Source organism: Saccopteryx leptura, chromosome 2 (genome assembly GCF_036850995.1).
Source record: "Saccopteryx leptura isolate mSacLep1 chromosome 2, mSacLep1_pri_phased_curated, whole genome shotgun sequence".
NCBI classification, from domain to species: domain Eukaryota; kingdom Metazoa; phylum Chordata; class Mammalia; order Chiroptera; family Emballonuridae; genus Saccopteryx; species Saccopteryx leptura.
In genome coordinates this window covers 288,755,654-288,827,742 of record NC_089504.1, presented here as the reverse complement: position 1 = coordinate 288,827,742, position 72,089 = coordinate 288,755,654, and the positions used below count along the sequence as shown (strand labels likewise).

At 40.8% G+C, this 72,089-nt stretch overlaps 1 pseudogene; it reads left to right on the top strand.

The window, feature by feature from the left end:
- Window positions 1-26,396: 26,396 nt before the first annotated feature.
- LOC136392071 (putative high mobility group protein B1-like 1) lies at window positions 26,397-64,507 on the top strand (annotated as a pseudogene).
- The last annotated feature ends 7,582 nt before the right edge of the window (window positions 64,508-72,089 follow it).

The following is a 72,089-nucleotide window of genomic DNA, read 5'->3' as shown; positions in this document are numbered from 1 at the left end:
AAGGTGGTTTGAGGTGATAATCCTGTAGATTGACACCTTTTAGAAGGCATTGGCCAGAAAAGGTACTAAAGCTGAGGGGCCCCCTGCTGCTGTAGTTGCCCAGACTCCAACGTGAACGTGAACTGTCTCCACACCTGTCTGAACAAAGACAGCCGAGAGGAGCACGCCAACAGGGTTCCCTTAAGCTGTACCCAGGCATCCCAAAAGGATTTGTGAGTAATAAATTGCCTGTGTGATTATTGCAATTAACTCTGTGTGTCGGTCATGTCTTTCCTCCGGTGGCAGTTAGTGTTAGTACTGATTAGTAGCATCCTCATAGCCGCCTCAAGAGTAGTCGATAAGCAGGAGTGTCCCACTGCACAGAAAAGTTGAATCAGGGATGCCTGATAGACGTAGAACTTGGGCCCTACTAGGAAAAAACCTTTAAGCGAATATACAAATAAGGAAGTCTGATACAAAACCACTTATCTGAGGCATAAATGGGATTCCTCATAAGAGTGCACCACCTCCTATCATGCAATAGTCAAGGGTGTGGGGAAAAGCTTAGTTTTGAGAAAACCTTAGTATTAGAAGGGAGGAAAAGGCTTAGTCTTGAAACTAAGCCTTAGGCTATAATGACTTTGCCAGCTTACAGCCTGTCTCCCACACCCAAAGCGAGAAAACATATACATCATATTTACAAATTTATTTGACCAACAGGTATCCAATGTGCTTTTAATTTAGAGACAGACAGACAGAGACAGAGAGAAAGGGAGAGAGATGATGTAAAGCCAGTAGCCACGGCCACCATCACAGCCGCCTGGCCCATACAGATTCACATTTGATTCAGACAGACGGTAATGAAACAATAGAGCCAAGAACTGGTGGGCTATTAGCTTTAATCCAACTTTGCACCTGGCAGGCAAGAAATACACACAGTGGGAGGCCCTGGCCGGTTGGTTCAGTGGTAGAACGTCGGCCTGGCGTGCAAGAGTCCCGGGTTCGATTCCCGGCCAGGGCACACAGGAGAAGCACCCATCTGCTTCTCCACCCCTTCCCCTCTCCTTTCTTCTGTCTCTCTCTTCCCCTCCCGCAGCCAAGGCTCCATTGGAGCAAAGTTGGCCCAGGTGCTGAGGATGGCTCTGTGGCCTCTGTCTCAGGCGCTAGAATGGCTCTGGTTGCAACAGAGCAACGCCCCAGATGGGCAGAGCATCGCCCCCTGGCGGGCATGCCAGGTGGATCCCGGTCGGGCGCATGCTGGAGTCTGTTTGACTACATCCCTGTTTCCAACTTCAGAAAAATACAAAAAGAAAAAAAAAAAAGAAATACACACAGTGGGAAAACACTTCCCTTTCCATTCAGGGCTCCCAAAGCCACTGACTTATCCGAGTTTCCTAGAATTAAAGGTTTCTAGCTCACAGCCTTATTCACCTGTTCCCATCTCCTTCTCTCTGCACAAACTCTGCACAAACTGGCTTCTCCTTCAGCACCCCCCCATCTTGGCTGCCTCTCCTCTCCTCCATATGGCCTTTCTCTGCTCTCCTTTCTCTGCTCTCCTAGAACGTAATCACTTTTTCCCTAGAACAATGTTATCTCTCTTCCTTTTAAAACCTTTTGGCACAGAAGCCCTCCCCCAACACATATTAACATAATCACGCCCATCCCAAGCAAGAAGGGCAACTAATATTACCTGGGTGACAGGCTTCCACGTGGGCAGCCTCATCTTTAACAAAATGAGCATAATATATTTTATCTGTCCAACAGATGAGAAGCATCAACTCATAGTTGCTGCACTTTAGTTGTTTATTGACTGCTGCTCATACGTGCCTTGACTTGGGGACTTCAACCAAGTCAGTGACCCCTTGCTCAAGTCAATGACCTTGGGCTCAACCCAGCAGCCAAGGGGTCATGTTTATGATCCCAAGCTCAAGCCTGCAACCTCAGGGTTTTGAACCTGGATACTCAGTGATAGATAAAATTGCTATTCAGCCACCATCTTTCTTAAGAACAATGCAGGCCTGAAGGAGGAAGAAGGACTTGCCTACTTAGTAATCTGGTCTAGACCTCCTTTGCAGCTGGATGCTGATAAGGGACGATTGGATTAGGGTGCAAACAATTTTGAGGAACTATGGTGCCACTCCAAACCACAAAGAGAAGAAGCAATCTTGCAGCTGCCTTTGTCCAAGGCCCTTTGACAAATCCATATAGCCTCTACCCCATTCCTCCCTCAGGACTGACACCCTTTGTTGGTCTCAGCCTGCCTGCACCCAGGTGTTTTTTAAATATTTTTTTTTGGAACACACTAGCCTTGTGTTTTTGGTTCAGCCCATGGTTTCTGACTTTCACTCAGCATCCCAGGTTGATGCTCTATCCACTGTGTCCCTACTTGGTCAGGCATACGTGCTTTTAATTTAAAGCATTAATATCTGAGGCTGAGGAGAGACCTCCTTCTAGAGACTTAGTTTGACACCTAAGGACAGTCAAGGAAGGAGTATCAAGAAGAAACTATGCTGGCATGACATTCCTATTGTCTTGTGACATGACCTTGTGGATGAAAAAGGGGCCACATGCTGAACCTGATAAGCTCAGGCGAGGTTTGCATGGTGGCTCTGCTAACTTAGAGACTTAAAGTAACCACAAAGAATGGTTTGAAATTAAAACTCTAATTAAAAGCAGTTCATGATGGGTAATCATGTCCTAAGTGTTGTAAAGTACCGTACCTCACTTCCATGGGTTTATGTAGAGACACCAAAGTCCAGATGAATTTTGAAGGTTTTATTAAAAGGAGGACATTTATTAATATGCCGGCCGCATATGACTAACATGGAGTATATCTGACCCAAATCGTGCAGCACCAAACGTATCTCAGAGGCTGGTTATATACCCTTTGACCACATACAGGTTGGGGGGGGGGGGGGCATGACAGCATGACACAATCATTAACAAGCTTATAGCATTTGTCTAGGGGATTTATAAAAACGTTAAAACTTTAAAGGTAATACAATGGTGATGTCATTTTACATATTAAAATACATTCAGCCCTGCCGGGTGGCTCAGCAGTAGAGCGTCGGCCTGGCGTGCGGGGGACCCGGGTTCGATTCCCGGCCAGGGCACATAGGAGAAGCGCCCATTTGCTTCTCCACCCCCCACCCCCTCCTTCCTCTCTGTCTCTCTCTTCCCCTCCCGCAGCCAAGGCTCCATTGGAGCAAAGATGGCCCGGGCGCTGGGGATGGCTCCTTGGCCTCTGCCCCAGGCGCTAGAGTGGCTCTGGTCGCGATAGAGCGACGCCCCGGAGGGGCAGAGCATCGCCCCCTGGTGGGCGTGCCGGGTGGATCCCGGTCGGGCGCATGTGGGAGTCTGTCTGACTGTCTCTCCCCGTTTCCGGCTTCAGAAAAAAAAAAAAAAAAAAAAAAAATACATTCATAAACCTTTTAGTGTCTATCTTTCCTCCTTTGCCTAGAGGTACCCGTAAATCTCAGGATTCCAGGAAGGGAGGGAGAGCCAAAATCAATGTAGGGTGGTATGTAAATTCTGTCTCTTATTGAAAGGGAAAGAAAGTTCTTTAGATAATCTTAATCCTTTCAGAGAACTAAAACTAAATGACCCAGTTGTCCTTGTAAGTCAGGAGACTTCTATATTCTTTTCTCTCCATTTTCCAAAGAAACAACAGAACAGAAAGCCTGACTTTTCCTTTTTTTTTTTTTCACAGAGACAGATTCAGAGAGAGGGATAGATAAGGACAGACAGGAATGGAGAGAGATGAGAAGCATCAATCATTACTTTTTCGTTGCAACACTTTAGTTGTTCATTGATTGCTTTCTCATATGTGCCTTGACCATGGGCCTTCAGCAGACCCAGTAACCCCTTGCTCGAGCCAGCAACCTTGGGTCCAAGCTGGTGAACTTTTTTTTTTTTTTTTTTTTTTTTGCTCAAGCCAGATGAGCACGCTCTCAAGCTGGCGACTTCGGGGTCTCAAACCTGGTTCATGCGCATCCCAGTCTGATGCTCAATCCACTGCACCACTGCCTGGTCAGGCTGACTTTTCCTTTTAAAATGGTGTTGTCAATACTAAGTTTTACAGTTCTTTGGCACCTTACCACATAGGGAGGTATTTTTCTCTAACAAAGGTCAATGCTTACCTTAATCCAGCCTGTCTATTGTCTTTTACTATAACCTGCCTGATAACATACCTTTGAAATATAAGAATAATCTTTTTTTCTGGCCCCCTCAGGGTACAATCATCCCACCAGAGCAAAAAATCACAAATCCCCTCTGTAAAGCCAGAAGCCAAGGCCAGGGCCACTATCACAACACCCTAACTCATGCAGGTTCGCATTGGATTCGGACAGTCGGTAAAGAAACAACGGAGCCAAGAACTGATGGGCTGTCATCTTTAATTCTAGCTTGCACCCGGCGGGCAAGTAAAAACACACTCTGGGCTCCAAAACCCACTCACATTCAGTGCTCACAAAGCTACTGACTTATCCAAGTTTCCTAGAATCAAAGGTTTCTAGCTCACCAGACTTATTCACCACTCTTCCCCATCTTCTTCCTTCTCCAGCGTCAAACTGCACAAACTGGCCTCTCACTCAATACTCCGCCATCTTGGCTGCTTCTCCTGGCCACTTGGCCTCTTTCTGCTCTCCTCTCTGCTCTCTAATCATAATCTCAGGAACCAAGAGCGCAAACTCTCATTCTGCCCCCATTTTATATTGTAGCTTCACAACCTCTAATCCAATATACAAAATAGGGAAGTCTCTAATACAAAGTCACTTCTCTGAGGCATGATTGGATTGTACCACCCCACATCAAAAAGGGTGGGAAAGGCTTAATCCCAAAACCAAGCCCCAGGCTACAAGGATTCTCAACACACATTAATATCACCTGGGCGATGGCCTCACGTGGGCAGCGCCATTTTTAACAAAGTGAGCATAATACATTTTATTTGCCCCACACCCTCATTGTTATTATTATTATGTTAATTGTTAACTGTTAACTATTTTATGCCTGCCTATATAAAAGAAGTTTTAGTATATACATTTTTACTTTTTATCCAATCCCAAAGATTTCCCAGTTTTACTTTTTCCCACTTCCCTAATCTGTCACTGTTGGGCAGATAAAATATATTATGCACACTTTGTTAAAGATGGCGCTGCCCATGTGGAAGCCCATCGCCCAGGTGATATTAATGTGTGTTGGGGGCAGGCTGTGGGCAGGCAGGATCCTTGTAGCCTGGGGCTTGGTTTTAGGGCTAAGCCTTTCCCACCCTTTTTGATGTGGGGTGGTACCCCATCATGCCTCAGATAAGTGACTTTGTATTAGAGACTTCCTTGTTTGTATATTGGATTAAAGGTTTTGATTTCTACACTATAAAATGGGGGCAGAACGGGAGCTTGCTCTCTCGGTTCCTGAGACTAGCATTAGAGAGGAGAGCAGAGAAAGGCCACATGGAGGAGACGAGGAAAAGCAGCCAAGATGGCGGGGTGTTGAGTGAGAGGCCAGTTTGTGCAGAGTTTGTGCAGGGAGAAGGAAGGAGATGAGGAACAGAGGTGAATAAGTCTGGTGAGCTAGAAACCTTTGATTCTAGGAAAACTCGGATAAGTAAGTAGCTTTGTGAGCACTGAATGTGATTGGGTTTTGGAGCCCAGAGTGTGTTTTTACTTGCCTGCCAGGTGCAAGCTAGGATTAAAGATGATGGCCCACCAGTTTTTGGCTCCATTGTTTCTTTACCGACTGTCTGAATCCAATGCGAACCTGTATGGGCCAGGCAGCTGTGATAGTGGCCATGGATACTGGCTTTACAGTCACCAATTTCATATAATCCCTTTATGTATTTCCCTTTAATCCTGACGTATGAAATGGAAAAAAAGTAATAAAACCATTTTGTGGAGCATTTTCTCATTCCTTTGAGACTTTGCTTCCTGGCAATCATCAACAATTTGGCTCAAATAAACTCATAAAAATTCTTACTGGTTTGAACGTTTCTTATGTTGACAGCATCCTATTCAAAGATGCCAACACAGGAAGCTGAGGTGAAACAGAAGAGGAAGCAGAGAATGACAGACCATAGGCTACCAAGTTTTGCAATGATGCAACACTGCCATGGACCAGCGCAACTCGTAATTGTCCAGTTCCTGAGTGAGAGCCATGCAGAATGAAAAAATAAACTCAGAGAAAAGAAGTATAGGATCAGGAGGTCTCTGCAAACTGGTGGCAAGCCCCAGCAAAGCAAAACCTCCTAGTCTCCCATACAAAGTCACATATCTGAGGCATAAACAGAAATCCTTCCAGGGTATAAACAGGAATTCTCTTAAGTCATAAATAGGAATCCCCCACTATACATCACTGAAATCAACAGTCCAACAAACAAAGGGTGAGAACAAGAGCATGTAAATTGCCTCTAGCAACATAATCAAGCAAGTGAGGTAGAAGGATGGGAGGAGTAGAAACACTCAGCATCACAGCTAACATGGAGGTGTGGGTAAGAGTTTATCCTTTAGCTTAAGCCTCAAACTGCAAGGATTGTCAGCTTGCAGTTTCCCACACAACCCTACCTTCCTAATGCCAAAAACCCCTCCACACCTCATTACCCTCCCACCCCTCTCAACAGCACATCATCCTTCAAGTAATACTGAAAGGGGAACCCAAAAGTTAGAAATTTTAACTTCAGTAATAATAACTTTTTAGTTCTAATAAATAGGAGATATGTCAGGGTTAGGAAATAGTTCATGTTAGAGATGAAATTAAGCAAGACTTGTGGAAATAAAATACCTCTTGTCTGTCAAATAAGTTTGTAAATATGATATATATATATATATATATATATATGTATATGTTTGCTCGCTTATAGTTTGCATTGGGTGTGAGGGACAGGCTATAAGCAGGCAGGATCCTTATAGCCTCAGGCTTAGTTTTAAAACTTAGCTTTTCCCCACACCCTTGACTGTTGCATGGTGGAGTGGTGCACTCTCATGAGGAATCCCATTATGCCTCAGATAAGTGACTTTGTATCAGAGACTTCCTTGTTTGTATATTGGATTAAAGGTTTTGATTTCTATGCTATAAAATGGGGCAGACCAGGTGCTTGCTCTCTCTTGGTTCCTGAGATTAGCATTAGAGAGGAGAACAGAGAAAGGCCACTTGGAGGAGAGGAGAAGCACCAAGATGGTGGAGTGCTGAAGGAGAAGCCAGTTTGTGCAGAGTTCATGCAGAGAGAAGGAGATAGGGAACAGAGGTGAATAAGGCTGGTGAGGTAGAAACCCTTGAATCTAGGAAACTCGGATAAGTCAGTGGCTTTGGGAGCCCAGAATGGAAAGGGAAGTGTTTTCCCACTGTGTGTATTCCTTGCCCACCAGGTGCAAGCTAGGATTAAAACTAATGGCCCGCCAGTTCTTGGCTCCATTGTTTCATTATCGTCTGTCTGAATCAAATGTGAACCTGCATGGGCCAGGCTGCTGTGATGGTGCCTGTGCCTACTGGCTTTACACCTCTGCAAGGCAACTTTATTTTTTTGTTTGTTTGTTTGTTTTTTTACAGAGACAGAGAGAGAGTCAGAGAGAGGGATAGACAGGGACAGAGAGATGAGAAGCATCAATCATTAGTTTTTCATTGCGCATTGCAACACCTTAATTGTTCATTGATTGCTTTCTCATATGTGCCTTGACTGCGGGCCTTCAGCAGACCGAGTAACCCCTTGCTGGAGCCAGCGACCTTGGGCTCAAGCTGGTGAGCTTTTGCTCAAACCAGATGAGCCCACGCTCAAGCTGGCGACCTCGGGGTCTCGAACCTGGGTCTTCTGCATCCCAGTCCGACGCTCTATCCACTGCGCCACCGCCCGGTCAGGCACAAGGCAACTTAATAACTTCTGCAGAAGGGTGTGTTGCTGCTATTGAAAGCCAGCCAGCAAGCCCATGGGCAGAGGGCAAATTCTGTTTTTATTCCTAATGCAGGCCCTAGGATGCTGGGTCTTGCTCCATTGACTGGAGTGTTGACTGTACAATCTTATTTTTTCCCAATGGGCTAGTTTTTTGTTGTTGTTGTTGTTGTTTTTTTTAATTTTTTTTTTTTTTGTATTTTTCTGAAGCTGGAAACGGGGATAGACAGTCAGACAGACTCCCGCATGCGCCCAACCGGGATCCACCCGGCACGCCCACCAGGGGCGACACTCTGCCCACCAGGGGCGATGCTCTGCCCCTCCGGGGGGTCGCTCTGCCGCGACCAGAGCCACTCTAGCGCCTGGGGCAGAGGCCAAGGAGCCATCCCCAGCGCCCGGGCCATCTTTGCTCCAATGGAGCCTTGGCTGCGGGAGGGGAAGAGAGAGACAGAGAGGAAGGAGGGGGGGGGGGTGGAGAAGCAAATGGGCGTTCTCCTATGTGCCCTGGCCGGGAATCGAACCCGGGTCCCCCCGCACACCAGGCCGACGCTCTACCGCTGAGCCAACCAGCCAGGGCCCCAATGGGCTAGTTTAAATGGATGCACCAAGGTAGAAGGGAGAGATGGGGATATCATTAACTAGGTAAGGGGGATTGAGCTTCTCGGGAGCAGGAGCCCAAGAAATCTCCAGTAAGGGTAAGTTGAGCCTCCCTCTGGGGCCACACCACAGTTAGGATAGGAAATCCCACCTCTAAGATAACAACTAGAGACAAAGATGGTACCAAACAAAAAAAGTGGAAGAAACCTCCCAATGTTTCACCTGGCCAAATGCTCATTTATTGGGATGATAATTCTCAAACAGAAAAAAAAGCAATGAATGAAATCAATCTAGGAAACAAAGATGTGGCTCTTTTGAGGCCTAAATTAGGTTCTTACATGAAAATTGTAAATGTTGGCTCAAATATTGAACTAAATAATATAGTTTCATTCCTGTATTCAAATATTCTGGACATTGTTGCTTTAAAATGAGAATATGTAAGAAACACTCTTTTAAACTTAAATAGAATAGAATTTTAGATCCTAAACTTGTTTCTTGGTCTGGACTCTGTAAGATCTTGCTGCAACTAATTACTGTGCTCTGTGTTCTTTGTCTTCAGAGTTACGAGCCAAGTAGCAACTCAATTAGGATTAACCAAATTTTATTTATGTGTCATGCTCGTGTCTCTGTACTATAATTGTCTTGTTTGTATGTAAAACTGTACTCAGGTTGGTGAAACAGGAGAAATCAATTTTAGTTAAGGGCCTTAGTCTGTCTCATCTGTCTGTCTGTCTGAAATTCTTACTATTCTATGTAGAAAATAAATAAGTTAATAATTCAAAGTAGGAGAGAAATCTCACCCCCCTTTCAGACAGTGAAACTCAGAAAGAAAAAAAGACAGGCTATTTAAATATCTTAATGCCTCTTCCAGGAGGTCTAAAAACTGTTGTAGTTCTGCAAACAAAAGGGAAATTAGGCCCTGGCCAGTTGGTTCAGTGGTAGAGTATCAACCCAGCATGTGAAAGTCCTGGGTTCAAATTCCGAGTTCAATTGCCGGTCAGGGCACACAAGAGAAGTGCCCATCTGCTTCTCCACCCTTCCCCCTCACCTTTCTCTCTTTCTCTTTCTTCTCCTCCAGCAACCAAGGCTCCATTGGAGCAAAGTTGGCCCAAGTGCTGAGGACAGCTCCATGGCCTCTGCCTCAGGTGCTAGAATGGCTCCAGTGGCAACAGAGCAATGCCCCAGAGGGCCCGAGCATCGCCCCCTGGTGGGCATGCCAGGTGAATCCCGATTGGGTGCATGCGAGAGTCTGTCTGCCTCCCAGCTTCTAACTTCAGGAGGGAAAAAAAAAAGGAAATTAACATTTTTGGACTCAGTGTTAGACTGTGAAAATGGGAGGGGTCATGCCAGAATTTCAGTGTAAAGTAAAAAAAGGGCACTTTTAAAATCCAAGCTGAGCCTGACCAGGTAGTGGCGCAATGGATAGAGCATCGAACTTGGATGTGGAGGACCCAGGTTCGAGACCCCAAGGTTGCCAACTTGAGCACAGGCTCATCTGGTTTGAGCAAGGTTCACCAGCTTGAGCCCAAGGTCACTGGTTCAAGCAAGGAGTCACTCAGTTTGCTGTAGTCCCCAGGTCAAGGCACATATGAGAAAACAATCAGTGAACAACTAAGGTGCCACAACGAAGAATTGATGCTTCTCATGTCTCTCCCTTCCTGTCTGTCTGTCCCTTTTTGTCCTTCTGTCTGACTCTTGTCTGTCACAAAAAAATAAAAAATAAAATAAAATTCAAGCTGAGGATCAGGAGGCCACCAAGAACAAGTAAGAAGTTTTGCCTCCTCTGCAACTATTAATAATATGATAAAATATGTTATTCCAAATGCGGTTTTTTGAACCAAGTGGTCTAGAAAAGTATTTAATACTACTACTAGTTTAATTTAATTAATGTCTTTTAAAGTTTTTAACAGAAAATATGTTTGTTTTGCCTGGGTTTAAAAAAGGTTCCTGCCTGACCAGGCAGTGGCGCAGTGGATAGAGCGTCGGACTGGGATGCCAAGGACCCAAATTCAAGACCCGAAGGTCGCCAGCCTGAGTGCAGGCTCATCTGATTTGAGCAAAAACTCACCAGCTTGGACCCAAGGTCGCTGGCTCAAGCAAGGGGTTACTCGGTCTGCTGAAGGCCCGCAGTCAAGGCACATGTGAGAAAACAATCAATGAACTAAGGTGTCGCAATGCGCAACAAAAAACTAATGATTGATGCTTTTCATCTCTCCCTTCCTGTATGTCTGTCCCTGTCTATCCCTCTCTCTGACTCTCTAAAAAAAAAAAAAAGGTTTCTGTAATCCAATATTTTTCAATGATAATAAAGTCATGTAATGCTTGTTTAAGCATGTCTGAAAAATAAAAGGACAGGAATACTTCTTTGCTTTCACCTGGGAAGGTTTTAAGTTTATTAGACAATAATGCTCCAGAGGTATACGAAGAGTCCCATCTTTTAGGACTTAAATAGTGCTGAATTTTCCAGAGATATCTCTTCAACTCAATATGTAGATAATATACTTTATGCTCTGGGACAAATTCTAAATCTCTTTACCTACAATGAAATACTTGGGTTATCTAACATTTAAAAATAAGATTAGAAAAAAATCATAATAAGATTAGGTAAAAAGTAAAGTATATATGCTGAAATTTCTTTTACATGGGGAGCAACAAGACGGTTAACAATTAACAGTTCACAGAACAGTAACAATGGGGGTCTCTTGGCTCCTGCTCTGGTGGGATGTATGGCCTAGTGAGGAAAAAACTAATTGACCCTCATATTTCAAATGCATGTTATCAGGTATATTATCTTTGATACAGAGGAAAACAAACAGGCTTGAGTGGAGGTAAGCGTTGACCTTTGTTGAGAGGGAACAATACCTCCTTAGAAAATGACTGCCTGCCATAAACTGCTTTTGGCTAGAAGGGTTTAATTTAGATAAGGTAACCAACATTTTACAATCAAAAGGAGGACAAAAATAAATTGAAGAAAACAATATTGTAAATAAAAGAAACATTTTATTCATTGCAACAAGAATACACTATAATATAATAAATGCATAATAAAAACATTTGTAATATTTTATATTATAATCATGCTTACATGACTTAATTTTTAATAATAATTGTAAGAAAAAAGTACTCATTTATTAAAAGTAAATACCAAACAAACCACTAATTTGGACTGATATTTGGGTGTATTTATCATTTTTTAATTAAAAATGTCTGTTTTTGCAACTATTTAATCAAATGCATTATTAATAGACATGGTTTGAGGTTAGATTTCCACTTTAAAACTCAAATTTTGGGAAAATACTTGTAAATAAAATTATACGTATTTGGAAATTATTAAATAGATAATTAATAAAACGTGAATTGTGCTTACCTGTCTATGATTGAATATTCACTGAGAAAGAAATAATCGTGAGTCTACAATGTCATGTTTCAGTAAGAAGTACACAAAGCCATTTGCACACTCAGTATATAATGCGCTCTCTCAAGGTCTCCCATGTGGAGCACATGCATCTCATAATCGCGTCTGACCGCACTGTACTGATCCTTGACAAATCGTCATGTCAAGTACAAATACGTCACATCACACACAATGAATCAACTCTGCATTGATCAAATATGAACATTTACAGATTAGCCTTCTAATATCAAAAAAGAGGACATGTAGGTGGACACTTTTTGAGGGAGGATGGAACTTACAAAAGAAGGACTGTCCTCCCTAAAGGAGGATGATTGATTACCTTAATTTAGACCATCCTGAATGTTTACTTTAGGTCTCTGAGTTTGCAGGGCCATTTTGCAGGGCTCATCTGAGCTTATCAATTTTAGTTCATGGTCTTGTCTTTTATTTTTTTCCACAGATCATAAAAATATCCATCTAAAATTGCTAATTACTAACAGTCCTCACTGAAAGTTAGGGGTTTAAAAAAGAGAATTCTAATTAATTGGAAAGAAATTGTATAGTTTTAATAATAGAAAGTATAAAATATGGAAGTACTTTTAAAAAAAAAGCAAGTCGACAAGGACAAAGAAGAGGAAAGGCAGAGAACAAATGCTTTAAATGTAGAAAGTCGGGTCATTTTTAAAGAGTCCCAGAGCCTGACCAGGCGGTGGCACAGTGGATAGAGCATCAGACTGGGATGCAGAGGACCCAGGTTCGAGACTCCGAGGTCGCCAGCTTGAGCGTGGGCTCATCTGGTTAGAGCAAAAGCCCACCAGCTTGAACCCAAGGTCGCTGGCTCCAGCAAGGGGTTACTCAGTCTGCTGAAGGCCCGCAGTCAAGGCACATATGAGAAAGCAATCAATGAACAACTAAGGTGTCGCAATGTGCAACGAAAAACTAATGATTGATGCTTCTCATCTCTCTCCCTTCCTGTCTGTCTGTCCCTGTCTATCGCTCTCTCTGACTCACTCTCTGTCTCTGTAAAAAAATAAACAAATAAATAAAATTTTAAAAATTTTAAAAAGAATCCCAGAATGAGATAAAGAGAAAAACCTATTTTCCTTCCTGATGTTCAGTGAAGAATAGGGGTGCCTGGGGCTCTTCCACTCCCATGGGTCCCACCTGTTGGAATCCATGGGAGTCCAAAAAGACCAGAGTAACAGGCTTCATTGAAAGGAAGAAAGGAACCCTGCTGGGCTGACTAGAAAAAGAGAGTCTCACCAAGCACATCCTGGGACTTGGGTTTAAAGGGTTTTGGGGAGGAGGAGTGAGAAGGGACGTGGGGCATTAGCCCATTGGCTGCTGGACCAAGGAGGTTCTTTTATGGAAGTTTGCCAGGACTTTTTGGCTTGTGACATCAGACATTCCTTTACAATTAGTCATTTGCTGTGAGCCCTGAAAGGAGACTTACTGGCAGGTTTAAAGAAATGAAACCTAAGATTCCCGACTATTTGATAAATAAAAAAAAGAAAAGAAAGAGAGTGGTTCCTAGAGAGGCCTCAAGGGAAAGGGACAGAGGCCATTATCTTCTGTAACTTCTTCCTGGTGATTAGGGGCGGTGAGGGGTTATGGCCTCTCTAAGGATTACTCTCAGTGAGTGGTAAAGCGATGCCATGATGGCTTCTTGTCGGGTAGGGGTGTATTTATAAGGTTCCATATTTTTTTGTTTCACAAGGGCAGGTTTCAGGGTTGGTGTGTAGGGTTAGGTAGATTTTTCCAATTTTTTTGATTGGTGAAGGTCTGCATGCAGTTTTGTAAGAAACTAGTGAATACACTTAAGAGGTAAGGTCCAAAACTTAGAAAAATAAATAGGAGAGTGAGTGGATTAATGAAAGGCAATAGTCAAGATACCCAGTTTGTGTGAAACCACTGATTCCATGACTTGTTTTTTTTTTTATGAATTTGCTGGGCTTCAGAGAGAGAGAGAGAGTGAGAATAAGGCAGGGCAGTGGCCAGTCCCCCTACCCTAGACCTATTTTTATAGAAATTCTTAAAGCAACAAGAAGAGGAATTACCTATATAGCTTGTTTGGTCCTTAGATTGATGGGTAGTATATTAGGAACTGGAAGAGGCTCATGGGGTGGGATTAGGTTGATATTTGGGGTGAGATAGATTAGGGTACAGGTTTCTATTCAATTAGTAGGGAGACACATATAGGTGTTGGTCCCACACAAGTAGAAAGTCCCTGATTGGGTAAGGCAGGCTGAGAGGAGAATAGAGAATAGAAGGACAAGGGGTTGGTTTTGTTTCTCTGTTTCTGAGCTCCAGATGGTCAGGGTGGAGGAAACAGCCATCCCAGTAAGTGGGGAGAGTAAAGGATTGTTAGTTAGGGTGACTAATTAAACATTCTTTGAAAACCAGTTTTCTAACTGTTCAAATTCTTTTTTCTCAGTACAAACCTCCTACAACCTGCACAAACCTTCTACAACTTATATAAACCTTCAGCTTTCATGAACTTTCTTATCCAGAAATAACTGGCCTTCATAACAACTTACTTTTTATTTTTCTTTCAAAAGTATTTCCATACCTTATACCTCCTATTATCAAAACCATACCATTCCTTTCTAGTCATAACTTTTGATTTAAAAATCTTTAACCTTTAGTGACAGTTAAGTTGACTTTCTTTTTACCTTGGTTTCCCTTTTCCCAAAGTCTGATTAAAAGAGTCCTTAGTTTCTTCATATATTCGCCATACATAGACCAACCAGCTTCGGGTTTGTGGTTGGAGTAAGTCATGCCATTTTTCTATTTTAGCAGCAGTAGAAGTTGTCAGAATCATGGCGTGTGGACTGTCCATGTGAAAGTCGGTCCTTGGGTGATGTACTGCTGGAAGTGCCTCTTGGACAGTCTTTGAACAGTTTGCTGAGTAATCTGTAGATCCTGCAAGTACTTAGGGAAAGGGTGGTTACATTTCTACACTTTGCAATTAGAGTTTAAGTCCTAGTGACCACTGCTTCTAGCTAGAATTAGCAGTAGGTCCCAGCCTACAATAGGCATGGGGCATTGAGACAAGAGGAATAAAGGAGATAATATACATTAAATAAAGCAACAAAATCAGACTGTCAATACCCACAGTAGAGATCTTCAAGGGATAAATAAAACTCAAATATTCAGGCAAGGCATAGTAGATGGCCCTTGTGTTTTCAAGAAATGAGATCAGCTTATCTGCTACTTGGAAGAAATACCTTAGGCTTGTGAACGATGTCCTTGGGCCTTTAGTGGCAATTTCCAGCATGCTGGGCAAGGTCAGGTCACAGGTAGCTGGAGCAGGGCTAGAAGAGACTGAGCCCTCCCTCCATGGAGCAAGGGGGCAGCTTACCTTCTCGTGTCCCTTTTTCCACAGCAAGGATGTGTCCCATGATGGGCCCAGGAAACCTTGCAGGCTTCAGTTCAATGACCTTTCTTTCCACTCTGGAGCAGGGCCCTGATGGAATCCTATGAAGCCCTTTAGGGTGCTGGAGCCTTTAAGAGCGTATGCCAAAAGCTGGTATTTCCTGGCTTCTTTTGGGCCTTATTTGCCTTTTCTGTTACTTCCTTGGCCATTGTAGACTTTAAAAGCCATGCTCAGCCCTGGCCAGTTGGCTCAGCGGTAGAGCGTCGGCCTAGCGTGCGGAGGACCCGGGTTCAATTCCTGGCCAGGGCACATAGGAGAAGCGCCCATTTGCTTCTCCACCCCTCCGCCGCGCCTTCCTCTCTGTCTCTCTCTTCCCCTCCCGCAGCCAAGGCTCCATTGGGGCAAAGATGGCCCGGGCGCTGGGGATGGCTCTGTGGCCTCTGCCCCAGGCGCTAGAGTGGCTCTGGTCACAACATGGCGACGCCCAGGATGGTCGCAACATGGCGACGCCCAGGATGGGCAGAGCATCGCCCCCTGGTGGGCAGAGCGTCGCCCCATGGTGGGCGTGCCGGGTGGATCCCGGTCGGGCGCATGCGGGAGTCTGTCTGACTGTCTCCCTGTTTCCAGCTTCAGAAAAATGCAAAAAAAAAAAAAAAAAAAAAAAAAAGCCATGCTCAGAAGATCTCACTGAGGGGCTTGACTAAGAGAGCAAAATTGAGAATTCAGTGTTTAAAGAAGCCTATCAGATCAAGTAAAGAAAAGATTTGATCTGCAGTGGTAGGTGGTTGGAGACTGCGAAGGGTCTGAGTTTGATTTAGGGTGAGACTTCAGGTGGTGGGGATTAAGGCGATGCCTAGGTAGACTACAGACTGAGAATGAAGTTGAGCCTTAGTGGAGAAGACACGATATCCCTTCATGGTGAGAAAGTTAAGAAGGGTTGCAGTGTGTCTCCTTGAGGCAGGCAGGGAGGGGCTGCAGAGGAGTAGGTTATTTATATATTGTAAGAGAGTATTAGTTTTGAGATTGCATGCTGTTAAATTCTGAGCTATGGCCTGCCCAAACAGGTGTGGGCTGTTTCTGAATCCCTGAGGTAAGACAGTCCACGTAAGTTGCTGGGCTGCATTGGTGTCCCAGTCAGTCCAAAAAAAAAAAAAAAAACAGAAAGTAAGAGTCAGGGTGTAGAGGAATGGTAAAGAAGGCATTCTTGAGGTTTAGGATTGTGAAGTGAGTGGTGTTTGAGGGAATGTGTGACAGTAACTTGTAAAGATTCGGGACTACTGGATGAAGGAGAATTATTGCCTCATTGATTAGGTGTAAATCTTGTATGAGGTGATAAGCCCCTGAAGGTTTTTGAATAGGAAGGATTGGGGTATTGCAGGGAGAGTCCATGGGGATGAATAAATCTTGATTTAAGAGGCAGGTAATTATTGGTTTAAGGCCTTAGAAACAGACGAAGAGACAAAACAGATTACTTACTCACACAGCTCAGTAGACAACTTTGCTTTTTTAAGCTTTTTGAGATGACAGGGAGTTGTCAGCATAGAGGGGAGGAAGAGAGAAAGCAGACGGATGGACAGTGTGAACAGCTGGATGGAAAGAAAGAGGGTCAGAATCTGCAGGAGGAGGAGGAAGAGATTAAAGTGCTGGTGGCACCACCTGGTCAGAGGAGTCAAAAAGATTTAGAGCTTTGAGGAGAGGGGAGGGGGCATGGAGAAGAAAGGCACCCATTGCAGCCTGTAAGGAGGGAGGAGGAGTCAAAGAAGAAAGAGGCTGAGCTCATGAGGAGGGGGTTGGGGCGAAGGAGAGACAGGCACCGCCGGAGCCAGTGGGGAGGGAGGAATGGGTCAAAGAAGAAAAAGAGACAGAGCCACCCATCTGTAAGGGAGAAAGGGTTTCAGAACACAGTGGAGAAGAGAGGGACCCCTGGCCAGCAGGGAGGAGAAAGAGAGACTGGTATTTGCAAGTGAATGAGAAAGAAGATTCAGTGAAGAGAGGGGAGGGGGCTTTCTGGAGGGAAGAGACTCAAGTGGAAGAAATTTGCAGAGGTACCAGAGAGGGGTCCTGAGAGAGGGGTGCCCCAGGGGTCAGGCAGGAGGGGGAGAGAGTTGGGAGTCTGCATAGAAGGAAAGATTAGGAGCAGAGGTTTTAGGTGAGGTTTCTTTGGCCAAAAACATCCTGCATGTAGGACAAGCAGCACAGAAATTAAGGACAAGAGCAAAGTAAAAGGAAGCCTGCATGTAAGGAATTTCTGAGACCTTCCCAGTCCAGTGGCAAAAATTATCTAGGTCCCTCAGAATATTGTAATCGAATGTCTCGTTTTCAAGCCAATGGGAGTCATTGTCTAATTTGTATTGGGTCCACGCCGTATTACAGAAGAAAATCAGGTTTTTTTGGCTTAAGGTCAGAGAGGCCCAACTTAGTGAGGTGTTTTGTTGTGTTTTTTTTTTGGGGGGGGGTTATGAGACATCCTAGAGGGGTCTGGTCTGAAGGCTTAGACTCTGAAGAGTGGAGACAGGTGAGCAAGAGGGGGCATCCCCACCTTTTGTCACTGTCCCAAGAGGAGAAAATCTCCGTGTGGGGGAGTCATCCCTGATAGAGGTCATCACAACCTGTCAGGGAGCTCCAAGGACAAGAAGTCCGAGAGAGTGGAGAGGTTTGGCTAGGTGCCTAGTCTTCTGTAAAGTCTACTGAGACTGAAAGTCAAACCCCTCAAAATGTGAGGCATGTCAGAGAAAACCATCTGATCAGAGAAAATTTTGTGGAAAAGAGAAGCCGACCGGGGAAAGGGAAGGGAGAAAACTCCTTCCCTTCTGGTCTAGCAAGGGTTCGTGACAGGGTTAGACTGCCAGCCAATCAACCTACAATTGCTTGCCCAGGCTTAGTTTGGACAGCAAAGAGGGATCGTCCAGGCAGTTAGTACCCTGTCCCAGGTTTCAGCACCAAATGTTGGAATCCATGGGAGTCCAAAAAGACCAGAGTAACAGGCTTCATTGAAAGGAAGAAAGGAACCCTGCTGGGCTGACTCAAAAGGGAGAGTCCTGCCAAGCACAGCCTAGGACTTGGGTTTTAAGGGTTTGGGGGAGGAGGAGTGAGAAGGATCGTGGGGCATTAGCCCTTTGGCTGCTGGACCAAGGAGAGTCTTTTATGAAAGTTTGCCAGGACTTTTTGGCTTGTGACATCAGACATTCCTCTACAATTAGTCATTTGCTGCAAGCCCTGAAAGGAGACTTACTGGCACAGTTAAAGAAATGAAACCTAAGACCACCCACAGCCCCTTGGGAACATAGAGGTAGGACCAGTTTATTAGGAAGAGATTTAGTGATAAAATTAGGACTAGGACTCCAAATGGAAAAGGGGGAGAGACCTTCAAGCCTCCCTCTATATAATAACTATAGTAGAGGTGAAGAATTTAAAATAAACCCTAGTAATAAACAGGATACCAAGATATAAATGTCTGGGTAGAATGGGTCAAATATTCTGTCAGCACCCTTACCAAAAGCAACTGTTACGCTCGCACTAGAGGAAGACTGGAAGATCTGATAGTCCCATTTTCACTCGGGTGGTCCTTGGACCCTGATGGGATGAACTTCTTGGTAGCCCTGTTCCAACATGCCACTATCTGGCAAAACAAGTCATGTTAGTCCTTATCACTGCTTTTTCCCAAGGAGAAAGGCCCTGTGGGTCAGCCCCCGAGGGCTATCAGAATGCCTATTCCTACAGTCAATTTCTATTCATGTCTCTCAAGGTGGGGGGACAATTTGACCTTTTTAAGAAATCTAACTCGGTACAGTAAAAGACAACCCATTTACAGGGCTGACAAACCAATCTTTCCTTATCATCCCCAGAGTTGATGTGTGATAATATTGTGAGACAAAAATCTATGAGACTCTACCAATCAACTAGGGTGGCATTTGCTCCCTAATACAATTGGCCATCCTTTTTACCCTGGCATTTGCTTCTCTTATCCCCCAGTCAATCCCAGCACAAAGTAAGCAAAACAAAATAAGTGTCACGAGTCCAAGCGGGTCATTCAATCAGGCTATATATATAGATGTTATTGGAGTTCCGCAGGGTGTTCCAAATGAGTTTAAAGCTCATAATCAAATAGCTGCTGGATATAAGTCAGCCTTATTCTGGTGGGTAACTATAAACAAGAATGTAAATTGAATAAACTATATATAATCAACAAAGATTTGTCAATTACATTAGAAATTAAATTAAGGGAATAGCACAACAACTTGGCCCTCCAGTTGTATGCCCTGAGAAAATAGACTAGCTTTAGATATGATGCTAGCAGAGAAGGGCAGGGTATGTTATAATTGGAAATCAATGTTGTACCTGCCTCCCCAATAACAGAGCCCCAGATAGCCAAAGCTTTACATGGACTGACCATCCTAGCAGATGAGTTAACCGAAAACTCAGGTATAAATGACCCCTTCACTGATTTAATGGAACAATGGTTTGGAAAATGAAAAGGATTAATGACCTCTGTATTTACCTCCCTGGTAATTGTTATTGGGGTTTTAATTCTTATAGGATGTTGCATGTGTTTGAGGCCTAATTCAGAGACTGACTGAAATTGCCATAACCAAGCTGAGCTCTCCCGATTACATTAACCAAATGCTAGTAATGAACACCGATAATCAGAGCCAATATCTGCTCACCGAATTTGAAGAAAAGAATGAAGACATATAAATAATAGAAGGAATTGAAGGAAATGTTTAACTCAGGTTCTTTTCTTCAACTAATTTCCCAACCCCCTTCATTCGAATTCCTCTGACCAGGAAATAGAGTGAGAAATAGCTAACTTGTTTACCAATTCCCCAGACCCCTTTGTCTAGTCATCCAACCATTCCTCAACCACCTTACCTAGTTAATGGTATCCTCATCTCTCCCTTCCATCTTGGCATGGCCATTTAAACTAGCCAATCTGGAAAAAATAAGATTGTACAATCAACACTTCAGCCAATGGAGCAAGACCCAGCATCTTAGGGCCTGCATTAGGAATAAAAACAGAATTTGTTTTCTGCCCGTACACTTGCTGACAGGCTTTCAATAGTGGCAACATGTCCTTCTGTAGAAGTTATTAAAGTTGCCTTGCTGAGGTATTTTATCTCCACAAGTCTTGCTTAATTTCATTTCTAACAGTTCATCAGCTTGCTATTTTATCTTAATGGCTCCCTGGTCTTTCCTTTGAAATATAGTGCCTGACCAGGATAGAGCTGGATAGAGCTTCAGCCTGGGACACAGAGGATCCAGGTTCAAAACCCCAAGGTTGCCAACTTGAGTGCGGGCTCACCAGCTTGAGCACAGGGTTGCTGGTTTGAGTGTGGGATCATAGACATGACCCCATGGTCACTGTCTTGAGCCCAAGGTCACTGGCTTGAGCAAGGAGTCACTCACTCTGCTGGAGCCCCCTCCCATCAAGGCACATATGAGAAAGCAATCAATGGACAACTAAGGTACTGCAAAGAATTGATGCTTCTCATCTCTCTCCCATCCTGTCTGTTTGCCCCTGCCTGTTTCTCTCTCTCTCTCACTCTCTTTCTAAACAAAAAATTTTTTAATGTACAAAAGTTTACTTTTGCAGGAATGTCAGGGAAAGCTTACATTGGGGAGGGACTTGACAATTAAGGGAGTTTAAATCACAACAGTTATTTGTAAAAGCCTAGCCACAGGATTTACTGTGAAGAGTTAGGGCCTATATATTAATTAGAAACTCAGTTCACCAAAATAAATCTTTACTTTGTATTCTAAGGAAACAGGGAGTCTTTTCACAGATAATTCTGAGAAGTAGATAGATGTTCCCAAAAACTATAAGTTCAAACTATTCTGAAGAGACATCTGACCCCAGCTGTCTTAAAGATTTACCAAGGACACCAGATAGGACCATGCTGATTGGGCCTGTGCTATCTCAGAAGAACTTACAGAGGAGACTTTTCTGCAGCTGAACCCCCACCTCCAGCACATTGTTACATAACTGACTGCACAGACTTTTACTTTTTTTTCTTTTTTCCCCAAACCCTATAAATATCAGCAGCACCAGAAGAGTGTTAAGGCAGCTATGTGGACAGCACTCCCCTGCCTTCTCAGAGTACCAGTATTTCTGGATTAAAGACACTCTTATACACTCAGCCCAGTTCATCTCTTTGATTACATCAAGCTGCCCTGAACCCAGCTCATCCAGGAACAATAGCTTGCTTCATTCAAAGTAAATAACAATCAGAAAAAAAATCTAAAAAACAAACAAAATTTATTAACATAATCTGTTTTTGTTTTGTTTTGTTTTTAATATTTTTATTATTATTATTCATTTTAGAGAGGAGAGGGAGAGACAGAGGGAGAGAGAGAGAGGAGAGACAGAGAGAGAGAGAAGGGGGGGAGGAGCTGGAAGCATCAACTCCCATATGTGCCTTGACCAGGCAAGCCCAGGGTTTCGAACCGGTGACCTCAGCATTTCCAGGTCGACGCTTTATCCACTGCGCCACCACAGGTCAGGCACTAACATAATCTGTTTTTTAAAATACAATTTTTAAAAAGAGAAACAGAGGTTCAAAGAAAAGATTATATAGCAAAATAAGATTAAAAGTGTAGACAAAAAAGGGGCCACACACTGAACCTGAGGAGCTCAGGAGAGGCCTGCATGGTGGCCTTGCAAACTCAGAAACCTAAAATAACCACACAGGATGGTCTGAAATTAAAACTTTCTAGCTAGCCTGACCAGGCGGTGGCACAGTGGACAGAGCATCGGACTGGGATGCGGAAGGACCCAGGTTCGAGACCCCAAGGTCGCCAGCTTGAGTGCGGGCTCATCTGGTTTGAGCAAAAAGCTCACCAGCTTGGACCCAAGGTCACTGGCTCAAGCAAGGGGTTACTTGGTCTGCTGAAAGCTCGCAGTCAAGGCACATATGAGAAAGCAATCAATGAACAACTAAGGTGTCGCAATGCGCAACAAAAAACTGATGATTGATGCTTTTCATCTCTCCGTTCCTGTCTGTCTGTCCCTGTCTATCCTTCTCTCTGACTCTCTCTCTCTGTAAAAAAAAATTAAAAAAAAAAACAAAAAAACTTTCTAACTAAAAGCAGTTCATGGTGGCTAGTCATGTCCTAGGGAGGTATTTTTCTCTAACAAAGTTTCACCACTTATTTTATATCCCAGAATCACAGGGATTCTGATGTATACCTTTATATATATATCTTATGCCATGCTTACCCTTATTGCTCTTGTCTGTTGTCTTTTTACAATAACGTACTTGTTTGTTTTTGCAAGAGAGAGAAACAGAGAGACAAATACAGGAAGGGAGAGAGATGAGAAGCATCACCTCGTAGTTGCATCACTTTAGTTATTCATTGATTGCTTCTCATATGTGCCTTGACCCTGGGAGCTCAATCTGAGCCAGTGACCCCTTGCTCAAGCCAGTGACCTTGAGCTTCAAGCCAGTGACCATGGGATCACATCGATGATCTCATGCTCAAGCCAGCAACCCTACACTCAAGCTGGTGACCCATGATTAAGCCAGCAAACTTGGAGTTTCAAACCTGGGACCTCAACATCCCAGGTTGATGCTCTCTATCCACTGTACCACCACTGGTCAGGCAACATACCTTTGAAATGTAAGAATAATCTTCTTTTCCAGCCCTCTCAAGATACAACCACCCCACCAGAGCAGAAACCACAAAAATCCTCATTGTTATTACTATACTATTAACTGTTAACTGGTAACTATCCTATGTCTGCCTATGTAAATACAGGTATTGATCGACTTATGACCTATGCAACTTATGACCATTCGACTTTATGACCACAATCACTAGCCAGAACTGCTCTGCATCTGGCAGCACAAGCATTGCTCAGCTGGGCATACGACAGTGTGGACCAGCTTCCGGCAGCACTACCATCTCCGCGTGCACCATTTCAACTGTTATCCCAGACTTGGTACAATAATGAAAGAAAATTATGATAAAATATGACTTAAAGATTTTTATAACATCATTTCACAGTACTGTACATATAGCCTACTCAACTTACGACCAAATCATGTTATGACCAGTCTGTTGGAACCAATCGTGGTCGTAAGTTGAGCACTAGCTGTATATATCTATTCTTTTTACTTTTTATCCAATCCCAAAGATTCCCCTCTTTGCTTTCTCCTGCCTCCCTAATCTATCATCAGTGAATTTCATGTAAACCCCCTTACATCTTTCCCTGTGATTCTGATGTATAAGAGGTGAAGTTGCCATTTTCCAGAGCATTTTCTCAATCTTGAGAAAATTGTTTCTTGTCAATTGTCTACAGTTTGGCTCAAATAAACTCATAAAAATTATTACAGTATTGAGTGTTTCTTACATTGACAAGAAAGAATAAGAAGATGTCAGAAATTTTTAAAAATTAAAACATTACATAGATAAAGGCCATATTTTAAATAGAATACACACAATGGAAAACAAAATCAGGAACATAATGAATAAGATTAAGAAAGTCATAAAAATAAAACAGAAAAGCACAAAAATGAAAACATCATTATGAAAATAAGGAAAAAATATGAAAAACAGAAAAATTCAATTTTGATATCCCTTATATCAAAATTAATTTTGATAATTTATCCCTTCAATAAAGGAATTCGGAAAGGATACTTTAACCAAATTTGTTTCTGAAACCAGTGAAAAGTGACCCATCTTACTCCACTTAGCCCTTCTTAGGGCAAGTTACACCCCCTACAGGGAAGGATTCACTCCTTTTGAAATAATGTTTGGGAGACCCCCCTCCCTTACCACCAAAACTCAGAGAAAAAATAAAAGCTGAGTTAAGTAACCACTCCTTCCTTAAGTACTTACAGGGTCTACAGATTATTCAGCAGGCTATCCAAAAGACTGCCTAACAGGCGCTTCCAGCACTGCCAAGAGATCCAGTACATCCCTCCCAGCCTGGGGACTCAATATGGGTAAATAAGTACACCACCAAAGGACTGATTCCCAAGTGGACGGGTCCACACACCGTGATCCTGACCACTCCCACTGCTGCCAAGATAGAAGGCATACCTGTCTGGATTCACCACAGCCGGTTGAAGCCTGCAGCCACAGCGGAGATGCCCTCGTGGAAAGTGGAGACTGACCCCATCTACCCTTGAAAGTTAACCCTCAGAAAGACAACATGCCTTGCTCCAGGGACAAACCAGGAGCTGGCTGGTCCACGCACAACTAAAGCCTGAGGAACCTCACCACGGAGCTGCTTATAATTGGACTCTGGGGAGGAGGGGAGCTAGGGAAAAGAACTGTGAACTGTGTATTCATATCACCAAGGAAGACCAAAAGGTCTCTACTACCTTGCTTTTTATAGCTTCTATGAATGCCACACAGAGCAAAGAAGATAGAACTTATCTGAAAACCTTAGAAAACAAACAAATAAATAAATAAATAAATAAACTTCAAATTATTCTGAAGATAAAAAACAGTTGGCTGCAATGGAGGCAACACTTGCATTTCATACCATAATTTACAAAGTTTTTGTAGTATGGATTGTACAACTAAATTATTGAAAAAGTTTCACAATGAAAAATTTTCATGTGCCAGGACAAAATGCAAGGTTGTTTTGAAATCAGTATTTAAAAATAACTGTGACAAAATATTTACAGAGGACTTGGAAACTGCAGCATTTGTAATGATTTTATCTGATGCATCAAATCATAATGACATTAAATTGTATCCAATAATAATAAGATATTTTAATGTTACCAAGGGCTTTCAAATAAAAATTTTAAATTTAGAATCCATTGAGGGCGAAACTTCTAAAATTTTGTCAAACCATCTATGCAGAGTAATAAATGAAAACAATTTGAAATCCAAAGATGTTGCACCAATGGCTGATAAATACAAATACAAATTTTGGTGGGTAAAGACGCAAAGGGGTGAATATTGTGTATGTACAATTACAAGAGTTACTCCAAAAGAAAACACTAGGAATAGGTTGTAATGCACATATTTTGTTAAATCAACATAATGTCATGTGCCATGCCAATTGATGTAGAAGTAATAACAACTACAATTTATTTGTATTTTAGTTGTTTTACCATTCATGTTGCTACCTTAAAATTTTTTGTGGGAAGCAAATGCTGAATACAAAAACTTTTAGGATATCCAAAAGTTAGATGGCTTACTCTAACACCTGCTATAGAGCGTGTTCTACAATTATTTGAGCCTCTTTGTTCATATTTTTTAAGTTTAGACAAATGTCCTAAAATCCTGGAATTATTTTTCAATAATAAAATATCTGAGATATTAATGTATTTTGTACATAATCAAGCATCTATTTTTCACAAAACAATTCAAAAGATTGAAGGTGAACACATTTTAGCTATGGAAGTTAGTCTTATTTTGAATGAATTTATCCTTCAATATAAATCTCATTTTGAAGAAAAATTTCTTCCTTTTTTAATTGATTTTACTTTGTTGTGTTTACATAGTTACCAGTGTACCCCCGAATATATCTCCCTCCCTCCCCCCTTGTTCTCCTTGATACCCCTTTTGCCCTCTCCCCCACCCCTTTCCTTCATGATTTACTATCCTGCCCTCTATCTCTCTGTGTTATGTTTATATACTTTCACATATGTCTTTCCTTTCTTTGACTCCCTCCTCTATCTCCTTTCCCTCTGCCCACCTTCCCTCTGGACTCTTTGACCCCTTCTCTGTGTTCCTTCCTTTTCTCAGTTCACACTGTTCATTGGATTCCTCATATGAGTGAAATCATACAATATTTTTCTTTCTCTGCCTGGCTTATTTTTCTTATCATAATACAGCTAGTGCTCGATTTATGACTACGATTGGTTCTGACAGACCAGTCATAACACAATTTGGTTGTAAATTGAGTAGGCTATATGTACAGTACTGTGAAATGATGTAATAAAAATCTTTAAGTCATATTTTATTATAATTTTTTTCGTTATGTTATATATCATAATTTTCTTTGTTCATTTTATGCCATTTGTATCATCTCTACACCATTTTGTTTCTTATTTTTACATTCATCAGGTTTAAGTAAAACACTGCATTACAACTGGTTTAATATTTGCAAAGACAATTTTCCTCTTGGTAGACATCTTGAGAGGGGTTTGGTGAAAAATATCTAAAACACAAATTGCTGTACTGAATCTGGGATAACAGTTGAAATAGTGCACGCGGAGATGGTAGTGCTGCCGGAAGCTGATTTGCACTGTTGTACGCCCAGCGGGGCAATGTTTGCGCTGCCAGATGCGGAGCAGTCATGGCTAGCGATTGTGGTTGTAAAGTCGAATGGTTGTAAGTGGCATAGGTCATAAGTCGATCAATATTTGTAGACTCCAGGTCTATCCATGTTGTCGCAAAGGGTAAGGTTTCTTTCTTTTTCAAAGCTGCATAGTATTCCACTGTGTATATGTACCATGTCTTTCTTTTTTTTTTTTAAAGAGCACTGTTTATTTTTATTTTTTTTACAGAGACAGAGAGTCAGAGAGAGGGATAGATAGGGACAGATAGACAGGAACAGAGAGAGATGAGAAGCATCAATCATCAGTTTTTTGTTGCGACACCTTAGTTGTTCATTGATTGCTTTCTCATATGTGCCTTGACCGCAGGCCTTCAGCAGACTGAGTAACCCCTTGCTCGAGTGACCTTGGGTCCAAGCTGGTGAGCTTTTTGCTCAAGCCAGATGAGCCCTTGCTGAAACTAGAGACCTCGGGGTCTTGAACCTGAGTCCTCCGTGTCCCAGTCCAATGCTCTATCCACTGCGCCATCACCTGGTCAGGCATGTACCACAGCTTTCTTAATCCAAATGTCCACCGACGGGCACTTGGGCTGTTTCCAGATCTTGGCTATTGTAAACAATGCCTGCCATAAAAATAGGGATGCATTTCTTCTTTTGAATCAATGATTTGGTATTCTTAGAATATATTCCTTGAAGTGGGATAGCTGAGTCAAAAGGCAGTTCCATTTTTAATTTTTTCAGGAATCTCCATATTGTTTTCCACAGTGGCTGCACCAGTCTGCATTCCGACCAGCAGTGCAGGAGGGTTTCCTTTTCTCCACACCTTCACCAGCACTTGTTATGTGTTGTTTTATTAATGAGCACCATTCTGACGGTTGTGAGTTGGTATCTTATTGTGGTTTTAATTTGCATTTTTCTAATGATTAGTGATGTTGAACATTTTTTTATATGCCCATTGGCCACCTCTATGTCCTCTTTGCAGAAGTATCTATTCAGTTCTTTTGTCCAATTTTTCATTGGATTGCTTACTTTCCTTGTATTGAGTTTTACAAGTTCTTTGTAGATTTTGGTTATTAACCCCTTATCATACATTTTGTGGATTGTCCTTTTATTCTGTTCATGTTGTCTTTTGCTGTGCAAAACCCTTTTTCTTTAATATAGTCCCATTTGTTTATTCTATCCTTTATTTCACTTGCCCGTGGAGTTCAATCAGCAAATATATTGCTATGAGAGATGTTGGAGAGCTTACTACCTATGTTTTCTTCCGAGATGATCATGGTTTAGCCTGACAAGGCAGTGGCGCAGTAGATAGAGCATTGAACTGGGATGTGGAGGATCCAGGTTTGAGACCCCAGGTCGCCAGCTTGAGCGCAGGCTCATCTGGTCTGAGCAAAGCTCACCAGATTGGACCCAAAGTCACTGGCTTAAGCAAGGGGTTACTCAGTCTGCTGAAGGCCCATGGTCAAGGCACATATGAGAAAGCAATCAATGAACAACTAAGGTGTCACAATGAAAAACTGGTAATTGATGCTTCTCATCTCTCCCTGTTCCTGTCTGTCCCTATCTATACCTCTCTCTGACTCTGTAAAAAAAAAAAAAAAAAAAAAATGATCATGGTTTCATGACTTACATTCAACGTCTTTTATCCATTTTGAGTTTATTTTTGTGAATGGTGTAAGTTGCTGGTCTAGTTTCATTTTTGTACAATTTTCCCAACACCATTTGTTTAAAAGATTGTCTTTACTCCACTGTATGCTCTTACTTCCTTTGTCAAATATCAATTGACCATAAATGTGTGAGTTTATTTCTGGGTTCTCTGTTTTGTTCTGTTGATCTGTATGCCTGTTCTTATGCCAGTATAGAGCTGTTTTGAGTACAATGGCCTTGTAGTATAACTTGAAATCAGGAAGTGTGATACTCCACTGCCTTATTTTTCTTCTTCAAGATTGCTGAAGCTATTCGTGTACTTTTTTGATTCCATATAAATTTTTAGAACATTTGTTTTATATTTTTGAAGTATGACATTGGTAATTTAATAAGAATTGCATTGAATTTATAGATTGCTTTGAGTAGTATAGACATTTTAATGATATTTATTCTTCCTATCCATGAACACGGTATGTGCTTCCACTTGTTTGTATTTTCCTTGATTTCTTTTCTCAATATTTTATAGTTTTCCAAGTACAAGTCTTTAAACTCCTTGGTTAAATTTACTCCTACTTACTTTATTTTTTTTATTGTAATAGTGAAGAAAATTGTTTCCTTAATTTCTCTTTCTGAAAGTTTATTGTTGGTGTATATAAATGCCACTGATTTCTGAATACTGATTTCATATCCTGCCACATTGCTGAATTCATTTATCAGTTCCAGTAGTTTTTTGACTGAGACTTTAGGGTTTTCTATGTACAGTATCAAGTCATCAGCAAATAATGAAAGTTTTACCTCTTCTTTTCCAATTTGGATGCCTTTTATTTCTTCTTCTTGTCTGATTGCTATGCCTAGTACTTCCAGAACTATGTTGAATAACAATGGTGAAAGGGGGCATTCCTGCCTGCCTTGTTTCTGTTCTTAAGGAGATTGCTTTTAATTTTTTCCCATTGAGTATGATGTTGGCTCTGGGTTTGTCATAGATGGCTTTTATCGTATTAAGGTATGTTCCCTGTATTCCCACTTTGCTGAGAGTTTTTATCACAAATGGGTGCTGGATTTTATCAAATGCTTTTCAGCATCTATTGATATTATCATGTGGTTTTTATTTTTCTGTTTGTTTATGTGATAAATCACATTTATTGATATGCAAATATTGTACCAGCCTTGCCTCCCCAGAATAAATCCCACTTGATGATGATGTATGATTTTTTCATGTATTGATGGAATCCTGTTTGCTAATATTTTGTTGAGAATTTTAGCATCTAAGTTCATCAGGGATATTGGCCTGTAATTTTCTTTCTTTGTAGTGTCTTTACCTGGTTTTGGAATGAAGATTATGTTCACTATATAAAAGTTTGGAAGTTTTCCTCCTCTTGAATTTTTTTTGAAATATCTTGAGAAAAATAGGACTTAGTTCTTTTTTGAATATTTGGTAAAATTCACCTGTAAAGACATCAGGCCCAGGACTTTTGGTTTTTAGCAGTGTTTTGATAACTGTTTCCATCTCCTTTGATGTAATTGGTTTGTTTAGGTTTTCTGATTCTTCCACATTGATTTTTGAATAATTATATTTTTCAAGGAACTTATTCATTTCATCGAGGTTGTCCCATTTTTTCACATACAGTTCTTCATAGTACTTTCTTACAATCCTTTGAATTTTTTCTGTGTTAGTTGTTACTTCCCCTCTCTCATTTCTAATTTTATTTATTTAAGCCCTTTCTCTTTTTTTCTTGGTGAGTCTGGTTAAAGGTTCATCAATTTTGTTTACCTTTTCAAAGTACCAGATCTTGGTTTCATTGATTTTTGTTTTTTTGTTTTTTTTTTAGCCTCTATGTCAATTATTTCTACTCTGATCTTTATTATTTCCTTCCTTCTACTTCTCTGGGCTTTACTTGCTGTTTTTTTGTAGTTCTTTTAGTTGCAGGATTAAGTTGTTTATTTGAGCTTTTTCTTGCTTCATAAGGTATGCCTGTAATGCTGTGAACTTCCCTCCCAAGACTGCTTTTACTGTGTCATAAATTTTGAGTTCTTGTATGTTCATTTTTATTTGTTTCAAGGAAGTTTTTTATTTCTTTCTTAATCTCATTGTTAACCCATTCTTTATTTAAAGGCATGCTATTTAGTATCCAAGTGTTTGAATGTTTTTCAGTTTTTCTATTGTAGTTGATTTCTAGTTTCATGCTGTTGTGGTCAGAAAAGATGCTTGACATGATTTCAATCCTCTTAAATTTACTGAGACTCGTTTTCTGTCATAACATAGGGTCTATCCTAGAGAATGTACCATGAGCACTTGAAAATAATGTATATTCTGCTGTTTTGGGGTGAAAGATATCTAAAGATATCTATTAAGTCCAGTTGATCTACTATGTCATTTAACGCCACTGTTTCTTTGTTAATTTTCTGTCTGGAGGTTTTATCCATTGATGTTAGTGGGGTATTAATGTCCCCTACTATTATAATATTGCTGTTGATCTCGCCCGTTTTGTCCATCAAAATCTGTTTTATATATTTAGGTGCTCCTATATTAGGCACATATATATTTATAATAGTTATATCTTCCTGTTGTAATGCTCCTTTTCTCATTATGTAGTTGACCTTCTTTATCTCTTACTATTGTCTTTGTTTAAAGTCTATTTTATCAGATATTAGTATTGCTACTTCAGCTTTTTTTTCCTTTCTATTTGCATGAAATATTTTTTTTCATCCCTTTACTCTCAGTCTATTGTATCTTTTGTTCTGAGGTGGGTCTCTTGTAGACAGCATATGTATGGGCCCTGTTTTCTTATACATGCAGCTACCCTATCTTTTGATTAGAGCATTTAATCCATTTACACTTAAGGTTATTATTGATATGTCTTGTCTATTGCCATTTTTTATTTTATAGATCTATAATCCTCTTTTTCTCAATTTCTGTTTTTCTTTGCTCTTTTTACAGGAAGCTTCTTAACATTTCCTGCAGTACTGGTTTGGTTGTAATAAATTCCTTGAGTTTGGTTTTTTGTTTGGAGGGTTTTTTTAGTCTGGGAAGCTTTTTATTTCTCCTCCAATTTTAAACGATAATCTTGCTGGATAAAGAAGTTTTGGTTGTAGGTTCTTGTTTTGCATTACTTTGCATATTTCTTGCCATTACCTTCTGGCCTCAAGTGTTTCTGTTGAAAAGTCAAATGTCATCCTTATGGGGGCTCCTCTATAGGTAATTGACTTTTTTTCTCTTGATGCTTTTAGTATTTTTTCTTTATCTCTTAACTTTGGTATTTTTAATTATGATGTGTCTTGATGTAGGCCTATAGGGTTTCTTTTTATCAAGACTCAGTGCTTCTTGAACTTGTGTGACTTTTTCCTTCATCAATTTAAGAAAGTTTTCAGCTATTATTTCTTCAAACAGGTTCTCTATCCCTTATTCTTCTTCTTCTCCTTCAGGAACCCCTATGATACAGATGGTATATCTCTTCATATTGTCACAGAGTTCTCTTATAATTTCCTCTGACCTTTCGAGCATCTTTTCTTTTTGCTGCTCTGTTTTTGTGTTTTTATTTATCTTGTTCTCTAATTTGTTGATTCGATCCTCTGCTTTATCCAGCCTGCTGTTGATTCCTTCTAGTGTAGTCTTTATTTCTGATATTGTAATTGCCATTTCTGATTAATTCTTTTTTATTATTTTAGTGTCCTTTTTGATGCTTGCAAATTTTTTTAGGTGCTCATTAAGTCCATCCATGGTAGTTCTGAAATCCTTAAGAATCCTAACAATGAATCCTAAACTCTGCATCTAGTAATTTGGTTACTTCCATCTCATTCCGTTCTTTTTCTGGGGATTTTTCTTGTTGATTCATATGGTTTACACTCTTCTGTCTTCCCATTATTTCTGTGTGTGGTTTGCAAGCTTGTTAGAGTTGTGGGTCTGAGGTTGGTTTATTGAATGTGGCTTCTCCTCCAGGACTTTATCCCTCAGCCTCTGCCGGTTGCTCGGATTTAAATTCTCCTTAACTAGTAGAGCCACTTAAAAGTCTTAATTTCCCTGCTGTTTCTTTGCTGAGCCCAGCAAGGAGCTTCTGTGTTTGCTGATCCCAGCATGGAGCTTCTGTGTTTTGGAGGGGGAAAGTAGGAGTATCTTTTTTTTTTTTTTTTGGCCCCAGTTGAAACTCTATCCAGGAATGTGGTGGGGTGTGGCCTCTAAGAACCTTAATGTGTGGTGTGCCCAGTACCTCTCCAGGGTCAGAGGCATTCTCCATATGAAGGGGGAGGTGTAGCTCAGGTCTCCTTAGAAACCTGAGACACTGCCCCTTCCCCCTATTTCCTCTTTTCCAAACAGCCTTTTGCACTGGTTGGAGCTGGAGAGCTTTTTGGAGGTAGGTCAACTGGTTTCATGCTAGGCTTGTGCAGGATGGAGGGAGCTACTTCTCCCCCAGCTATGGCCATCTTGGCACTGGAGAATGACTCAACTCAGGTTTTCTTCTCCCCATTACCAGTTGTGTCCCTGTGTCTCAATCTCCCCATTCTTTTCATGCAAGACCAGTCCTCTCAGCTCTCTTTACCCCTGGAGCCCCAGGCAAGTGGCTGTGAGTGATATTTTCTGCACTGGCCCTTTAAGGCTACAACTCCTTTCACCAGCCACTTCCCACAGACAGAACTCTAGCTCTTCTCCCCACTCGGTGCTGTCAGGCTATCTCTTCCAGTTCCTGGGTTTCTAGGCTGACACTCCAGTCCTGGGACTGAGGACTTCCACCTCTCAGGGTTTCTCTTCTTGCAATGGGAGCCCTTCTGGACCCTCAGCCTCAGCTTCCCTTCACTCCTGGGAGTGGGGAAGCACCCACCACACCCCCGCACTCCTGCCAGGATTGGTGTGGATTCTTCTGTGCATCTTAGTTTTTTTGTTTGTTTGTGGGATTTTTTTGTATTTTTCTGAAGCCGGAAATGGGGAGAGACAGTCAGACAGACTCCCGCATGCGCCCGACCGGGATCCACCCGGCATGCCCACCAGGGGCGACGCTCTGCCCACCAGGGGGCGATGCTCTGCCCCTCTGGGGCATCGCTCTGCCAAGACCAGAGCCACTCTAGCACCTGGGGCAGAGGCCAAGGAGCCATCCCCAGCTCCCGGGCCATCTTTGCTCCAATGGAGCCTTGGCTGTGGGAGGGGAAGAGAGAGACAGAGAGGAAGAAGGGGGAGTGGAGAAGCAAATGAGCGCCTCTCCTATGTGCCCTGGCCGGGAATCGAACCCGGGTCCCCCACACGCCAGGCCGACGCTCTACCGCTGAGCCAACTGACCAGGGCCGCATCTTAGTTTTTGAGTCCTGTTCTTTTAGTTCAAAGTTGGTTTTTCACGATGATTGTTCTTAAATTAATTTTTAATCCAGTTTGGTCATGGGAGGTGGCAGTCTGTGTGTCTGCCTACTCCACTGTCATCTTGAAATCCTTGCAGCATAAATCTTTCCAAATAATTTTTTTCTTTAATTATAAAAAGAAAATCGTCAGACTTAGAAGAATCAAATCTGGGCATAACAGAAAAGTTTATCAAAGAAGTATAGAATTGGCCCTGGCCAGTTGGCTCAGCGGTAGAGCGTCAGCCTGGCGTGCGGGGGACCCGGGTTCGATTCCCGGCCAGGGCACATAAGAGAGGCGCCCATTTGCTTCTCCACCACCCCCTCCTTCCTCTCTGTCTCTCTCTTCCCCTCCCACAGCCAAGGCTCCATTGGAGCAAAGATGGCCCGGGTGCTGGGGATGGCTCCTTGGCCTCTGCCCCAGGCGCTAGAGTGGCTCTGGTCGCGGCAGAGCGACGCCCCAGAGGGGCAGAGCATCGCCCCCTGGTGGGCAGAGCTTCGCCCCTGGTGGGCATGCCGGTTGGATCCCGGTCAGGTGCATGCGGGAGTCTGTCTGACTGTCTCTCCCCGTTTCCAGCTTCAGAAAAATACAAAAAAAAAAAAAAAGTATAGAATTTTTACCAGATATGTTTTCAATATATCAAAGAATGGTCTGAAACAAACATCACAGGAAATAACAGTTTTTAATGGTGTTTTTTACTTCATCACAAGTATATTAAATCTTGTCTTGAGATTTTTATCTAAAGAAATGCCAGACATCAAAATAGATGACAATTGTCTCTTTGAAGAAATTAGAAGACTGAATGTATATTTTAATTATATAAAATTAATACAATAGGAAAATGAACACATCAAAATTGATAAAAGATGGGTGGAAATAATTAGCCATTTAAAAAATGAACATATTCCATGTGAAAATTTATTTATTCTTGTTCAATTTACATTGTGTTGTCCTGGAACTAATGCAGCAGTTAAAAGAGTTTTTTCAATTGCTAATGATTTTTGGACAAGTGAGAAATAGAGATTGAATGTTGATACTCTAGCAGCAGCATTTGCCCTAAAATTCAATATGAAGGATATTTCTTGTTCAGATATTTCCAATATTGTTACAAGATCATACAGTGACCAAAAAAATATTAATTCAATGGAAAAGTACTCATTTAGATAATATTATAATTTTTATAATTATTATTAAAAGTTAATAGGCATGTAAGCATAATTACAATATAAAATATTATAAATATTTTATTATGCATTTATTATATTATAATGTATTATTGTTGCAATGAATAAAATGTTTCTTTTATTTATGATATTGTTTTCTTTGATTTATTTTTGTCCTCCTTTTCACTGTAAAAAAGTTGGTCACCTTATTATTACTATCATGTTAATTGTTAACTGTTAACTGTCTTATGCCTGCTCATGTAAAACGTTTTAGTAAATACATTTTTACTTTTTTTTTTTAAGTGAGAGAAAGGGAGTGAGACAGACTCCCACATGCTTTAGTATCCACCCAGTGATCCCCTGTCTGGGGCCAATGCTCTGCCCATCTGGGGCCATACTCACAACCAAGCTATTTTAAGCACCTAAGGCAAAGGCTCCTCAGCGCCCAGGGCCAATGAGCTCTAACCAATTGAGCCAGGCTGCCAGAGGGGAAGAGACAAAGAAAAGGGAGGAGGAAGGAATGGAAAAGCAGATGGTCTCTTCTCCTATGTGCCCTGACTGGGAATTGAACCCAGGACTTCCACATGCCAGGTCGACACTCTACCACTGAGCCAACCAGCCAGGACAATTTTTACATTTTTATGCAATCTCAGAAGTTTCCCCCACTTTGCTTTCTCCCTTCTCCCTAATCTATCATCAATCAATTTCACATAATCCCTTATATTCTAAAGTATGTGTAAGGCCAGTCAGTGGCCATGGTTATGCAGATTTTCATTGGATTGGCATAGACAGTAAAGGAACTGTGGAGCCAGAAAATAATGGGCCATTCCATTTATTAAAGTTTTGTAATGGTGGATGATCAAACAAGCAGGGAAAACCACTTCCTTTTCTCTCAGGGCTTCCAAGCCCCAACTCAGTCTCCGGTTCCATAACTTGGACTCCTTCTCCAAACTCAACCTCCAGACTCACAGCCCCCACCAGCCTCAGCAGGGCTCCCAAGCTCCTCAGCACATTCCAGCAAAACCTGGCCAGGGGGAAATACCCCTTCTCTAGCAAACAATAGCAAACAATCACCCCTCTCAAGCAGGAAAGCAGTTCACAATTTGCAATCTGCTGCCCTGAGGGCAAGCATGTAGCCTTCCACAAACTACACACACACACACACACACACATACACACACACACACACACAGCACTGCCCCATGCCAATGCACCATTTAGGTAAAATACAAGTGAGCAAACCTAACACATGTTTCACACTGTATATCCAACATTATAAAATAAGTGATAAAACCACCATTTTCCAGAGCATTTTCTCAATCCATTGAGACTTTGCTTCCTGGAAATTATCAACAATCTGCTCAAATAAACTCATAAAAATTCTTACTGGTTTAGATATTTCTTACATTTATACAATCTATGCTTTTTTAATTCACAACTATGCTCACAAAAAAAAAATAAAGAAAATCTACAGATTTTATCAAAGCAAAGGAGAAATTAAACATCAACTAAGCATGAGCTATAGCTGTCCCTGAAAAGAGGTGATCTCTAATCTCAGAAAACAAGGGGCTTCAGTTTTTAAGGACTAATTGAAAGAAAGTAGTCTTTATATATGCAAGTAGCTGGGAATTGAAAAGCCCTAACTGAAACAAAGACCCTCAGAGGATGACTTCATTAGTGAAAGAGTGGTCTAAAAGAAAAATCTCCCACCAGTAAAGTGAGATTACAGGGATGTTTATATATCTTGGCCTGCACTTTGGATGAGAAAAAGTCATTTTCCTAGAGAAATTTTAGGCATGTCCTGCCTTCGTGCATATTTTTTTAATTTTTATTTGATTATAGAGAGAAAAGATGTAGAAGAGAGAAAAATGGTGATTGTTGTACTACTTTTTTTTTACAGAGACAGAGAGAGAATCAGAGAGAGGAATAGATAGAGACAGACAGACAGGAATGGAGAGAGATGAGAAACATCAATCATCAGTTTTTTGTTGTGACACCTTAGTTGTTTATTGATTGCTTTCTCATATGTGCCTTGACCATGGGCCTTCAGCAGACCCGAGCAATCCCTTGCTCGAGCCAGCAACCTTGGGTCCAAGTTGGCGAGCTTTGCTCAGACCAAATGAGCCTACGTTCAAGCTGGTGACCTCGGGGTCTTGAACCTGGGTCCTCTGCATCCCAGTCTGATGCTCTATCCACTGCACCACAGCCTGGTCAGGCCAGATTTTAGATTTTAGTTTACATGACAAACATGGGTCAGAAAATCCCAAAACAAAAAATTAACTTAAAAATGGTGGTAAATTACCTGATGAGGCAGTGCTGCACAATGGATGGTGCATCGAACTGGGATCTAGAGGACCCAGGTTTGAAGCCCCGAGGTCACCAACTTGAGCACAGGCTCTTCCAGCTTGAGCAGGGGCTCACCAGCTTGAGCGCAGGGTCACTGGCTTGAACCCAAGGTTGTTGGCTTGAAGCCGAAGGTCACTATCTTGAGCCCAAGGTCACTGACTTGAGCCTAAGGTCACTGGCTTGAGCAAGGGGTCACTCACTCTGCTGTAGCCCCCCAGTCAAGGCACATATGAGAAAGCAATCAATGAACTAAAGAGAATAAGGAGCCTCAACGAAAAATTGATGCTTCTCATCTCTCTCTCTCTCTTCCCGCCTGTCTGTCCCTATCTATCCCTCTCTCTGTCTCTCTCTGTCTGTCACAAACACACACAAAAAATGGTGGTAAATTGCTAATAGCCCTGGGGCACTTGGGAGAACATTACCTTGACCACTCGCCCCTAAAGCCAAATTAACCAGATTCCCCAATTAAAACAGAGATCAAAATTTGAAAAATTATATAAACTAGGAAGTTTTGGAGAAATATATGTACTGTATATAACTTGCCAACATTGATGAAGGGAGAAAATCTGAAGACCTGTGACCATTAAAGAAACTAATCAGACAGTACATTGAGTTCCATAGAGAAAGTGCTGGGGCAAGTGTGAGCCAGATGGGCACTGGGTGACTTTGTGCTGGCTGAGGAAAAGTAATTAAACATGAGCAAACTACACCTATGAGGGAAACAGCTGCTTTCGGCTTGCTCGCTGGTTTACTGGCTGCAAGCACTTTGCCTGACTAGTGCATGAGCAAAGCTACAGGTGCTTTCCCTCAGGGGCAATTCTTCCAGATCACTCTCCCACCACTGTGAGGTTTTCCTGCTCCCTTGCCCCTCACTATGAAAAGCAGGTTTTCCTCTGTTTATTCGCCAGCCTTTCTGCAAACCTCCAATAAACAGGAATGGCCCAATGATTTCCAGCTTCACCATTTCTCTACTGTATGCCAGAATTCAATGTAAACCTGCTTATCCTCAACCACCAGCATTACAAGACCCTAAGAAGCTGAGAGGCACAACATCCTCCTATGTTTTCTTTGTGCAAACGTGCTGGGAGGAGCACATGAAGAAATACCCAGATACTTCACTCAACTTCTCAGAGTTTTCTAAATACTCAGAAAGGTGGAACACCATGTCTGCTAAAGAGAAAGGAAAATTTGAAGACATGGCAAAAAGCAGGAAAAGCCTATAATAAAATAAATGAAAATTTATATTAATCCTAAAGGACAAACAAAAAGGAAGTTTGTGGGGAAAACAGCTGTGTTAGGCTTGCTTACATGGTTTACCAGCTGCCAGCACTTTGCCTGATTGGTGTGTGGGTGCATGGCAGCACCAGGTATGTGTGGTCTATGTAAGGCTATGGGTGCTTTCCCTCAGTGGCAATTCTCCCAGATCACTGTCCCAAAACCATGAAGTACGATTTTCCACACTACCTTGCCTTTCACTGTGAAAAGGAGATTTTCCTTTGGTTATTAGCTCTTTTCTTCTTGTTGTTTACTCACTCACCTGTCTTTGCAAGCCTCCAATAAATGGGTTTGGCCCAATGTTTTCCAGATCTGCAGTTCCTCAACCATCTGTCCAAATTCAGTGAGAACCTGCCTGGTCTCAACCACCAGCCTTACAAAATTCAAGGATCCCAACACACCCAAGAGACATTCATTGGCCTTTTTTTTGTTCTGTTCTTAGTATTACACAAAAATCAAAGGAGAGAGACTAGAACAATGATGACAATGTAGATGGACGTTACAACTCCCACCTCCCAGAACCAAAGTGGATTACAACTTAACTAAGAAACAATCAGCCTGACCTGTGGTGGTGCAGTGGATAAAGCGTTGACCTGGAATGCTGAGGTCGCCGGTTCAAAACCCTGGGCTTGCCTGACCTGTGGTGGCGCAGTGGATAAAACGTCGACCTGGAAATGCTGAGGTCACCGGTTCAAAACCCTGGGCTTGCCTGGTCAAGACACATATGGGAGTTGATGCTTCCAGCTCCTACCCCCTTCTCTCTCTCTCTGTCTCTCTCTCTCTCTCCCTCTCTCTGTCCTCTCTAAAAATGAATAAATAAATAAAAATTAAAAAAAAAAACCCTGGGCTTGCCTGGTCAAGGCACATATGGGAGTTGATGCTTCCTGCTTCTCCCTCCCCCTACTCTCTCTCTCTCTCTCATTCTCTCTCCTCTATTAAAATTAATAAAAAGAAAAAATTTTAAAAATCAAAGCAAAAAATTAAAGAAAAGAAAGAAACAATCATCTTGGGATCCTGACAAGATGGCGACTGAGTAGGCAGACATACCAACTTCCATCTCCCAGACCAAAGTGGATTACAACTTAATTTTAAGAACCATCATCTGGGCCCTGGCCGGTTGGCTCAGCGGTAGAGCGTCGGCCTGGTGTGCGGGGGACCTGGATTCGATTCCCAGCCAGAGCACATAGGAGAGGCACCCATTTGCTTCTCCAACCCCCCCTCATTCCTCTCTGTCTCTCTCTTCCCCTCCCGCAGCCGAGGCTCCATTGGAGCAAAGATGGCCCGGGCACTGGGGATGGCTCCTTGGCCTCTGCCCCAGGCGCTAGAGTGGCTCTGGTCACGGCAGAGCGATGCCCCGGAGGAGCAGAGCATCGCCCCCTGGTGGGCAGAGCTTCGCCCCTGGTGGGCGTGCCGGGTGGATCCCGGTCGGGCGCATGCGGGAGTTTGTCTGACTGTCTCTCCCCATTTCCAGCTTCAGAAAAAAAAAAATACAAAAAAAAAAAAAGAAAGAAAAAAAAGAACCGTCATCTGGAAAAATCAACTTTGGACTAAACTAAGAGGGCTCTTCAACCAAGGAACACTGAAGAAGCCACACTGAAACTGGTAGGAAAAGCGAAAATGGGGAGAGGGCTGCCCAGTTCCCTGGAGCGAACAGCAGCTGGGAGAGATGCACGTGGCAGGAAGTGAGTTTATCAGAGAGGGGAGGGTCCTGAGCCCCAGGAACAAAACCCCAGCCTGCAGCCCCAGAGCCTAGAAGAGGCAAATGGACAGTATTTAGTTGGAAACAAGTCAGGATACTGTTTGTGAGAAAGAGACTGATTTCTTAGACCCAGGATTCTTTTTAAAAGGACCGCACAGAAAACCTCTCTCACAACACTAACCTGGGGCTCTGAGGGATGGGGAAAGAGGAGAGGACCAGAGCAGCGGGAAGAGAGTGTAATCTAGGAAGCACAAGGAGAAATACTTTGAGAGACAGCCACTCTAACCCCTAGGATGAGTCACTCTCCAAATCTGAAGTGAATATTTCCCCTGGAAACAGCAATACCAGCAAAGGGAAGCAGGACACCAGCCAGACCAGCTCTCCCGCAGTACTTAGGGCAGAGTTGCTTAGAAGGAGGGAGCTTTCGGGACTACAGTAGTGAGTCTTAGGGTCTGAGCTGCAGCACCCCACCCACACGGCTAAGGGGTCAACTGAGGGTGGGCGGTGGTGGGATGCGAAAGCACGGTTCTGTCAGCAATGGCAAAAGCCAGCTGGCCACAACTGAGGCCCAGGTGTGAGCACAGTCTTGCCCGGCTGGGGATGAGAAGACATGCAAAAGTGGTCAAGCCCAGCTGTGGGCCTCCTGAAATCCAGCATGCAGATGAAGAGCAGGAGCTCTGGAAGGGGCGGAGACTCACCCTTGAGCAAGGGCACAGGAGCATAACTTCACCCCACTCACCCGCAAAACTGAGGCTTGTGGCCTGATGCAGGAGCTGGCTCCTTCCACAGAGGTGGAGCGAAAGCCCAGAACAGGCAGAGTCACACAACTGAGCATGGGCACGCAGCCCCACCCGGCCCATGGAGCCAAGGTTTGCAGCTGTCCCATGAGCAGGCTCCTCCTGCTGGGGTGGGGTGAAAGCCTGGAATCAGGCAGAGACCCAGAGCTGAGCAAAGGTGCTCACCCCTGCCCTCAGGGCCAAGGTTTGCGGCCCAGGCACGGTGTATCACCCCACCTGTAGGGGCGGGGCGAAGGCCGAGACCACCGAGGCTTGTATACCCAAGCACGTGATCACAGCCCTCCTGTGAAGGAAAGGTGGAAACCACAGCAACAGTCCCAGTGGGCTGGCACCAGCAATGTCCATACTCAAATGCCCTAGACAACAGCAGCAGAGGGGATGGCGGGCCTACAGACAACACCTAGGGAACACAGAGGCCACACCTAGTGGACTCCAGTGGCCAAAACCTTCTTTTACACAGACAAAATGAGAAGGCAGAGAAATGCAACACAAATGAATCAAGAGAAATCCCCAGAAAAGGACCTGAATGAGTCAGATATAACCAAATTACCAGATGCAGAGTTTAAAATAATGATTGATAGGATGCTTAAAGATCTCAGAACAACAATAGATGGTCATTACAAACACCTAAATAAAGAGAAGCAAATATAAAAATGGACATTAAAATAATAAAAAAGAATCAGTCAGAAATGACAAATACAATATCGGAAATGAAGAACACAATGGAAGGAATTAAAATCAGGATGAATGAAGCTGAGAATCAAATCAGTGAGTTAGAGGACAAGATAAATGAAGGCAGGGAAGCAGAGCAGAAATATGAAAAGAGATTCAAAAAGTCTGAGGAAACTCTAAGAGAGCTCTGTGACAACATGAAGAGAAGTAACATCCGCATCATAGGGGTTTCTGAAGAAGAAGAGAAAGAACAAGGGATAGAGACTGTTCAAACATATCATAGCTGAAAACTTCCCTAAATTAAGTCAGAAAAACATCTCACAATTTCAGGAAGCACAGAGAAATTTATTAAAGAGAATCCCAAAGAAATTGAAACCAAGAAACATCATAATTAAAATACCAAAGCTAAGTGATAAAGAGAAAATATTAAAAGCTGCTAGAGAAAAAAAGACTATCACCTACAAAGGAGCCTCCATAAGGATGACTTCCGACTTCTCAACAGAAACACTTAAGGCCAGAAGGGAATGGCAAGAAATATTCAAAGTAATGCAGAACAAGAGCCTACAAACAAGACTACTTTATCCAGCAAGGCTATCACTTAAAATTGAAGGAGAAATGAAAAGCTTTCCTGACAAAAAAAAAAAAAACTAAAGGAATTCACTACAACCAAACCAATGCTGCAAGAAATGCTAAGGGACCTGTTGTAAACAGATCAAAGGGGAAAAAGAATAGAGCAAAAGAGGAATACAGTTTTAAAGAATAAAATGGCAATAAACAACTACATATAATAATAACCTTAAATGTAAATGGATTAAATGATCTGATCAAAATGTATAGGGTAGCTGCATGGATAAGAAAACAGTACCCATACATATGCTGTCTACAAGAGACACACCTTAAAACAAAAGATGCACATAGACTGAAGATAAAAGGATGGAAAAATATTTTATGCAAATGTAAATTTAAAAAGCTGGGGTAGCAATACTTATATCAGACAAAATGGACTTTAAAACAAAGGCTATAGTAAGAGATAAAGAAGGTCACTACATAATGATAAACAGAGCAATGCAAAAGAAAGATATAACTGTTATAAATATCTACGCATCTAATATAGGAGCACCTAAATATATAAAGCAGACTTTGATGGATTTAAAGGGAGAGATCTACAGCAGTACTATAATAGTAGGGGATTTCAATACCCCACTAACATCACTAGATAGATCCTCAAGAAAGAAAATTAACAAAGAAACAGCATACTTAAAGGACACACTAGATCAACCCGATTTAAAAGATATCTTCAGAACCTTTCAACCTAAAGCAGCAGAATGTACATTGTTTTCAAGTGCTCATGATACATTCTCTAAGACAGACCCCATGTTAGGGCACAAAAGTGGTCTCAACAAATTTAAGAAGATTGAAATCATATCAAGCACTTTCTCTGATCACAATGGCATGAAACTAGAAATCAACCACAACAAAAAACTGAAAAATACTCAAACACTTGGAAAATAAATAGCATGTTATTAAATAACAAATGGGTTAACAATGAGATCAAAGAAGAAATAAAAAAATTCCTAGAAATGAACTGTAATGAGCATACATCAACTCAAAATTATGGGACACAGCAAAAGCAGTCCAGAGAAGGAAGTTCATAGCATTACAGGCATAACTTAAGAAGCTAGAAAAAGCTCAGATAAACAATTTGATGCTGCATCTAAAAGAACTAGTAAAAGAACAGCAAGTAAAGCACAGAGGTAGTGGAAGGAAGAAAATAATAAAGATCAGAGCAAAAATAAATGACATAGAGGCTAAAGAAGCAATACAGAGGATCAATGAAACCAGGAGCTGGTTCTTTGAAAAGGTAAACAAGATCGATGAACTTTTAACCAGACTCACCAAGAAAAAAAGAGAGAGGACTCAAAAAATAAAATTAGAAATGAGAGTGGAGAAATAACAACTGACACAACAGAAATACAAAATATTGTAAAAAAAATATTATTAAGAACTGTATGCCAGAAAACTAGACAACCTAGATGAAATGGACAAATTCCTTGAAACATATAATCTTCCAAAAATTAATCTGGAAAAATAAAAAAACCTAAACAGACCGATTATAACAAATGAGATTGAAACAGTTATCAAAAAACTCCCCCCCAAAAAAAGTCCTGGGCCTGATGGCTTCACAAGTGAATTCTACCAAATATTCAAAGAAGAACTAACTCCTATCCTTCTCAAGCTATTTCAAAAAACTCAAGAGGAAGGAAGACATCCAAGCTCTTTTTATGAGGCAAGTATAATTCTGATTTGAAAACCAGGCAAAGACAACACAAAGAAAGAAAATTATAGGCCAATATCCCTGATAAATTTAGATGCTAAAATTCTCAACAAAATATTAGCAAACTGGATCCAGCAATATATGAAAAAAATCGTACACCATGATCAAGTGGGATTTATTCTTGGGAGGCAAGGCTGGTACAATATTTGCAAATCAATCAATGTGATTCATCACATAAACAAAAGGAAGGTGAAAAACCACATGATAATTTCAATAGATGCAGAAAAAGCATTTGATAAAATCCAGCACCCATTCATGTTCAAAACTCTCAGCAAAGTGGGAATACAGGGAACATACCTCAACATGATAAAGAACATCTATGACAAACCCACAGCCAATATCATACTCAATGGGCAACAATTAAAAGCAATCCCCTTAAGATCAGGAACAAGGCAGGAGTGCTCCCCTTTCACCACTCTTATTCAACATAGTTCTGGAAGTCCTAGCCACAGCAGTCAGACAAGAAAAAGAAATAAAAGGCATCCAAATTGGAAAAGAAGAAGTAAAACTATCATTATTTGCAGATATGATATTGTATATAGAAAACCCTAAAGTCTCAGTCAAAAAACTACTAGACCTGATAAATAAATTTGGCAAGGTGGCAGGATATAAAATTAATACTCAGAAATCAGAGGCATTTTTATACACTAACAATGAACTGTCAGAAAGAGAAATTAAGGAATCAATACCCTTCACCATTGCAACCAAAAAAATAAAGTACCTAGAAATAAATTTAACCAGGGAGATTAAAGACTTGTACTCGAAAAATTATAAAACATTGATAAAAAAAATCAGAGAAGATACAAACAAGTGGAAGCATATAACATGCTCATGGTTAGGAAGAATAAACATCATTAAAATGTCTATATTACCCAAAGCAATTTATAAATTTAATGCAATACCAATTAAAATGCCAAAGACTTACTTCAAAGATATAAAACACATATTCCAAAAATTTTGAACCAAAAGAGAACATGAATAGCCTCAGCAATCTTGAAAAGGAAGATTAAAGTGGGAGGTATCAGTATCCTGATATCAAGTTATACTACAGGGCTATTGTACTAAAAACAGCCTGGTACTGGCATAAGAACAGGTATATAGATCAATGGAACAGAACAGAGAACCCAGAAATAAACCCACACCTTTATGGACAATTGATATTTGACAAAGGAGGTAAGAGCATACAATGGAGTAAAGACAGCCTCTTCAACAAATGGTGTTGGGAAAATTGGACAGCTACCTGCAAAACAATGAAACTAGACCACCAACTTACACCATTCACAAAAATAAACTCAAAATGCATAAAAGACTTAAATGTAAATTGTGAAACCATAAGCACGTTAGAAGAAAACATAGGCAGTAAGCTCTCTGATATCTTTTGCAGCAATATATTTGCCGATTCATCTCCATGGGCAAGTGAAATAAAAGACAGGATAAACAAATGGGACTATATCAAACTAAAAAGCTTTTGCGCAGCTAAAGTCAATAAGAACAGAATAAAAAGACAAACTACACAATGGGAGAACATATTTGACAATACGTCTGATAAGGGGTTAATAACCGAAATTTATAAAAAAAAAAACTTGTAAAACTCAATACCAGAAAGACAAACAATCCAATCCAAAAATGGGCAAAAGAAATGAATAAACACTTCTCCAAAGAAGACATACAGATGGCCAATAGGCATATGAAAAAATGCTTAACATCACTAATCATTAGAGAAATGCAAATTAAAACCACAATGAGATATCCCCTCACACCAGACAGACTGGCACTCATCAACAAAACAACACAGAATAAGTGCTGACGAGGATGTGGAGAAAAGGGAATCCTCCTGCACTGCTGGTGGCAATGCAGACTGGTGCAGCCACTGTGGAAAACAGTATGGAGATTCCTCAAAAAATTAAAAATCGAACTGTCTTTTGACCCAGCTATCCCACTTTTAGGAATATACCCCAAGAACACCATAGCACTGTTTCAAAAGAAGAAATGCACCCCCATGTTTATGGCAGCAGTGTTCACAATAGCGAAGATCTAGAAACAGGCCAAGTGTCTGTCAGTAGACGAGTGGATTAAAAAGCTTTGGTACATATATAACATGGAATACTATTCAGTCATAAGAAATGATGACATCGGATCATTTACAACAACATGGATGGACCTTGATAACATTATACTGAGTGAAATAAGTAAATCAGAAAAAAACTAAGAACTATATGATTCCATACATAGGTGGGACATAAAAATGAGACTCAGAGACATGGACAAAAGTGTGGTGGTTACAGGGTGGGGGAAAAGACAGGGATGGGGTTGGGGAGGAGAGGGGCACAAAGAAAACTAGTTAGAAGGTGACGGAAGACAACTGGACTTTGGGTGATGGGAATGCAGCATAATCAAATGTCAAAATAACCTGGAGATGTTTTCTCTGAATATATGTACCCTGATTTATCAATGTCACCCCATTAAAATTAATTTTAAAAAAGAAACAATCATCTTGAAAAACCAACTTTGGACTAAACTAAGAGGAATCTATAGTGAAGCATCACCTTAGAAGCCACACTGAGACTGGTTAAAAGGACAGAGATGTGGAAAGGGCTGCCCTGCTCCCAGGAGCAAGAGGCAGCCTGGAAGGTCTCTCACAGTGGGGTGGGTTGCCCAGAGATTTGTGGGTCCTCAGCCTCAGGACCGGACCAGAACCCCAGTCTGGAGCCCCAGAGACTAGAGGAGGCATATGAATAATATTTACCACAGTGAGATATCACCTCACACCAGTCAGACTGGCACTCATCAACAAAACAACACAGAATAAGTGCTGACGAGGATGTGGAGAAAAGGGAATCCTCCTGCACTGCTGGTGGCAATGCAGACTGGTGCAGCCACTGTGGAAAACAGTATGGAGATTCCTCAAAAAATTAAATTTACCTGAAAGAAGAGCCGCGTTACTGTTTGCGAGAGGCAGGCAGAACTCTCAGACACAGGATCTGTCTTAAAGGGACTGCACAGAAAACCTTGTTCACAGCCACTTACGCGGGGCTCCAGGTACAGGAAGCGACAAGAGGACCGGAGTTACGAGAGGAGAGTGTAGTCTCGGGGACGCAGGGAGAGACTGTGGGGAACAGCCACCCTGACCCCTGTACTGGGCCTCTCCCCAAACCTAAAGTGACCATTTTTCCTGAGAGAACAAAGCCAGCAAAGGGAAGCAATTACCCCTCCCACCAGAGGCTCATCTGCTCTAGTCAGTGCAAAGAAATGCTTAGAAGCAAGCAGCATATCAAGGACACAGGTTTTGAGTGCTGAGGTCTGTCATACACCGCCCCCCTAACTGCTGAGTACCCTCTGAAGGGTGAGAGGGCCCAGCTGCAGTGGCAGCCACGATGTTAGGCCCATGTAGTGGTGGGGGGTGGAGCCCAGCAAGGAAGCCCATGCAGCAGCAGCAGGAAATAGAGCCCAGCAACCTGCATGGTGGAGGTGAGAGGTGGAGCCTGGAGAGGCCTCCCATGCATTCGTGCCTGCAGGGAGTGAAACCCGGTGGGGCAAGATGTCCCATGCACCCACAGGGGGCAGAGCCCAGAGAGGCAGCCTGCACACCCACAGGGGGCAGAGCCTGGTGAGGCGAGAAGTCCTCATGCCCACAGGGCAGCCCGGCATGGCAGCCTGAGCTACGGCTCGCAAATCCACACTCCCAGCAGTGTAGGTGACCGAGTTCCTGAGGAGGCTACGGCACTGAGGGGCCAGCAGAAAGAACACACGTTGGGAATAGAGAGGCCGTATACACTGGCCAACAGTAGATAAAAGACAGCCTATAACTGCAGCTGATATTTACAATGGCATCAGGGCCCAACAGAGGCAGCAACAAATTTTGAATCATGTGTAGCTCCAAGGAAGTTGCTAACGGCCAGTCATAAGTACTGACCTCCCACTAGTCTGCACCAAGTTCTGGCCAGGAAGGTCCAGGGCTGACACATCCAGCAGGCAGAACGGAGAGCATCAGCTCAGGACCTAAAACCCTAGGTAGTGGTATCTTAAGGAAAGGCTCCTCACACCTAATCCAGCTAAGACATAGAAAATGCTGACACAAATAGAAAAAAGAGCAGTAATAGCAGACAAGTAGCCCACAGCAGATTATAAATAATGGCTAAGGCCAACCCAAGAAGATCTAGAAACAACAAAACTGAAAGCTGGAGGCAGAAAACACCAAACCTATACTAAGCTAACTACACAAACAACACATCCAAAGGAGCAGTCTATACAGAGACAAAATGGGAAGACAGAGAAATGTAATTCAAATGAATCAACAAGAGAAATCCCCAGAAAAAAAAACTGAATAAGATGGAAATAGCCAAGATACTGGATACAGAGTTTAGAATAATGATTGTTAGGATGCTCAAGGATCTTAGAGCAACAATAGATGGACATAATGAGCACCTAAACAAAGAGATAGTAAGCATCAAAAAGGACATTGAAATCATAAAAAAAGAATCAGACAGAAATGACAAACACAATATCAGAAATGAAGACTACACTAGAAGGAATTAAAATCAGGCTGGATGGCCTGACCTGTGGTGGCGCAGTGGGTAAAAGTATTGACCTGGAACACTGAGGTCGCCGGTTCAAAACCCCAGGCTTGCCTGGTCAAGGCACTTATGGGAGTTGATGCTTCCTGCTCCTCTCTCTGTTCTTTCTATTTCTTTCCTCTCTCTGTCTCTCTGTGTGTGTGTGTGTGTGTGTGTGTGTGTGTGTGTGTCCTCTCTCTAAAAAGATGAATAAATAAAATGTAAAAAAATAAATAAATAAATTGTAAAATCAGGCTGGATGAAGCAGAAGATCAAATCAGCGATTTAGAGAACAAGATAACTGAAAGCACAGAAGCAGAACAGCAAAAAGAAAAGAGGATCAAAGTTTCCCAGTCTGAGGAAACTCTAAGAGAACTTTGTGACAACATGAAGAGAAACAACATTCATATCATAGGGGTTCCTGCAGAAGAGAAAGAACAAGGGATAGAGAACCCGATTGAAAATACCATAGCTGAAAACTTTCCTAAATTGATGAAGGAAAAAGTCACACAAGTTCAAGAAGCACAGAGAATCCCATTAAAAGGGAACCCATAAGAGACCTACACCAAGACACATCATAATTAAAGTACCAAAGCTAAGAGATAAAAAAAAAGAATACTAAAAGCTGCAAGGGAAAAGCAGTCAATCAAATACAAAAGAGCCCCCATAAGAACGACATCTGACTTTTCAACAGAAACACTTGAGGCCAGAAGGGAATTGCAAGAAATATTCAAAATAATGTAAAAGAAGAGCCTACAACCAAGCCTTCTTTATCTAGCAAGGCTATCGTTTAAAATTAAAGGAGAAATAAAAACCTTCCCATACAAAAAAAAAAAAAAAAAACAACTCAAGGAATTCATTAAAACCAAATTAATGCTGCAAGAAATGTTAAAGGGCCTGTGGTAAACAGAACAAAGGGAGGGGTCTAATAAAAGAGGAATGTAGAGTTAAAGAATAAAATGGCAATAAACAAATACATATCAATAATAACCTTAAATGTAAATGAAATAAATGCTCCAATCAAAAGACATAGGGTAGCTGCATGGATAAGAAAACAGGACCCGTACATATGCTGTCTACAAGAGACCCACCTCAAAACAAAAGATACACATAGACTGAAAGTAAAGGGATAAAAAAATATATTTCATGCAAATGTAAATGAAAAAAAGCTGGGATAGCAATACTTATATCTGACAAAATAGACTTTAAAACAAAGGCTATAGTAAGGGATAAAGAAGGTCACCATGTAATGATAAAGGGAGCAATCCAAAAGGAAGATATAACCATTATAAATATCTATGTGCCTAATATAGGAGCACCTAAATATATAAAGCAGATTTTGATGGACAAAAAGGGCAAGATTAACAGCAATACTATAATAGTAGGGGATTTCAATACCCCACTAACATCACTGGATAGATCCTCAAGAAAGAAAATTAAGAAAGAAACAGAAACCTTAAAGGACACACTAGATCAACAGGATTTAATAAATATCTTCAGAACCTTTCACCCTAAAGCAGCAGAATATACATTCTTTTTAAGTGCTCATGGTACATTTTCTGGAATAGACCACATGTTAGGACACAAAACAAGTCTCAATAAATTTAAGAAGATTAAAATCATATCAAGTATCTTCTCTGATCACAATGGCATGAAACTAGAAATCAACAACAATAGAAAAACTGAAAAACAATTAAACACCTGGAAACTAAATAGCATGTTATTAAATAACAAATGGGTTAACAATGAGATCAAAGAAGAAATAGAAAACTTCCTTGAAACAAATGAAAATGAACATACAACAAACCAAAATTTATGGGACACAGCAAAAGCAGTCCTGAGAGGGAAGTTCATAGCATTACAGGCAAACGTTAAGAAGCAAGAAAAAGCTCAATAAACAACTTAACCCTGCATCTAAAAGAAATACAAAAAGAACAGGAAGTAAAGCCCAGAGGAAGTAGAAGGAAGGAAATAATAATGATCAGAGGGGAAATAATTGGCATAGAGGCTAAAAAATAATACAAAAGATCAATGAAAACAGTAGCAAAGGACGATGAAGTGCAGAAATACTTATAAGATAGGGTACTACAATGAATATGGTAGGTACCCTTTTCATTACTTAATGGTAACCACCCTTGAAAAAACCACCACAAAAACACATGACTTAAAAAAGGTAGCAACAGAGGAAAGAAGTATGGAACACAAACAAACAGAAACAAATGATAGAAAAACAAAAGAGAAGAATCAAACTAGATACAAAACTAACAGAAAGCAATTTATAAAATGGCAGTAGGGAACCCACAAGTGTCAATAATTACACTAAATGTAAATGGATTAAACTTACCAATAAAAAGACACAGAGTAGCAGAATGGATTAAAAAAGAAAATCCAACTATATGCTGCCTACAAGAAACACATCTAAGCAACAAGGATAAAAACAAATTCAAAGTGAAAGGCTGGAAAACAATACTCCAAGCAAACAACACCCAAAAAAAAGCAGGTGTAGCAATACTCATATCTGATAATGCTGACTACAAGACAGAAAAAGTACTCAGAGACAAAAATGGTCACTTCATAATGATTAAGGGGACACTGAATCAAGAAGACATAACAATCCTTAATATATATGCACCAAACCAAGGAGCACCAAAATATATAAGACAGCTACTTATTGACCTTAAAACAAAAACTAACAAAAATACAATCATACTTGGAGACCTCAATACTCTGCTGACGGCTCTAGATCGGTCATCCAAACAGAGAATCAATAAAGATATAGTGGCCTTGAACGAAATACTAGAACACCTGGATATGATAGACATCTACAGGACACTTCATCCCAAAGCGACAGAGTATACATTTTTCTCTAGTGTACATGGAACATTCTCAAGAATTGACCATATGTTGGGCCACAAAGACAATATCAGCAAATTTAGAAAAATTGAAATTGTACCAAGCATATTTTCTGATCATAAAGCCTTGAAACTAGAATTCAACGGCAAAAAAGAGGGGGAAAAACCCACAAAAATGTGGAAACTAAACAACATACTTCTAAAAAATGAATGGGTCAAAGAAGAAATAAGCGCAGAGATCAAAAGATACATACAGACAAATGAAAATTAAAATACGACATATCAGAATCTCTGGGATGCAGCAAAAGCAGTAATAAGAGGAAAGTTCATATCACTTCAGGCCTATATGAACAAACAAGAGAGAGCCGAAGTAAACCACTTAACTTCACACCTTAAGGAACTAGAAAAAGAAGAACAAAGACAACCCAAAACCAGCCGAAGAAAGGAGATAATAAAAATCAGAGCAGAAATAAATGAAATAGAGAACAGAAAAACTATAGAAAAAATCAATAAAACAAGGAGCTGGTTCTTTGAAAAGATCAACAAAATTGACAAACCCTTGGCAAGACTCACCAAGGAAAAAAGGCACAGGACTCAAATAAATAAAATCCAAAATGAAAGAGGAGAGATCACCACAGACATCATAGATATACAAAGAATTATTGTAGAATACTATGAAAAATTATATGCCACCAAATACAACAATCTAGAAGAAATGGATAAATTCCTAGAACAATACAACCTTCCTAGACTGAGTCATGAAGAAGCGGAAAGCCTAAACAGACCAATCAGCAGGGAGGAAATAGAAAAAACTATTAAAAACCTCCCCAAAAATAAAAGTCCAGGCCCAGACGGTTATACTAGTGAATTCTATCAAACATTCAAAGAAGACTTGGTTCCTATTCTACTCAAAGTCTTCCAAAAAATTGAAGAAGAAGCAATACTTCCGAACACATTTTATGAGGCCAACATAACCCTCATACCAAAACCTGGCAAGGATGGCACAAAGAAAGAAAACTACAGACCAATATCTCTAATGAATACAGATGCTAAAATTCTAAACAAAATACTGGCAAACCGAATACAACAACATATTAAAAAAATAATACATCATGATCAAGTGGGATTCATCCCAGAATCTCAAGGATGGTTCAACATACGCAAAACGGTTAACGTAATACACCATATCAACAAAACAAAGAACAAAAACCACATGATCTTATCAATAGATGCAGAAAAGGCTTTTGATAAAATACAACACAATATTATGTTTAAGACTCTCAACAAAATGGGTATAGAAGGAAAATATCTCAACATGATAAAGGCCATATATGATAAACCATCAGCTAACATCATATTAAATGGCACTAAACTGAAGGCTTTCCCCCTTAAATCAGGAACAAGACAGGGTTGTCCACTCTCTCCACTCTTATTTAACGTGGTGCTAGAAGTTCTGGCCAGAGCAATCAGACAAGACAAAGAAATAAAAGGCATCCATATTGGAAAAGAAGAAGTAAAGGTATCACTTTTTGCTGATGATATGATCCTATACATCGAAAACCCGAAGGACTCCACAAAAAGATTATTAGAAACAATAAACCAATACAGTAAGGTCGCAGGATACAAAATTAACATACAGAAGTCCATAGCCTTTCTCTATGCCAACAATGAAATATTAGAAAACAAACTCAAAAAAATAATCCCCTTCACGATTGCAAAAAAAAAAAATAAAATACCTAGGAATAAACATAACAAAGAATGTAAAGGACCTATATAATGAAAATTACAAAGCATTGTTAAGGGAAATCGAAAAAGATACAATGAGATGGAAAAATATTCCTTGCTCTTGGATAGGAAGAATAAATATAATCAAAATGGCCATATTACCCAAAGCAATATACAAATTTAATGCAATTCCCATCAAAATTCCTATGAGATTTTTTAAAGAAATGGAACAAAAAATCATCAGATTTATATGGAACTATAAAAAACCCCGAATAGCCAAAACAATCCTAAGGAAAAAGAATGAAGCTGGGGGCATTACAATACCTGACTTTAAACTATATTATAGGGCCACGATAATCAAAACAGCATGGTATTGGCAGAAAAATAGACACTCAGACCAATGGAACAGAATAGAAAGCCCAGAAATAAAACCACATATATATGGTCAAATAATCTTTGATAAAGGGGCCAACAACACACAATGGAGAAAAGAAAGCCTCTTCAACAAATGGTGTTGGGAAAACTGGAAAGCCACATGCAAAAGAATGAAACTCGACTACAGCCTGTCCCCGTGTACTAAAATTAATTCAAAATGGATCAAAGACCTAAATATAAGACCTGAAACAATAAAGTACATAGAAGAAGACATAGGTACTAAACTCATGGACCTAGGTTTTAAAGAACATTTTATGAACTTGACTCCAATGGCAAGAGAAGTGAAGGCAAAGATAAATGAATGGGACTACATCAGAATAAAAAGTTTTTGCTCAGCAAGAGAAACTGATATAAAAATAAACAGACAGCCAACTAAATGGGAAATGATATTTTCAAACAACAGCTCAGATAAGGGCCTAATTTCCAAAATTTACAAAGAACTCATAAAACTCAACAACAAACAAACAATCCAATAAAAAAATGGGAAGAAGACATGAATAGACACTTCTCCCAGGAAGAGATACAAATGGCCAACAGATATATGAAAAAATGCTCAGCTTCATTAGTTATTAGGGAAATGCAAATCAAAACTACAATGAGATACCACCTCACACCTGTTAGATTAGCTATGATCAACAAGAAGGGTAATAGCAAATGTTGGAGAGGCTGTGGAGAAAAAGGAACCCTCATTCACTGTTGGTGGGACTGTAAGGTAGTACAACCATTATGGAGGAAAGTATGGTGGTTCCTCAAAAAACTGCAAATAGAACTACCTTATGACCCAGCAATCCCTCTACTGGGTATATACCCCCAAAACTCAGAAACATCGATACGTGAAGACACATGTAGCCCCATGTTCATTGCAGCACTGTTCACAGTGGCCAAGACATGGAAACAACCAAAAAGCCCTTCAATAGAAGACTGGATAAAGAAGATGTGGCACATATACACTATGGAATACTACTCAGCCATAAGAAACGATGACATCAGATCATTTACAGCAAAATGGTGGGATCTTGATAACATTATAAGGAGTGAAATAAGTAAATCAGAAAAAAACAAGAACTACATGATTCCATACATTGGTGGAACATAAAAATGAGACTAAGAGACATGGACAAGAGTGTGGTGGTTACCAGGGGTGGGGGGAGGGAGGACAGGGGGAGAGTTAGGGGGAGGGGGAGGGGCACAGAGAACTAGATAGAGGGTGGCGAAGGACAATCTGACTTTGGGCGAGGGGTATGCAACATAATTTAATGACAAAATAACCTAGACATGTTTTCTTTGAATATATGTACCCTGATTTATTAATGTCATCCCATTACCATTAATAAAAATTTATTAAAAAAAAAAAAAAAAAAAAAAAAAAGATCAATGAAACCAAGAGTTGGTTCTTTGAAAAGGTAAATAAGATTGGTGAACCTTTAACCAGACTCACTAGGAAAAAAAGAGAGAGGACACAAATAAATAAAATTAGAAATGAGGGTTGAGAAGAAATAACTGACACAGAAGAAATACAAAGGATTGTAAGAAAATACTATGAAGAACTGTATGCCAAAATATTAGACAACCTAGGTGAAATAGACAAATTCCTTGAAACATAATCTTTCAAAAATCAATGTGGAAGAATCAGAAAACCTAAACAGACCAATTACAACAAATGAGATTAAAACAGTTATCAAAAAACTCTCAACAAACAAAAGCCCTGGGCCAGATGGTTTCACAGGCGAATTCTAAGAAATACTCAAAGAACTAACTCCTATACTTCTCAGGTTATTTCAAAAAGTTCAAGAGGAGGGAAGACTTCCAAGCTTCTTTTATAAGGCGAGCATAATCCTTATTCCAAAACCAAGCAATACAACAGAAAGAAAGAAAACTATAGGTCAATATTCCTGATGAATTTAGATGCTAAAATTCTCAACAAAATATTAGCAAACTGGATCCAGCAATATATGAAAAAATCATACATCATGATCAAGTGGAATTTATTCTGAGGAGGCAAGGCTGGTACAATATTTGCAAGTCAATCAATGTGATTATCATATAAACAAATAAAAGGAGAAAAATTACATGATAATATCAATAGATGCAGAAAAAAGCATTTGATAAAATCCAGCACCCATTTATGATCAAAACTCTCAGCAAAGTGGGAATACAGGAAACATACCTCAACATGATAAAGAACATCTATGACAAACCCACAGCCAACTTCATACTCAATGGGCAAAAATTAAAAGCAATCCCCTTAAGATCAGGAACAAGGCAGGGGTGCCCCCTTTCACCACTCTTATTCAACATAGTTCTGGAAGTCCTAGCCACAGCAATCAGACGAAAAGAAGAAATAAAAGGCATCCAAATTGGAAAAGAAGAAGTAAAACTATCATTATTTGCTGATGATATGAGACTGTACATAGAAAACCCTAAAGTCTCAGTCAAAAACTACTGGACCTGGGGGAGGGGCACAAAGAAAACTAGATAGAAGGTGACGGAGGACAATCTGACTTTAGGTGATGGGTATGCAACAGAATTGAATGACAAGATAACCTGAACATGTTTTCTTTGAATATATGTACCCTGATTTATTGATGTCACCCCATTAAAATTAATAAAAACTTATTTATTAAAAAAAAAAACTACTGGACCTGATAAATGAATTCAGAAAGTTGGCAGGATATAAAATTAATATTCAGAAATCAGAGGCATTTTTATACACCAACAATGAACTGTCTGAAAGAGAAGTTAAGAAAACAATCCCCTTCACTATTGCAAAGTAAATAAATAAATAAATAAAGTACCTAGAGTAAATTTAACCAAGGAGCTTGAAGACTTGTACTCAGAAAATTATAAAACATTAAGAAATCAAGGGAGATACAAAGAAGTGAAAGCATATATCATGTTCATGAATAGGAAGAATAAACATCATTAAAATGTTTATATTAGCCATTAAAATGTTTACATTAGCCTGACCAGGCAGTGGCTCAGTGGATAGAGTGACAGACTGGGACGCGAAGGACCCTTTGAAACCCCGAGGTAGCCAGTTTTAGCGCGGGCTCATCTGGTTTGGTGAGACTCACCAGCTTAAACCCAAGGTCGCTGGCTTGAGCAAGGGGTCACTTGGTCTGCTGTAGTCCCACAGTCAAGGCACATATGAGAAAACAATCACTGAGAAACTAAGTTGCCACAATAAAGAATTGATGCTTCTCATCTCTCTCCCTTCCATTCTGTCTGTTCCTCTCTCTGTCTCTCTCTGTTTCTGTCACAAAAAAGAGTTTATATTACCCAAAGCAATTTATAAATTCAATGCAATTCCTATTAAAATACCAATGACATACTTCAAAGATATATAACAAATATTCCAAAAATTTATATAGAACCAAAAAAAGAACCCAAATAGCTTCAGCAATCTTGAAAAAGAAGAATAAAGTGGGTGGTATCACACTTCCTGATATCAAATTATACTACAAGGCCATTATACTCAAAAGTACCGGCATAAGAACAGGCATATAGATCAATGGAACAGAACAGAGAACCCAGAAATAAACCCACACCTTTATGGACAATTGATATTTGACAAAGGAGGTAAGAGCATACAATGGAGTAAAGACAGTCTCTTTAACAAATGGTGTTGGGAAAATTGGACAGCTATCTACAAAAAAATGAAACTAGACCACCAACTTATACCATTCACAAAAATAAACTCAAAATAGATAAAAGACTTAAATGTAAATTGTGAAACCATAAGCATCTTAGAAGAAAACATAAGCTCTCCAACATCTCTCGCAGCAATACATTTGCTGATTTATCTCCATGCGCAAGTGAAATAAAGGACAGGATGAACAAATGGGACTATATCAAACTAAATAGCTTTTGCACAGCTAAAGACAATATGAACAATATAAAAAGACAAACCACACAATGGGAGAACATATTCGACAATACATCTGATAGAGGGTTAATAACCAAAATTTATAAAGAACTTCTAAAACTCAACACCAGGAAGATAAACAATCCAATCAAAAAATGGGCAGAAGAAATGAATAGACACTTCTCCAAAGGGGACATACAGATGGCCAATAGGCAGATGAAAAAATGTTCAACATCACTAATCATTAGAGAAATGCAAATTAAAACCACAATGAGATGTCACCTCACACAAGTCAGAATGACACTCATTAACAAAACAACACAGAATAAGTGCTGACAAGGATGTGGAGAAAAGGGAACCCTCCTGCACTGCTGGTGGTGCAGTCACTGTGGAAAACAGTATGGAGATTCCTCAAAAAATTAAATATGGAACTGCCTTTTGACCCAGCCATCTCACTTTTAGGAATATATCCTAAGAATACCAATCACTGATTCAAATGAAGAAATGCACCCCCATGTTTATGGCAGCATTGTTTACAATAGCCAAGATCTGGAAACAGCCCAAGTGTCCATCAGTAGACAAGTGGATTAAAAAGTGGTGGTACATATACACAATGGAATACTATGCGGCCATGAAAAAGAAGGGAATCTTACCTTTTGCGACAACATGGGAGGACCTGGAACCTATTATGCTAAGTGAAATAAGCCAGGCAGGGAAAGAAAAATATCATATGACCTCACTCATTTGAGGAATCAAATGAACAATGTGAACTGAGGAGCATAATAGAGACAGAGGCGGGATCAAAGGGACCAGAGGGAAAGGAAACAGAGGGAAAGGGGATAAGAGGATGGGATCAGAGAAGGGAAAGAGATTGGTGAAGTTATATATACATAACACTGCATTATAGAGAGCAGGACAGTAAATCTTGAAGGGAAGAGGGGGAGGGCATGGCGGGAGAGGGGCAGCAAGGGGGAGGTTGAGGGAAACACGGGGGTGGGGGGATGTACTCGGCGGGACACTTGAATCTACATAAACACAATAAATTAAAATTAATTAATTTTTTTAAAAATCAAAGGAGAGCATCCGGGCCTATCCATTGGTAATGCTGCAGAGAAGCTGGGAGATGTGGGGTCACACTGCTGCAGGTGCAGCAGCCTGCTGGAAAGGAGGCTACTAAAATGGAGAAACACGGAGGAGGTATTGCTGCATACTGGGCTCAAGTAAAGCCTGATGTGGCAAAAAGGAAGTAGTCAAAGCTAAAACAAAGAAAGGAAGGAAGAGGAGAAAGATGAGGAAGATGAAGAGGTGGAAGAAGATGATGATGAGAAATTGGTTCTAGTGTACTTTTTTTTCTTGTCTATAAAGCATTTAACTCCCCTGTACATAACTCCTTTCAAATTAAAAAAAAACAAACATAAAGCTGAATAAGATTTGTTTTTAAACTACACAGCGTCTTTTTTTATATAGTTAACACACTACTGAATGTTTCTTTAGATAACCTTGTCTTGGTGGTATTTTCAATAGCCACTAACCTTGCCTGGTACAGTATGGGGGTTGTAAGCTGGCATGGAAATTTAAAGCAAGTTTTTGTTGGTGCACAGCACAAATTAGTTATATATGGGGATGGTAGTTTTTTATCTTCAGTTGTCTCTGAATCAGCTGATACAAAATAATGGTTGTTCTGTTAACTGAATACCACTCTATAATTGCAAAAAAAAAAAAGTTGCAGCTGTTTTTTTGACATTCTAAATGCTACTGATAAAAATTTTTTATTAGTAGAAGGAAACTACAGTATAAATCTACACAAAAAGATGAAAATTAAAAATAGAACAGATCCAGATGGTTTTTTATGGGCAAGGTTATCAAATAAGGGGTGAGGCAGATCTTATACATATTTCTAGAAAATAAATGAAGAGGAAATACTGCCCAATTTTCTTTTTGTGGCAGGTATAAAGTAACATTTGTAGTAAAGACTGCTAGTTGCCTTATTACCTTTTCTCCCCTTGTCTCTCATAGCAAAAGGACCATTAATTTTAAGTTCAAATAAAGGTCATGCTCTCCAGAATTTCTTGCAACTAGGTGTAGCCACATGACTAAGCTCTAGGCAAAAGAAGTAGGCAGATGATGTTTGCAACTTCTGATTCATGTCTTTAATGATAGAGAACATGCCACTCCTTCACCTTGCTGCTTGGAAAATGCATGAGACATTTGGACAATACAAACTGGGGATGGCTGAGCAGAACTACCTACCAAACCAGCCTTAAGGCACCTACTGCCAAATAGTATATAACAAAGATATAAACTTTTTCACTCAAGCCACTGCTATTTTTGGTATCTGTTACACACAGCCAAATCTGTGTACTAAGTAGATCACCTTAGATACTGTTAACATAAAAATAAAAGGCTAAAATGAGAGGCAGCAAGCATTTATTTGAGATCCAAAAGAAAGGCTATTCAAGAATCACTGGTCTTGGCCAGATAGCTCGGTTGGTTGGAACGTTGCCCCAATTTGCCTAGGTTGTGGGTTCAATCCCTGGTCAGGGCACAAACACAAATCATTCAATGAATGCATAAATAAGTGGAACGACAAATCAATGTTTGTCTCTTTCTATCTCTATCCAGAGACCTCAGTATTCCGGGTTGATGCTTGATCCACTGCGCCACCACAGGTCAGGCAGAATGGTTTTTACATTAGAAAATATATTAATGTAAATCACTATATTAACAAATTAAAAATTAAAACCATATGATTATCACCTGACCAGGCAGTGGCGCAATGAATGGAGCATTGAACTGGGTTGCAGAGGACCCAGGTTTGAAACCCCGTGGTCTCTGGCTTGAGCACAGGCTCACTAGCTTGAGCGGAGCGCCAGCCCACTGGCTTGAGTGAGGGATCATGGACATAACCCCATGGTCACTAGTTTGAGCCCAAAGGTTGCTGGCTTGACGCCCAAGGTCTCTGGCTTGAGCAAGGGGTCACTCACTCTGCTGTAGCCACCTCGTCAAGGCACATATGAGAAAGCAATCAGTGAACAACTAAGGTGCCGCAACGAAGAATTGAAGCTTCTCATCTCTCTCCCTTCCTGTCTCTCTGTCCTTATTTGTCCATCCCTCTGACTCTCTGTTGGGCAGATAAAATGTATTATGCTCACTTTGTTAAAGAGGCCGTTGCCCAGGTGGTATTAATGTGTGTTGGGGTGGGCTAAAGGCAGGCAGAATCCTTGTAGCCTGGGGCTTGGTTTTGGGATTAAGCCTTTCCTACCCTTTTTGGTGTAAGGTGGTACAATCCTATCATGCCTCAGAGAAGTGACTTTGTATTAGAGACTTCCCTATTATGTATATTGGATTAAGGGTTTGGATTTCTACACTATAAAATGGGAACGGAGCGGGAGTTTGCTTATTGGTTCCTGAGGTTAGCATGAGAGAGCAGAGAGAATAGAGCCAGCAGCGGGAGGAGGCCACGTGGAGGAGGCCAGGAGAAGCAGCCAAGATGGCGGAGTGCTGAGTGAGATGCCAGTTTGTGTAGAGTTTGTATCTGGGATAAGGAAGGAGATGGGGAACTGAGGAGAAGAAGGCTGGTGAGCTAGAAACCTTTGATTCTAGGAAACTCGGATAAGTCAGTAGCTTTGTGAGCACTGAGTGTGACTGGGTTTTGGAGCCCAGTGTGTATTCTTACTTGCCCGCCGGGTGCAAGGTAGGATTAAAGGCTATGGCCCATCAGTTTTTGGCTCCGCTGTTTCTTTACCGACTGTCCGAATCCAATGCGAACCTGCATGGGCCGGGCTGCTGTGATAGTGGCCCTGGCCCTGATTACTGGCTTTACACTCTCTCTCTATCTCTTTCAAAAAACCCCAACAATATAATTATCTCAATAGAAGCCAAAATAAATTCATACCCATTCATAAAAAAATAAATGAAAACTTAATAGTATCTAAAAATAGAAAAGAATATCTTGACCAAGAAAGGGCATCTATCAAAAACCCACTGCTACTTCATTCTTAACATTAAATGAATAAACAATAAAATTTTTAAAGTATTCTTACTAAAGTCAAGAACAAGCTAAAGATTGTCACTATTATCACTTTACTGAACTTTGAATTGAAGAACATGACCATTTCAGTAAGAATAACATTTTTCTCTCTTTCTTCAGTTTTTATTTATTTATTCGAGCAAAGAGAGAGGAAAGGAGAGAGAGAGAGAAGACTATCAATCAGATCTGATACGTGTCCTGACTTTGGGATTGAACCAGCAACCTCTGTGATTTGGGACAATACTCTAATCAACTGAGCTATCTGACCAGGGCAAGAATAACATTTTGCTTAAGGTCTAAGGGTTGGGGTAAAATAACAAGCTGATATGATTGCCTCTAAAAAAAAAAAAAAAAAAAAAAGCCAAGAACCTTGACAGCTGCCTGCAACCAGAAGCTGATGAAAACAGGTATGGGCTGACCTGGGACAGCCAAATCTCCTCCCCCTGCAAACTCCCAGAGCTGGAAGATTACATTCTAAAGAGATTGCCTCTTCCCAGAACTGCATTTTAAATTTAAATATAAAAGCAAATCCCTGCCTAGGATATTGATCAATGGAGTGGCAACAAAGAGAGTGGTGACACTAGTTCTCTGGTGTCTTTCACTGTCCACACTGTAATCCCTAACACCTGTTACCATACACAGTAACTGAGAACAACCCCTACTCCATCCCAGAAAACATGTGCTCACAAGCCTAAAAAATCAGAACCTGAGGCCCTGGCTGGTTGGCTCGGTGGTAGAATGTTGGCCTGGCGTGCGGAAGTCCCGGGTTCAATTCCCGGCCAGGGCACACAGGAGAAGCTCCCATCTGCTTCTCCACCCCTCCCCCTCTCCTTCCTCTCTGTCTCTCTCTTCCCCTCCCGCAGCCGAGGCTCCACTGGAGCAAAAGATGGCCCGGGTGCTGGGGATGGCTCCTTGGCCTCTGGTCGCGACAGAGCGACGCCCCGGATGGGCAGAGCATCGCCCCCTGGTGGGCGTGCCGGGTGGATCCCGGTCGGGCGCATGCGGAGTCTGTCTGACTGCCTCCCCGTTTCCAGCTTCAGAAAAAGAAAAAAAAAATCAGAACCTGAGTTGTATAGCTATAATAGTGACATGCTTGCCTTGCCAGATAGCTCTGTTGGTTGGAACGTCGTCCTGATGCACAGAGGTTGCCAGTTCGGTTCCCAGTCAGAGCATATACAGGAACAAATTGATGTTTCTGTCTCTCTCTCTCCCTTCCTCTCTGAAATCAATAAATAAATTTTTTTTAAAAAGTAACATGCCCAAAAGAAGCCACATAAACCACTTGAAGCAGAATTATTAAAACTGTTGAGCCTGACCTGGTGGTGCAGTGGGTAGAGCATCAGCCTGGAATACTGAGGTCTAAGGTTGTTGGTTTGAAACCCTGGGCTTGCCTGGTCAAGGCACATACAAGAAGCAACTACTGAAAGTTGATGCTTCCTGTTCTGTCCACATCCCCTTTCTATCTCTCTCTCTCCTCTCTCTAAAATCAATAAGTAAAATATTTTAAGAAAAAGAGGAGGAGAAGGAAGAAGAGGAGGAGGAGCAGAAAGAAAGAAAGAAAGAAAAAGAAAAGAAACAGTTGGACTAAGAAGTTAAAACAAGATAATAAATATACTCAAAAAGATAAAGGAGAAGATTAGTGACATATATAAGAACAAAGTCTTATTTTTTTAAGTAGACATATTGGATATAAAATATATGTATTAGTTGACATAAAGAACATTAACAATTGGGGGAAATAAAGGAAGGATACAGAGGGAGAACAAATGGATGAGTTGGAAGATTAGAGTGAGAAAATCTCTCAAAGGGCAAAAAAAAATTTAAAGTCATAGAATATTTTAAAAGAAGTTAAAAAAAAAAACAGAAAGAAGTGTGGACATCAGGAGAATAAGATTCCCCAAAGATAGGAAAAAGAAAAACAAAAAAGAAGAGATGTCCCTAGCCAGTTGGCTCAGTGGTAGAGTGTCAGCCCGGCATGTGGAAGTCCCAGGTTCAATTTCCAGCCAGGGCACACAGGAGAAGTGCCCAGCTGCTTCTCCACCCCTCTCCCTCTCCTTTCACTCTCTCTCTCTCTTCCCCTCCTGCAGCCAAGGCTCCATTGGGGCAAAGTTGGCCTGAACGCTGAGGATAGCTTCATGGCCTCCACCTTAGGCGCTAGAATGGCTCCTGTTGTAGCAAAGCAATGCCCCAGAGGGGCCCAGCATCACCCCCTGGTGGGCATGCTGGGTGGATTTCGGTAGGGTGTATGCGGGAGTCTATCTGTCTGCCTCCCGCCCCCCCCACCCCGCTTCTCACTTCAGAAAAATAAATAAATAAATAAATAAATAAATAAATAAATAAATAAATAAATAAGAGGAGAAAGTAGCTGAAGAAATAATGGTGATAAATTTCTGAGAATTAGAGGAAGGTGAAGAATCTCAGGTTGAAAGATCTTATAGAATGCTAAATAAAGTAACAAAGGGAGGAACAGCACATCCAGATTCGTTATATTGAAATCTAAGGGAGCCTAACTGGTGATAGCACAATGGGTAGAGCATCAACCTGGCACTCTGAGGTCCCAGGTTCAAAACCAAGGTCACCACCAGCTTGAGCATGAGCTCATCTGAGCACAGGCTTACCAGCTTGAGCACAGGCTCACCAGCTTGAGCATGGAATCATCAATGTGACCCCATGGATTCTGGCTTGAAGCTCAAGGTCACTGACTTGAGCCCAAGGTCACTGGCTTGGCTGGAGCCACCCAGTCAAGGCACATATGAGAAAGCAATCAATGAACAACTAGGTACCGCAACTATGAGTTGGAGCTTCTCATCTGTCTCTTCCTGTCTGTCTGTCTGTCTGTCTCTCTCTCTCTCTCTAAAAAAAATCTAAGGGAGTTCCACAAGAGCTACTCAATCTGCTCTTGGGCTGCTGGTCCTAGCATGCTGGGCCAGCCAGGTCCTGTGGTCCAGGGGAATCCATAGACGTCCACCCAGATCCTGGACAGGGTGCTGAGGATACCACCACTTTTACTAATATGATTCACACTCAGTGGTGGTGGCTTTCTGTGCAGGAACTGAGAAACCATCAGTGTTTTACTTGGAAGCATGGCTAGCTGACTCAATCTTGGTTAGGCCCAAACCATAATTCCGGAAATAGTGGATGAACCAGGTCTTACTGATGGTACACATTAAATTCTGGGAACTTAGTGGAAATCACCATCTCCAGACAGTCCTGTGTACAAAAATCGGGTGAACAGCATGCTCCTGAGCCTAGCATCAAGGTACCGGGAACATCATGCCCAAGATGAGAAGATGAGACAGCTTGAGGAGTTTTTGAAAGTCCATGCATCAGGTCTCTAGACTCCCAGCCTCCTGGTGCATAAGTGATGTCAAGAGCATTAGGAGAACATACCTACGTCTGCTACTGAAGTTCAAAAGAAGCAAGTATCCTTAAATCTCAACATTCTTTCCTCCTTTTCCTTGATGGATAGTGGTTTGATTATTTTGATGCAAATGTGAATGCTGTTGTAGTGAAGAAATAAATTTCCTTTTTGTCAAAAAAAAAAAAAAAGAACAAACATCAAAGTCAAACATTGAATTTAAGAACATTAAAATCCATCTGATCTATAGTGACACAGTGGATAAAGCATCTACCTGAATGCTGTAGTTGCCAGTTCGAAACCCTGGGCTTGCCTAATCAAGGCACATATGAAAAGCAACTGCTACAAGTTGATGCTTCTTGCTCTTCCCCACCACCTTTCTCTCTCTCTCTCTCCTCTCTCTAAAATCAGTTTTTAAAAAATAAAACTTCTAAACTCCTCTGCCCTGGTTGGATGGCTCAGTTGGTTAGAGCATCATCCTGAAATGGTTGCTAGTTCGACCCCCAGTCAGAGCACATACAGGAACAGATCAATGTTCCTCTCTCTCTCTCTCTCTCTCTCTCTCTCTCTCTCCTCTTTCTCTCTCTCTCTCCCCCCTTCCTCTCTAAAGTTAATAAATAATAAAAATATATTTTAAAAAAATTCTAAATACCTCCAAAAGCCATTCTCCAAAGAATTAAATTGACACCAGACTTCTCAACAGAAACACAGTAAGTTTAACAGTCTTAGAGAAAGTACCTCAAATAAAAACAAATAAATCAGATGATGCCTGAGATAGGAATAGTGGAATTGGTTAAATAATATCATGTAATAATCTGATTATTCTAAAAGGCCAACTGAGGAGGGCGGGTGGAGGAAGGGAGAGAGAAAGAAAATGGAAATGCAGTGATGGATTAGAGGGCAGTCTCTAGCTGTTGCAGATTATATTTGCAGCTGGACTCTGTCAGCAGATTAGCTGAAAGCAAAAACATCTTGGCACAGAATTTTATTATCAGCATGAGGAAAAGTACTTGAAGGACACGAGACCTAGCCTTTGGTTGGGAACTTACACAAAAGGAGAATCAACCTGAATTTAAGAGTTGTCGGCCTTGGCTGGTTGGCTCAGTGGTAGAGCACTGGCCTGGCGTGTAGATGTCCTGAGTTTGATTCCCAGTCAGAGCACACAGGAGAAACAACCATCTGCTTCTCCACTGCTCCTACTCCCCTTCTAGCTCTCTCTCTTTCTTTCTTTCTCTCTTCCTCTCCACAGCCATGGCTCAATTGGTTCGAGTGCATCGGCCTTGGTCACTGAGGATGATTCCATGGAGCCTCCACCTCAGGCAATAAAAATAGCTCGGTTGCAAGCATGGCCCCAGATGGTCAGAGCATAAGCCTCAGATGGAGGTTGTCAGGTAGATCCCAATCAAAGGTCATGCAGAAGTCTGTCTTTCCATTTCCCCTCTTCTCATTTGGAAAAGAAGAAAAAAAAAAAGAATTGTTGCTTGGCCTGTGGTGGCACAGTGGATAAAGTGTCAACTTGAAACACTGAGGTCGCCAGTTTGAAATGTAGCAAGGCACATATGACAAGCAATCAATCAATGAATAACTAAAGTGAAGCAACTATGAGTTTATACTTCTCACTCCACCTCACTCTCTCCTGCCTCTGTAAAATCAATAAAAATAAAATCTAAGTTTACCTTTAAAAAAAAGGAATTGTAAAATATGGGATATGAGAGAGAGGTAAGGGCAAGACCGAACGGATTTAAGGTTGTGAAAAGTACTTTTCCCGCTAAGGGAAATATAAAATGAATAATACACTTAGAAATTATTCAGAGGAATAACATGGAGTAACAACCACAACATTTTAAAAATATAGAATGTATAATATAACTTTTAAAATATAAGAAGAGCCTGATCTGTGGTGGCACAGTAGAGGTTGCCAGTTCAAAACCCTGGGCTTGTCTGGTCAAGGCACATATGGAAGATGATGCTTCCTGCTCCTCCCCGCTTCCCTCTCTCTCTCTCCCTCTCTCTCTTCTTTCTAAAGTGAATTTTAAAAATAATAAATAAATAGATAAATAGATAAATAAATAAATAAAATATAAGAAGAAAGTTGTCCAATTGTGCACCTAAAATCAGTATAATTTTGTTAACCAGTCTCACCCCAATAAAGTCAACAAAAAGGGGAAAAAATAGCCCTGGCCAGTTGGCTCAGTGGTAGAGTGTTGGCCTGGTGTGTGGAAGTCCTGGGTTTGATTCCCAGTCAGAACACACAGGAGAAGTGACCATTTGCTTCTCCACCCCTCCCCTCTCCCTTCTCTCTCTTTTTCTCTCTTCCCCTCCTGCAGCCATGGCTCAGTTGGAGCAAGTTGGCCCCTGGTGCTGAGGATAGCTCCATGGCTCCACCTCAGGTGCTAAAATAGCTTGGCTGCAGAGCAGTGGGACAGTGGTTCAGATGGGCAGAGCATCAGCTGGTAAGCGACTTGCTGGGTGGATCCCGGTCATATGAGGGAGTCTGTCTCTGCCTTCCTGCTTCTCACTTAATAAAAAAATAATAAATAAAAAGGGGAAAATAGATTTTAAGTTCATTATCCTAAGACTTTTTTATTAATTTATTGTGTTTACATAGATTCTAGTGTCCCCCCAATACATCCTCCCCTCCCCCTTGTTCCTCAGTATATCTGCCCTGTCCCCCTCCCCATAACACCCTTCCCCCTTCCCTCCAGGATTTGTTTTTCTGCTTTCATCCCATCTTATCACCCTATCATCTGTTTTCCCTTATTCTGCTTTCCTTCTAGATCAGTGGTTCTCAACCTTTCTAATGCCGTGACCCCACAATACAGTTCCTCATGTTGCGGGGACCCCAAACCAAAAAATAATTTTCATGACTACTTCATAACTGTAATTTTGCTACAGTTATGATTCAGAATGTAAATACCTGATATGCATTATGTATTTTCCGATGGCTTTAGGCGACCCCGCTGGGGTCGCGATCCACAGGTTGAGAACCGCTGTTCTAGATCATTTGATCCCACCTCTGTCTCTATTCCACTCCTCAGTTCATATTGTTCGTCAGATTCCTCAGAAGAGTGAGGTCATATGATATTTTGCTTTCTCTGCCTGGTTTATTTCACTTAACATAATAGTTTCCAAGTCCATCCATGTTGTCACAAAAAATAATATTTTCTTCTTTTTCATGGCCCCATAGTATTCCATTGTGTATATGTACCACTGCTTTTTAATCCACTTGTCCACTGATGGGCACTTGGGCTATTTCCAGATCTTGGCTATTGTGAACAATGCTTCCATAAACATGCGGGTGCATTTCTTCTTTAGATTCGTTGATGTGGCGTTCTTGAAATATATTCCTAAAAGTAGGATGTCTGGGTCAAAAGGCAGTTCCATTTTTAATTTTTTGAGGAATCTCCATACTGATTTCCACAGTGGCTGCACCAGTCTGCATTGCCACCAGCAGTGCAGGAGGGTTCCCTTTTCTCCACATCCTCGCCAGCACTTATTCTGTGTTGTTTTGTTGATGAGCGCCATTCTGAATGGTGTGAGGTGATATCTCATTGTGGCTTTAATTTGCATTTCTCTAATGATTAGTGATGTAGAACATTTTTTCATATGCCTATTGGCCATCTGTATGTCCCCTTTGGAGAAGTGTCTATTCATCTATTTTGCCCATTTTTTGATTGAACTGTTTATCTTCCTGGTGATGAGTTTTACATGTTCTTTCTAAATTTTGGTTATTAACCCCTTATCAGATATATTGTCGAATATGTTCTCCCATTGTGTGGTTGGCCTTTTTATTTTGTTAATATTGTCTTTAGCCTGACCAGGTATTGGCTCAGTGGATAGAGCGTCGGACTGGGATGCCAAGGACCCAGGTTCGAGACCCCGAGGTCGCCAGCTTGAGCATGGGCTCATCTGGCTTGAGCAAAATGCTCACCAGCGGAGTGACGTCACGGAAATGGCGCCGTGAGCAGCGCGTCCGACAGATCTCCCCAAAATCACAACAAATTTATCAACTAGAAACAGAAAAATTTATCCTCGGAGCATTCCAGAGTTCCACACAAACTGAAAGCGAAAGGACTGTTATCACTTGAATCTGAGAGACGAGGGTGTGGAGAAAGCTAACTACCGCAGGGACGTTCATTCAAGCCGCAGAGGGAGTTCGCCTGTGTGCTATCAACAAGACCACCCTCAGATGCCAATAAGAAAAAGGAAATCAAATATTATGGATACAAAAGAAAGAGAGGTAACACAAATAGATGTGGGAAAATCTATGGAGAAAAGACTTAACATATTGGAAGCCTTGGAGCTAAATGACAGAGAATTTAAAATAGAAATCTTAAAAATACTCAGAGATATACAAGAAAACACAGAAAGGCAATTTAGGGAGATCAGAAAACAACTCAATGAACACAAAGAATATATTACCAAGGAAATTGAAACTATAAAAACAAATCAAACAGAAATGAAAAACTCAATTCACGAGCTGAAAAACGAGGTAACAAGCTTAGCTAACAGAACAGCCCAGATAGAAGATAGGATTAGTGAAATAGAAGACAAACAACTTGAGGCACAACAGAGAGAAGAAGAAAGAGACTCAAAAATAATAAAAAACGAGAAAGCTCTACAGGAATTGTCTGACTCCATCAGAAAGAATAACATAAGAATAATAGGTATATCAGAGGGAGAAGAGAAAGAAAATGGAATGGAGAATATACTCAAACAAATAATAGACGAGAACTTCCCAAGCCTGTGGAAAGAACTAAAGCCTCAAATTCAAGAAGCAAACAGAACACCAAGTTTTCTTAACGCCAACAAACCCACTCCAAGGCACATCATAATAAAGATGATACAAACCAATGACAAAGAAAAAATTCTCAAGGCAGCCAGGGAAAAGAAGAGTACAACATATAAAGGAAGGCCTATTAGATTATCATCAGATTTCTCAGCAGAAACTCTACAAGCTAGAAGAGAGTGGACCCCAATATTTAAAGCCCTGAAAGAGAGGAACTTTCAGCCAAGAATACTATACCCATCAAAGCTATCCTTCAAGTACGAAGGAGATATAAAAACATTCACAAATACAGAAAAGATGAGAGAATTTATCAGCAGAAAGCCCCCACTCCAGGAAATACTAAAGGGGGTTTTCCAACCAGATTCAAAGAACAAAAGAAAACAACACCACAAGTAACGGCTCCACCAAGAACACAATAAAAGCCAAACTTAAACTGTGACAACAAAGGAAAAAAAGGGGGAGAGGATGGAGATTAACAGTAGCAAAGGACGATGAAGTGCAGAAATACTCATAAGATAGGGTACTACAATGAATATGGTAGCTACCCTTTTCATTACTTAATGGTAACCACTCTTGAAAAAACCACCACAAAAACACTTGACTTAAAAAAGGTAGCAACAGAGGAAAGAAGTATGGAACACAAACAAACAAAAACAAATGATAGAAAAACAAAAGAGAAGAATCAAACAAGATACAAAACTAACAGAAAGCAATTTATAAAATGGCAGTAGGGAACCCACAAGTGTCAATAATTACACTAAATGTAAATGGATTAAACTTACCAATAAAAAGACACAGAGTAGCAGAATGGATTAAAAAAGAAAATCCAACTATATGCTGCCTACAAGAAACACATCTAAGCAACAAGGATAAAAACAAATTCAAAGTGAAAGGCTGGAAAACAATACTCCAAGCAAACAACACCCAAAAAAAAGCAGGTGTAGCAATACTCATATCTAATAATGCTGACTACAAGACAGAAAAAGTACTCAGAGACAAAAATGGTCATTTCATAATGATTAAGGGGAAGTTGAATCAAGAAGACATAACAATCCTTAATATATATGCACCAAACCAAGGAGCACCAAAATATATAAGACAGCTACTTATTGACCTTAAAACAAAAACTAACAAAAATACGATCATACTTGGAGACCTCAATACACCGCTGACGGCTCTAGATCGGTCATCCAAACAGAGAATCAATAAAGATATAGTGGCCTTAAACGAAATACTAGAACACCTGGATATGATAGACGTCTACAGGACACTTCATCCCAAAGCGACAGAGTATACATTTCTCTCTAGTGTACATGGAACATTCTCAAGAATTGACCATATGTTGGGCCACAAAGACAATATCAGCAAATTTAGAAAAATTGAAATTGTACCAAGCATATTTTCTGATCATAAAGCCTTGAAACTAGAATTCAACTGCAAAAAAGAGGGGGGAAAACCCACAAAAATGTGGAAACTAAACAACATACTTCTAAAAAATGAATGGGTCAAAGAAGAAATAAGCGCAGAGATCAAAAGATATATACAGACAAATGAAAATGAAAATACGACATATCAGAATCTCTGGGATGCAGCAAAAGCAGTAATAAGAGGAAAGTTCATATCACTTCAGGCCTATATGAACAAACAAGAGAGAGCCGAAGTAAACCACTTAACTTCACACCTTAAGGAACTAGAAAAAGAAGAACAAAGACAACCCAAAACCAGCCGAAGAAAGGAGATAATAAAAATCAGAGCAGAAATAAATGAAATAGAGAACAGAAAAACTATAGAAAAAATCAATAAAACAAGGAGCTGGTTCTTTGAAAAGATCAACAAAATTGACAAACCCTTGGCAAGACTCACCAAGGAAAAAAGGCACAGGACTCAAATAAATAAAATCCAAAATGAAAGAGGAGAGATCACCACAGACATCATAGATATACAAAGAATTATTGTAGAATACTATGAAAAATTATATGCCACCAAATACAACAATCTAGAAGTAATGGATAAATTCCTAGAACAATACAACCTTCCTAGACTGAGTCATGAAGAAGCGGAAAGCCTAAACAGACCAATCAGCAGGGAGGAAATAGAAAAAACTATTAAAAACCTCCCCAAAAATAAAAGTCCAGGCCCAGACGGTTATACTAGTGAATTCTATCAAACATTCAAAGAAGACTTGGTTCCTATTCTACTCAAAGTCTTCCAAAAAATTGAAGAAGAAGCAATACTTCCAAACACATTTTATGAGGCCAACATAACCCTCATACCAAAACCTGGCAAGGATGGCACAAAGAAAGAAAACTACAGACCAATATCTCTAATGAATACAGATGCTAAAATACTAAACAAAATACTGGCAAACCGAATACAACAACATATTAAAAAAATAATACATCATGATCAAGTGGGATTCATCCCAGAATCTCAAGGATGGTTCAACATACGCAAAACGGTTAACGTAATACACCATATCAACAAAACAAAGAACAAAAACCACATGATCTTATCAATAGATGCAGAAAAGGCTTTTGATAAAATACAACACAATTTTATGTTTAAGACTCTCAACAAAATGGGTATAGAAGGAAAATATCTCAAATGATAAAGGCCATATATGATAAACCATCAGCCAACATCATATTAAACGGCATAAAACTGAGGACTTTCTACCTTAAATCAGGAACAAGACAGGGTTGTCCACTCTCTCCACTCTTATTTAATGTGGTGCTAGAAGTTCTGGCCAGAGCAATCAGACAAGACAAAGAAA